We start from the raw sequence: 65,491 nt of genomic DNA, 5'->3' as shown, positions 1-65,491 counted from the left end.
TATATTTGGAAGGAGTTACATTCCTTTGGAATGCTCCATTCCATTACCACATGATAACCAAACATGTTTCTTTTCATTCCATTAGAATGATCCATTCCATTCCATCTTCCATTCCTTTGCACCAAACGCTACCTTAGATTGGGCGGAGTGGATTAGTTTCAATTTTCAGTAAAAGTTAATAAATGATAAAAACATGAAAAACAAAAGCAGATCGCGACGATAAATCAAGTGATGAAGTACAAGATGGACCAATAAAAATTTATAAATGATAAAAACATCACTTGAAAAATCTAATCTAACAAGATTTATAAAGATAAAGTGATAAACAATGATAAAACTAAGTCATATAATCTAAACTGTTTATAAAAATATCACTTATCACTTAAGATATATACAACTTAATACAAACTAACCTTTAAAAAAGTTATAAATTGATTCAATACGCCCAAACGGACGTTAATCCTCAAATCGACAATACCACTTTATCCTCACCGTATGGTTGATCTTCAGAGAACTAAAAGATTATCTATCATAGTCCCATTTCATAAAAGTTGTGACATTTGAGTTCAAAATACTAGTTTTTAAAATCTTAATTTAAATTTCAATCTAAGTTTAAATTTAAATTTCTTAGGCTAGTGGGTATGGTGATGGTCCATCCTTGGAGGATGATCCGTCACGTAGGCGCCACGTCATAGTCCTCCCAAGGATGGATCATCCTCCAAAACTAGAGGGCATGGGAGGATGGTCCTAGTCATAGTCCTCCCCACCACTTTTATGTTTTTTATTTTTTTTAATCTTCTATTTTTTGTAACGAATTAATATAAAATTTAAAAATTATAAAGTACATGAAAATTCACTTAACAAAAAAACATAAACTATGAAATAAAAACACAAACACAAAGTGAAGACCTACTTCTATATCTAAACCCTCCACCGCCTCCTCCTTTCTCTCCACAGAACACTTTTCCGGCGATTCACTTTTCCGACGATACCATCGTCTGAATCTGAAAAATCAGTTCACCATTCCACAACCACCATCTGAATCTGAAAAATTAGTTCACCATTCCACAACCGGAAGCCTTCATCGATCCTCTTCATCTTTTCCGGCGATTCACTTTTCCGGCAACTCATTCATCCATCCTCTTCATCTTCATCATCTTCTCTCAAGATCTGACTTTAATTTTTTTTATTTAAACGGCTACATTTGACTGGGGCCCACAATAATTGCTTCGTCGCAAACGTCGGCATCTGGACGATGAGGACGGACCAGGATGAGGACGGAGGGGGGCGGCGTGGAGGGGGTTTCGTCGCCGGATAGAGGACGATGCTGGACGGTCCCCATACCGTCCAGCCTTATGGGTATGTATACATATCTGGCACCAACACTCTTCAATTTGTAGTTTATAATAGGAATAATGGATTTTAAATTTTAATAATCCTCACTGTTAGCAATTGAACGAAAATGATTTCAACTTCAAAAATAATTAGTGGTAGTCCCACCTTTTCATATATTGTAAATCAATGGATCTTTACTAAACCGAAAAGAATAAGGGTACAAAAAGAAATTAAAGTTCTGTTAGTAAAGGTCCATTAGTTTACAATAAGTGAAAAGGTAGGACCACCACTGTTTATTTTTGAAGTTGGAACCGTTGCCTACCAACAGCTAATAGTTTGGATTATTAAAATCCATTATTCCTTTATAAGGCCACCCGTAGTGGGGCGGCATACCGCGGTCAAACATCGCATAGCGCCTGGCCACACCGCTACAGTCGGCGCTATGGGCTGGTGATTCTGAATCCTCGTGAAGAGCATAGCGACGTTAAAGATTTTGGTTTTCAAAAAAATGACCGTTGCAACGGTCATATGTATTAAAAAAAATTTCCTAAAAAATATCTCTCTATATATATATATATCCACTAAACTTTCACATTACACTCAACCAAACCTCAAAACACTCTTTAATCCCATATTCTTATCAAAATAATACTCCCACTTTCTTATAAAAAAATGGGCTCGCCATCGGAAGATTCGTTCACCGAAATTTACCGAAGATTTTTTTCCACCCGAAGAAATCGCGGAGGAGGAAGAAGCGGTTACGAGTGCATGTGCCATCGCGATTCAAGCCATGCAACACGTTAGTCGTTCTCCTCCACGCCCCATTTTGAGGTGCACTTTTATCTTACGAGACCGTGAAGCCGCAAAGGAGCTTTGACGAAAGATTATTTTGATCCGACATCGGTTAACGGCCTTGATGTTTTTACGCGGTGGTTTAGAATGAGCCAAAGTTATTTTTTTGCATTAATGATGATTTGGAAGCCAAGTATGACTACTTCAAGCAAATAATGGATGCATGAGGATATCTAGGATTCACCTCAATTCAAAAGGTAACTTACGTCTTACGTATACTCGCCTATGGAAACACTTACGACATCAACGACGAGTATTTGAAGATGTGGGAGAAAACAACACGTGATACCGTGGAACATTTCTGCTTACGTATATTTTTACTCACTTTTATATATTTAATTTTATGTACATTACAAATAAAATACAGTTATATAAATTTTTTAGGTATATGCCAGTTATATGGAAAATGTTACCTGAGAAATCCGATTTGAACTACCTTCAACAAATATATGAGGTGCATTTAGAAAAACATGCAATACCCGGCTTGATTGGTAGTTTGGATTGTCGTCAATGGCGTTGGTAAAATTATCCAACTGCATGGCGAAGTCAACATACATGCGGTGACCAGAAAGGACCAACGTTGGTTTTACAAGCGATTGCGTCATACGACCTTTGGGTTTGGTCGGCTTTCTTTGGTGTAGCCGGGTGTATAAACGACATTAATACCTTCGAGTGTTCACCATTGTTGGAGGGTTACATTTCTGGCACGATACCGAAAGCCGGTTTTCATGCAAACGGGAATGACTACGAGTATGGATACTATTTGGGCGATGGTATATACCTGGAATATTCGAATATTGTGAAAACGTTTTCTGAAACGCTCGATGTGAAAAGGCAATATTTTTAAAAACTACAAGAGTCTTCACGAAAGGACATCGAGAGGTGTTTCGGGGTCCTTCAACAACGATGGCAATTTATTAGCAATCCTTGTCGTATGTGGGATAAGGAAAAAATTCGAATGGCCATATATGCTTGCATTATAATGCATAATATGATTATAGAAGACGATGGAAAAGCAATATGCAAAAACTACTTTCCAGGAGATGTCGTTTAAGGAATGAAAGCAACAATGGAAGAGAGAATCTTAAATGCTCAGCTATTGCGATCTAAGGATATACATAACTCGTTAAAGGCGGATTTGGTCGAGCATGCTTGGGTGATTCGCCCAATTCGACATGATGGTGACATCGAACAAGACTACGAGGAACAAGAAGAAATAGAAGAATTCGAAGCTGGGAACTTTGCAGACGGAGGTCAGGATGATGGAGAAAACGAAGAGGAAGAAGGAGAGAATGACGATGAAGACGAAGATTAAATGTATTTTTTTATCTTAATGTTTTTATTAAATATTGTAATTTTTTTTTAAATTTAGTAAATTTTTTTTTAAAGTAAATTGGAGATTAAATGAAAAAGAATAGAAAATTAATAACTAAGTAATGATGGGTATGGAGCAAGGGCGGATCTTAGTGGACTAGTGGCAGGGCCACGGCCCTGACAAGTTTTTCGGCCGTAGTGCTAATTTTCCGCATTTCGATCGAAATTTTGTATATATACTATGTTCGGCCCTGGCAAGTTTTTCGGCCGTAGTGCTAATTTTAGTGCTCGTCTCTTTCGGCCCTGGCAGGTTCAACAGGCAAGATCCGCCACTGGTATGGAGGCTTTATGACTACATTCTCTTGTGATATAAAACCCATAAAACTCCTCTCTTACGCGTTTCGCCAGTTATCGCATAACGCCCCACAAATGGCTTTATGACTACATATGGTCTAATACGTACTTAACTCGCTCTACTAGTCAGTTTTTTCTAGGCCAGCACTAGTCATAGTTTTGAAGCGTGTATTAATACAAATTTTAATTTCATAAGAGTTGTTTTGACCTTTAACCTATAGTTTCTTAAGAACTCATGACTATTGCTTGGTTTCATGGTTCGTGAATTTCCACATTATTCTCGCACTGATGAATCAGAAGGAAATAATCAATAGAGGAGCCATTAACACGATGAGTGGAGCTTAAAGCTTTGATTGAAGCGTTAACTCTTGTTGTATTTCTTTTCGGTTGGCCGACGGCCGGCTTTTATATCTAGATTCCCATATTAAACAAGCCGTTGTGTCTATTTCTCTTTCACTAAGATCGAGAAAAAGACCAACAAGTGCGGCCATGGGAATCATCAAAAGCCAGCCATAAGCCACCCAGAAAGAACATGCAAATCCGTTTTAACATAAGAGTAACAACAGTTAGCACTTCTGTCAAAGCTTTAAGCTACACAACATCAACTTCAACTCCACCACCACCATCAAATATGCAGCAATTGCGTGAATCATAAATCGCTACCCCAATCCCAGCAAACGACAGCTTAGCATTCATAACCGAACCCGAGAATCTGGATCGAGCGGTTAAGATTCTCCTGGTCGTCCGCTTGTCGTTTCAGTTCGTTTAGGTGGAGGGATAGAGGAAGATAACATTGAAGATATTAAAAAGTAATATAGATAACTCGCTATTTTTAAATAATTATTAATCATTTTCTTCCTTTCATATATAAAACTAAATCATATAAAGACAGCTCAATCAATTACTATATTTTATATATATTTTATTGAACGGCAAAAAGATCTTACGTATAAACCCACCCTATTCGGGGCTGTCTAAGGTTGACTTCTTGACCGTCATGAGACCGTGCCCCCCAGATGTGCGAGAACCGGATGAAATCCGTAAACCCTCGCCCCCGTCAGGTTTGAACCCTGGATTAAAGCCCTGATTCGTCCATTCTCCCAGACGTCCCTAAAAAATGGCTCAAGCAGGAGTCATACCTGGTTCTACACTAGGAAAGGCAGGTTTTTTTGACTACGGGATCAACATCTCTAGACACTATATTTCATATTTCATCTCTACACAAGTATCGATGGGTGTTTGTAAAACTCCCCATTGGTGCACACTCCTTTGTTTTTCACATTTCACATTCGTTACAACATATAAGTTTAATGATTTAATATTAAAGTAGGGTGGAGATACAATAGGAAGTTTATTTGGCTAGGAAGCCTAGGAAGTGATCTTGACCATCCATTAAGTTAATCAAGGGCTAAGATTAAATCAGGGAAATTGAAAGGAAGAAAAGAGGCGCGTGAGTTTGTTCAAGGGAATTCTAGTCAATCCAAGCCAATAGTTTCTCTCTCCTCCAATTTCCCCCCCCCCCATTTTTTAAACGTTAATAACTCTTTCATACGACATTATTTTTTTATAAAAATTGCACCAAAAAAACGAGCGTTTTTTTTCTTTAAAACGAGTATACTATTGCTATATTAAAAAAAAAAAATTAAAACCCAGTTGCGTAAAATGCAATAGAAAAACCACCAGTTACGTAAAACGCAATGAAAAAAAACCTAAAAAAATGACATTTTTCTAAAACGCAATGCAGCAAAAACACAAAGAAATGACTTATTTGTAAAACGCAATGGCCAGAAAATACATAAAAATGTGTTTTACCTAAAACGCAATGCACCAAAAACACATAAAAAGGTGTTTTACCTAAAACGTAATGCACAAAAAACACAAAGAAATGTCTTATTTGTAAAACGCAATGGCCAGAAAACACTTAAAATGTCTGTTTTCTAAAACGCAATGGACTGAAAACACATAAAAAAGTGTTTTACTTAAAACGCAATGCACCAAAAACACAAAGAAATGTCTTATTTGTAAAACGCAATGTTCAGAAAACACTTAAAAATGACTCATTCTAAAACGCAATGGACTGAAAACACCTAAAAAATGTGTTTTACCTAAAACGCAATGACTAAAAACACTTAAAAATGTGTTTTTTTCTAAAACGCAATAGCCAGAAACCACATATAACTCTCTTATTTCTAAAACGCAGTAGACACATAAAACTGTCTGTCACTGTGAACTGTCTGAATTGGCTGCCGCCCCTGGGACCCCGCTACCAGGGGCTGCCGCCCCCGGACCCCCGCCAAGATCGTAAAACGCCATGACTTAATAAAAAACCCAGATCGTGAAAATGAAATTAAAGAATTTCTTACATGGATCGAAGCCGATTTCTTCATCAATTGACGAAATTTGAATGATAGAAACACTTATCAACGCTCGAATCGAACGAATCGAGTGTTTATCTCCAAAATCACCGGAAAAACGAGATTTTTTTATGAAATTAAACTGGGTTTTCTTCAAAAAAAAAAAAAAAAAACTGAAGAACACGTTGATTGGGTTTTGAATCATTGATTGGTGATGAAAATCGCACTATAATGTAGTGATTATTGAGATAGAAAGTGAAGAAATGGTTGAAGATGGTGGGTTTTGAAAAAGGTGGGTTTTGAAGTTACCGGGTTTTGAAAAATGAAGAAGAAGGAGTTGGATTGACTAAAATACCCTTTTTCTTTATTTTAAATGTTGCCACATGTCATAATCCTATGGCTTCCTATCCTTCCTAGCTAAAATTAACTTCCTATTTGATCTTTTCCCTATTAAACTAATTAATTGTTCTATATTTGAATAATCTCATGCAATTTTAATTAGGGACCTAGATGACCGGCTAAAACATCAAACTAGTATTGGTTTAAAGGGTGAGAATCAGATAGAAAGTTTATTTTGGCTAGAAAGGATAATAAGCAATAGGATTATGACATGTGGCAAAATTTAAAATAAAGAGGAATGGTATTTTAGTCAATCATATCCTTTCTTCTTCCTTCTTCTCCCCGGTAACTTCAAAACCCACCATTTTCAAAACCAACCATCTTCAACCATTTCTTCACTTTCTATCTTAATACTCACTACATTATAGTGCGATTTTCATCACCAATCAATGATTCAAACACCCGATCAACGTGTTCTTCAGCTTTTTTTTTTTTTTTTTAAGAAAACCCAGATTAATTTCATTTAAAATCTCGTTTTTTCCCGTGATTTTGAAGATAATCACTCGATTTGTTCGATTCGATCGCTGATAAGTGTTTCTATCATTCAAATTTCGTAAATCGTTGAAGAAATCGGCTTCGATCCATGTACGAAATTCTTTAATTTCATTTTTACGATCTGGGTTTTTGATTTAGTCATTGCGTTTTACGATCTTGACGGGGTCCGGGGGCAGCGCCCTGGTAACAGGGTCCAAGGGGCAGAGCCCCTGGCTGGGGTCGAGCTGCATTCGTACACAGTTTTATGCCATTTCATTTTAGGACTGCATTCCTGGTTCAGACAATTCACAGACAAAACTATTGTCCCGGTTCAATGCATTTTAGAGAGAACACTTTCTTTGGTGTTTTTATGCCATTGCGTTTTAGAACTAAGACATTTTTATGTGTTTGCTGGCCATTGCGTTTTAGAAAAACACATTTTTGAAGTGTTTTTAGTCATTGCGTTTAGGTAAAACACATTTTTAGGTGTTTTCAGTCCATTGCGTTTTAGAGAGAATACTTTCTTTTGTTTTTTAGGCCATTGTGTTTTAGAAATGAAACATTTTAAGTGTTTTCTGGCCATTGCGTTTTATAAGTAAGATATTTCTTTGTTTTTTTGGTGCATTGCGTTTTAGGTAAAAACACATTTTTATGTGTTTTCAGTCCATTGCGTTTTAGAAAACAGACATTTTAAGTGTTTTCTGGCCATTGCGTTTTAGAAATAAGACATTTGTTTGTGTTTTTTGTGCATTGCGTTTTAGGTAAACACATTTTTATGTGTTTTCAGTGCATTGCGTTTTAGAAAGTACACTTTCTTTTGTGTTTTTAGGCTATTGCGTTTTAGAAATAAGACATTTCTTTATGTTTTCTGGCCATTGCGTTTTACAAATAAGACATTTCTTTGTGTTTTTGGTGCACTACGTTTTAGAAAAATGTCATTTTTAGGTTTTTTTTCCATTGCGTTTTACGCAACTGGGTTTTCGATTTTTTTTTTCGAAAATATAGCAATAGTATACTCGTTTTAAAGATAAAAACACACTCGTTTTTTTGGTGCAATTTTTATAAAAAAAATAATGTCGTATGAAAGAGTTATTAACGTTTAAAAAATAGGGAATTGGAGGAGGGGGAAACTATTGTGGTGGAGTGACTAGAATACCCTTACACAACCCACGCGCCTCTTTTTTGATCTTCAATTTCATTCATTTTAGGTCAGGCGGGGCGGTTGATTATCAACGCGTGATAGGATAAAATCAACGCGTGGAAAACAAAAGTTCCCTCCGCCACCTCTCAATTTCACGCGTGATAGTTTAACGTGGGCCGATTTCGTTATTTTTTGAACGTCGTGATGATATTATTTTGTGAGGGTAGTTGTTGGTTGGGGGGAAATTGTTGGGTGTGGTGGTGAGTGATGACCACCCCCACTAAAAAAGGTTGTGAGTGATGGAAAAATGGTTGCTGACATGGCGAAACATGATTGGATATTGTGAGTGATGAAATTTTATCACTAGTGACCACCCCCTCCCCTAATTTTAGCTATTGATTAAATCTATTGTTGGTCAAGATTACTTCCTAGCCTTACTAGACAAATAAACTTCCTATTATATCCTAACCCTTGGTTTAAAAACAATTAAATTTTAAAATATAAGGTAGAAGTACAAAAGAATGACATAAATAGATTGTATAATGATCTAAGTCAAATAACATGTGTGTGTATGATGTTGCAAAACACAGTATAGAATTGCTAACCAATGAACTTAAAAAGGCAGAGGCTAGAATGTCAAATAAACTAGCCAAAAACATTGTAGACAGGCACGGGTCCCACACCATTTAATGATAATTATACTAGTATGCCTCCTTCGGAAGACGGTGAGGCAGACTTGGATTATTCTAGGTTTGGGAAACTAGCTGAGGTCAAAACAAATGTTGGGATAGGAACTTTAAAAGAAATTTGGGATAGGAACTTTAAAAGAAATTACTCCTAAATTTGTGTGTGTGAATAATTTTATGTGCAGACAAAGTAGAGATTGAAGATTGAGATAGTGAGAATGATGATTGTGAAGGAGATTAAGATTGCAAAAATAAAACTGACCCAAATGTTTTGAAAATTTATGATAAAAAAGGTGTTGTTAAAACTTCTGCTGCAAATGATGATGATGTGAAAAATGATACTTGTGTGACAAAAGATGCTTGTGAGAAAATAGAAAATATTTTTGCGAGAAAAATGCCTGGAGAGCCCCTGTGGTTTGCTCATTTTTCACCTTTAGTCCCTAACTTTCTAAAATTACAGTTATAGTCCCCAACTATTAAAATTTCGTTCCCGGATAGTCCCTGGTACGGATTGAGGTTAGTTTTTGGTGTTAAGTAGATGTGAAATGTCCAAAATACCCCTACTGTTAAATAATAATATCAATCAAAGTCAACATCCCCATCTCCTTAAACCCCTCCAACCACCATAACTACACCTCTACCATTACTGCCGCCATCAGTCAAAGCCAGCTCCATCACCACCATCAACAGCAGCCCCACCACCAGCTACCATCATCGCCGCCATAACTATGAACTGGAGGCTTCCCTTCGGCGATCGGAAACCTAACACAACACAACAATTCATTACATAGTTGCAGGAAACATTTCAAACATTCTTTACCTCTTAGTTTTAAACATCCAAAAACAAAATATCAGTCAATAATGTCACATAGATATACTCTTGACCACTGAATACCTCACCAATTATTGATACAAATGATTCACAAACTATTGAAACATTCAGAGGCGGTTCTTAGAAGGCTTATGGCAAGGCCACGACCCGGGCAAGTTTTTCGGCCGTAATGTTAATTTTCCGCATTTCGATCGAAATTTTTTATATATACTAAGTTTGGCCCGGGCTTGCCAGACCTTTTTTTAGTGCCCGTGTCTTTCGACCCTGGCATGTTCAACGGGCAAGATCCGCCACTGGAAACATTGATAATCCATTTACACCTCATCTACAGCGAGTACCTTCAAGCTGGTGCTTCGGATCTTATCATCCGGATTAGGAAACGCCGCCACAGTAGCCAACAGATCCACCCCCACTCCACCAAATCCAAGCTGTAATTACAGACACCACAACATTTCACTTTCAGTCACACACATCACTAATCCTCACACATAATCAGGTTTACCATCCTATTTTGACCTAATTCTATAACCTCAATCAAAATTATACAATTCAACAACACAAAAATAAACACATACCACGGTAGGACTCTCAACCTGTGTCACCATCTCCGACGACATTTTAGCCCTAAATCTCCGCACACTGAAGTAACACAATCACACATAAACATACACACGCTTTAACAATCAAATAATAATAACAATAAAGGGATTTGAATAAGAGAACAAGAGTGAAGAGAGTGAGTGACCTGGTTGTGTTGATTAGGGGAGTGCGTGAGGGAACGGAGATATAGGTCGGGAGCATCATGGCAGTGGAGATGGGATGTTGACTTTGAGTAAAATTATTATTTAACAGTAGGGGTATTTTGTGTGATAGCCCTCGTAATTTCATGTATCCGTACAATTATTTAATGATAATTAAAGTGCTTGGTGATTGTGTTGAATTACTTAACTGTTTCCTGATTTCTGTGTCATGCTTACATGTGCTTGTTAACCTACTAGTCATGTGCAGAAAATTTACTAAAAGGTATTTTCCTAAGTGTTAGGAATTAATTGTGTTACAAAAATATATATATAAGACACCTTACGGAACAATTAAACAATTTAACGGAACAGTATCCGATCGAACAACCGGACATTACCCGAGACACCAAATACTTGTCGAACCCACTGTTTAATTATTTTTGGCTAGTCATGATCCCCGTATACCATAACACCCCCTAAATAGATACTTGGATTCTAACTAGTTCTTACCTACTAGTTGCAAAAAAAGTTTCATTCAAGCCCCCCTCCCCCCAACCGAAAATTGGTTCCCTTGTGGACCCACAAATCATCCTCCATACTTCATATATTTGATTAGATTATATACCATTATTTTATAAGATTGGTTACTTACAAGACTTGCCAAAATATTAGAACTATCATTATAAGTATGGCACCCTTACAACATATCATTCCATAGATTCACCTCTCTCATTCCTCACTCTCTCTCTCATTTTCGGTCCCCCCAAACCGCCCCCATCACCACCACTAAACCACCATCATCTTCCATTTATCAAGTTCCATTTAAGCTTCAAGGGTGATACAAGAAGATTGCAACTTGTAGAAGCTTCAAAAGGACTTGGTTCTTGCTTGTTCATCATCATTCTCATCATCTTTTCACCATAGATTCTCCCCTAGCCTTGTGCTAGTTGTAAGTATTGATCTACCTTAGTTTACTTACATTTCGAGTAGGTTAAAAAGTGTAGTATGTTGTATTTTACTAGAACACTAAAAAGATGAACATAAAAGTTACATGAAGATTTACATGATGAAATGTTGTAGTGGGATGTTGTAGTGAACATGTTATTGATTACTTGATGATTTACTTGCTAATGTTGATGTCAAATGTCGCTATTGATCTCTAAACATGTTAACGGAACCAATATAACTCGCATTTGAATATTAAAAAGCTGAAAACAGGGGCTGGTTGGTGTTTACAGCCAACTTCAGTTGGCTGTAACCAGACCGTAACTTAACGAAAAACTCATTTTCTGAAGTCTAGATTTATGTATTATGAAATATGGTTCTAATGGCACTGGAATCATAATTTTTGGGCTTCGTTTACTATTTTTAAAGACCCGTTTTGTAACAGCAGCTCAAGCTGCATTTTTACTGCTGAAAATAAGCGTTCTGTTTTTCGTCATAACTTGTATTATGTGTAGAGTCAGGTCATGAAATTTGTACTGTAAATGACCACCGATGTATTTGTAATTCTCCCACTGGAATTTCGTAAATCGGACTTACGAGGAATTTTAAATAAATTATTCCGTGGACTGCAATCAGAAAAAGATGAATCTGATTGCAGTCCGGAAAATGATTTTTTTTTATAAAATATTGGTGATGAATTAGATCCCGATATTTTTACACAATAATATTTGGATCGTTTAAGACCTTCTGTAAAAAGTTGGGAATTTTTGGAACAAGTTAACTATTTTATTAAAATCCCCCAAAACAGCCCGGTTTTGAAGATTAAAGCTGAAACGACATAAGTGGTGATTTGCGTGTCTAAACGTCGGGTAGGTTATCTGAGAATAATCTAACATGTTATATGTCAATAAAAGTGTTATGTGCAATGTCGTATGCTTGCTTATGAACGGGAATAGATGGGAGGCTTATATGGGCATAAACCGTTACAGTGATGCATGTTATGTGGTAGATGCATGTAGGAATTTCGTGCTTATTTGAAGTCACTAATAAACTAAGTGGTAATCATACTAGGACGTGATTGACCGACCTTGACTGTTAGCTATTTTTGAGAGTCAAACCGAGCAACCGAGGTGAGTTCACACACTTTCTAAGGCATGGGATTCCCGGTGGTTTGGGAATGGGTTAAAGAACTAAAATGGAACCTACATATCCTCCTTGGGTAAGATATGTACCGCCATCCTCCATAGGTAGGATGCCAATATTAATCCTGCATATTCTCCTTGGGTAGAATACGTACGTTCGTCCTCCTTGGGTAGGACAACAACCTTAAAGCTTACTAGACAAAACTCTATCATGAAGTCCCTCAATTTATATCGACTTAATCGCCGAGGCCAATGGCGAGCGGGTCATTAGTTAATAGCGCTATTAGGTTTAACAAACTTCACACCGTGCCAGTCGGACGGGCGTGTACTAATGGACTATGGCAAACTGTTAGTGATGATAGACACTGATGTAGGGCAAACTTATTTGCGTTAGTAGTCGATATGGTACGGTCTAGTGGTTCACATGGGGAAGCCCCCACTGATCATGGATATGGTTTGGGTAATAAAGAATGAACTGATAAATTTTACTTTCAGCTACGGGGTAACCCCCACGGCAATTACGCCAACGAAAGACAAACCACGTTTTCGGAAACAACTTAAAACTAAACAACCAAACGTGAACTTACTCAACTTTGTTGTTGACTCGTTGTTACATGCCTTACAGGTCGTTAAATGCTTGGAGCTTGCACGGGGAAGGAGTCGTTGTGGGATACGGACTGTTATGTTCCGTGCTTAATATTTAAATCCTTATGAACTTATTAAACTTACGCTTGGACTTTAAACTTATAAACTATGAACTTATGCTATTGGGAACTACGTTTATGCTTCCGCTGTTTAATTTAAACTTGGTTAACTAGCTTTTGGTCACCAATTGTATTGTGGTTGGTTTTGTTTAATTAAATACGTTGTTCAATACGATTAGTGGCTCGATCCTGGTCATGTCACGCCTCCAAGCGGTGATACTCTGCATGGTGGAATTTGGGGGTGTGACATTTTGGTCATTTTACATCCACTTAACAGCAAAAACTAACCCTCATCCGCGTTAGGGACTATCCGGGAACGAAATTGCAAAAGTTGGGGACTATAGTTGTAATTTTAGAAAGTTAGGGACTAAAGGTGAAAAATAGACAAACCACAAGGACTATCCGAGCATTTTTCTCATTTCTCTATACCATTGTAAAATGCTAAAACTGAGAAGTATGTTGTACCTAAGCATACCGTTAAGTCTTATAAAGTGAAAGACGTTTCTAAAATTGTTTTTGTTAAGCATGCAGTGAATGGTAAATATGCAAAATATGATTTAAATTATTAGCTAATAAAGAGTGCAGGGCAGATGAGAACGACAACAAGGTTTCAAAACCTACTTTGTTCGAAAAACAAGTGTATCAACTAAGCATCATTTTAAAGATGAATTTAATACAGAGGTTCGAGCAAAACCATGCTCAAAAGAACAGAAAGGTTGAAAACCCTTCAAATAGAATATGTGAAAATCATTCCAGAAGCGATAGATTTTATCATTCACATTCTTCATCATCTTTATGGTCAGGCTGTTTAGGTTAGGCTCCTTACGCAAAGAAGCAAACATGTTACAATTGTGGCATAGTTGGTCATATTGCAAGAAATTGTACATATCGTCCTTGTGTACCCTATTATGCACAAAAATCAGAGGGTTACACCAAAGAAAAAATGTTATTCCAAACCAATGAAGGTTGAAAAATCTAAGGCAATGAAGAATGTGAACCCAAAGGTTAAACTTTCTAATGGTGATTGGAATACTACTAAGAACAAACAGAGCTTACATAAACAACAAAAATCAATTTCTAAATTAAAAGTTGTAAGTAAACCAACGGTTTCAGAAAAAGAAACTAAGACGTTTGTTAAACCAAAACAAGTTTGGAATGCTAAACAAAAAAGTAGTATCCCCAATCTTTGAAAATGATAAGGACATGTGTTTGTAGGAAGTGTGTTATATTGATGCTTGAGGATTAACCAGGACCACGATGGCCTTGCTATCTATTTTTAACTAATCTCTTTGTTTGTTTAGGGACAACCAAGGAGGAACTGTTAACAATCTCTGCAATGTTGATAGTGGTTGTTCTAGGGATATAACGGGTGACATTTCTCTGTTACATAATTTTAAAGCTTTTAATAGATGATATGTTTCCTTTGAAGCATATACGAGAGGTAAGATCAGCAAGAAATGTACAATTAAATATGGTACATTAATTTAAAAAAATGTCTGGTTTTAAATTTAATGATGGAATGGTTATGCAAAAAGAACAAAAATAGTTTTCTTTGTTTGTACATGATGTTTTCATTCTTAAATAAATTTGTGCAAAGTTTATACACAAATTTAGGAGGAGAAATAAGTGGTATACAGAAAAAGACAAAAATTGTTTGTTGCATCATATGGGACTGATGTAATTGTTCATTTGTGGGTGAGACTAACACATGTAAGGCATTAAATTGAAAAAAAAAAACTAGGATCTAATGTGATATATTGATAGGCTCTGTTTTGATTTGGAAAATAAGTTGTCTTGTGCCATGATGGAATCCGATGTATGAGTCTAGTGGGGACATCACTTAGAATTAGTACAAGTTCTATTTGACTGCTTGTGTGATGTCCGGATACACACTGTGTTTGTTCTAGGGTCTAAAATCGAATCTAAAAACATTCCGGTATCTCCTCTGTTTTGTGGAAACAAAGACTTGATGCTTAACAAGTCAGCTTATGTTTCGTGAAAGCGGAGACCTAGTTGTTTGTTGTTCAAAGCCAATGTGCTTTTAGATCAATTAAAACACCAAAAGAGACCATGTGCGTCCAAAAAGATGTCAATGGGAAAAACAAAAGAGACCCTCTAGTGTCCAAAACCATTAAACCTAAATTATTTGAGAAAGAATTTGATCTATATATTATAACGTCTCTAAATATGATCTATTATGTTATTTTCTCAACCCAGTCCTAGATAAGATTTCAGATTCTAGTGCAGATACTTTGAAAATATGTGATAGGGAAACTACGTCATGCTTGATAGAATGTACTGAATATGTTCTACGACTTGTGTGGGACCCACTTTAGATCATAACTAATGCATAAAACATGATAAAAAATCATAGATGATTGTATAAGGAAGGTTTAAAGAAAAATTTTAAATGGACAAACATATTGATAATCACATAGATCAGTCTAAGTAAATTTGTGATGAAAAATATTCTTCGGTCTATCCTACAACGATTTGACCCCATTGTAAATGTAATTGTATATTGTCACAGTTCAGTTAATTTTTATGTTTATTTGTGTTTCAGTTTCTATTTTCATATAAAAGTTAAAAAATAAAAAAAATACAAAAATAGTGTTTTGTTTTTCATAAAAACCAAAAATATAAAAATATATTGTTTCTTAAAAGAGTTTAAAAAAAGAGTTAAATAGTCCCTGTGGTTTGGTCTTTTTTCGCCTTTAGTCCCTAACTTTCTAAAATTACCTCTATAGTCCCTAACTTTTCAATTTTCGTTCCCGGATAGTCCTTGGCATGGATGGGAGTTAGTTTTTGATGTTAAGTGAGTGTGAAATTACCTAAATTCCCTTCATATTAAAAAAAGATAAATAAAACATTTAAAGATAAATTTAAACTTAAGTGGGCCCCACCTAAATCACCACCCACCTCTTCTTCATCCCAACACCACCTGCAACCACCCACCCTCACCATCATCTTCAACCTCATGCACCACTCTTCCACCACCGCCCCTTTGTCCTGTTCCTGCATAATTCCCCTGCAAACATCCACATAACAAACACCATAGTGTGTAATGGTTATTGAAACATCATCAGCACCAACATCCCTGTTGAATTTAGTCAAAGATGATTAAATCTTCAGTTATTTAAATAAAAGTGATAGAATAGAAGCAGACCTGCGGTTGAACTTGTAAGGTGATAGAAATCCAGATGGATCCCTTGCTGCCCACCCGAGGCAGTTCTCATTACCAGCATCGGAAGTCATAGAACTGAGCTTATTCCCTACAAAATAGAGTTGCTTAGGAAATTGTGACCACAGACTAATCCCTTAAATTCAGGTTTCATCTTCATTTATACTTTCTAAATATGAACTGTATTAAGCAATTAAAATCAGAAATTTCAACACCCACAAAGCTATTGTAAGGTAATTAGTGCAGGATTGAAGAATGAGTATCTAGTTAATTGACTGATCTATGTTGTAAAAGCAGAGTAAATACTGAAATTATTCTAGGAATTTTTCAGGAACAGGACAAAGGGCCGGTGGTGGAAGAGTGGTGGATGAGGTTGAAGATGATGGTGAAGGTGGGTGGTTGCAGGTGGTGTTGGGATGAAGAAGAGGTGGGTGGTGATTTAGGTGGGGCCCACTTAAGTTTAAATTTATCTTTAAATGTTTTATTTATCCCTTTTTAATATAAAGGGTATTTAGGTAATTTCACAGTCACTTAAGACCAAAAACTAACTTTCGTCCGCTTCAGGGACTATCCGGGAACGGAAATTGAAAAGTTGGGGACTATAGAGGTAATTTTAGAAAGTTAGAGACTAAAGGTGAAAAAAGGCCAAACCACAGGGACTATCCGGGCATTTAACTCTTAAAAAATAAAAAAAATTAAAAAAATAAAAACAATTAACCATTATTGAAAATTTGACTGATCATTAAATGTTAAAATAAATTCAAATTATATTTTTGAGTACTAGTACTCAGAAGTACCCGGTGTTCATGTGGATAAGAAACCCTTTGTTGCAAATAAATGTTTGCTTACAAAACTATGATAATTTGGATTTAAATCAAGAAACAGGGTTAGATGAAGAATGAAGTATTGTTAGTTTCTAACAAGCATGAAGCATGACCTATGGCTAAAACATCAAACTAGCATTTGTTTAAAAACAATAAAATTTTAAAATATATGGTAGAAGCACAAAAGAATGACATAAATAGATTGTATAATGATCTTAGTCAAATAACATGTGTGTGTATGATGTTGCAAAACACAAGATAGAATTGCTAACCAATGAACTTAAAAAGGCTGAGGCTAAGTTTGAAACTGCTGAATTCAAATTTAATAAATTTGGAGTGTCAAATAAACTAGCCAAAAAACATTGTGGACAGGCAATTAAAGGGAAACAAAAAGCCTGGAGTTGGGTATGCACGGGTTCCCCTACCATTTAATGATAATTATACTAGTATGCCTCCTTCTGAAGACGATGAGGCAGACTTAGAATATTCTAGGTTTAGGAAACTAGCTGAGGTTAAAACAAATGTTGGGATAGGAACTTTAAAATACAAGTTTTGTCCTTTATATTTACATCAAATTGCAGGCGTTGTCTTTTTGGTCAAAAGTTTACAGGCGGTGTCCTTAATCTTCCAAAATTTTGCACGTTTTGTCCTTTAGGTCAAACCTGGTTAGAAATCTCAGTTAATTCTTGTCATGTGCAATGCACATGAGGGTACAATGGTCTCTTTCCATCTCAACCTTTTCTATTTCCCCCATTTATAACCCGACAACTTCAGCCTGTTCTTAGTTACATTATCAAAACGCTGTCCCTCGTCTTTTGGCCAAATCACCATCCACTAAACTTATTGCTTTTAGATCCTTAAGTTCGTTGATTTTAATCAATTCTAACTTGAAATTCACCATCTTAGATTAATATATGTGCAAATAAAACATGCATTTAGACAAAATCTATACACCTTCAGCGACAATCTCACAAATCAAATAATCGGTAAACGAGCAACAACAAATACCTGCAGTAATAGGACAAAAGAACTGGTCCAGTAAATGAGTGTGCTCACCTATCAACATTCTACATGATTCATCTTCACCAAAGTTTGAGTCTTTGAACAAAGAACCAACCTTGCAAAAGAGTATTCTCTTAGATTCCGGTGACCTGAAAATAATCATTGATCCAACAGTTCTTAGAATCCTTATGTTGTGAGAAAAAAATGATGAAGAAAAAGAGTGAAAAGGAATACGATGGCTGGATTTTTGATAGAGATGAATTGAGGGGTTGGTGAGGGTTGTAAATGGGGGAAATAGAAAGGGTTGAGAGAGAAAAAAGACCATTGTACCCTCATGTGCATTGCACATGACAAGAATTAACTGAGATGTTTGGCTTAAAGGACAAAACGTGCAAGATTTTGAAAGGTTAAGGACACCACCTGTAAACTTTTTGGCTAAAAGGACAACGCCTGCAATTTGATGTAAACATAAAGGACAAAACTTGTAATTTACTCTTAAAATAAATTACTCCTAAATTTGTGTGTGTGAATAATTCTCATGCTTCTACTTCATGTGAAGACAAAGTAGAGATTGAAGATTGAGATAGTGAGAATGATGATTGTGAAGGAGATCATGTTTGCAAAAATAAATGTTTGCAAAAATAAAACCGACCCAAATGTTTTGAAAAATTATCATAAAAGTGGTGCTGTTATAAGATTTTTTTCTGGGGGGGGGGGGGAGGGTTGAAATTTTCCAAGGGGTGCGGTTGAAATTTTCCAAGGGGTGCGATCGAGACTTTGTGTGAAATTTAACCCTAAAAATATTTTTTTCAAGGGGTGCGGTTGCCCACCCACCCCAACGGGTAGGTCCACCCCTGACTGCAGGCTGCTACCAATTGTATTGGTTGTACTTCTGCTGCAAATGATGATGTTGTGAAATAATTGGGTAAGTTAGATATAGGATTTGGGCCATAAAAGGCTATTTAGGTCATGCCTAAGGCCATGTGGACCAGGCTGGCTCATGGGGTGCCCATGTGGGGCATGGGTTATCTAGAGTATTTAAAGTTGTTTTTACTTCATTTGTGAGGCTTTAAAACTTCTGCTCAAATGATGATGTTGTGAAATAATTGGGTAAGTTAGATATAGGATTTGGGCCATAAAAGGCTATTTGGGTCATGTGGGCCAGGCCGGCTCATGGTGAGCCCATGTGGGGCATGGGCTATCTAGAGTATTTAAAGTTGGTTTTACTTCATTTGTTAGGCTAGCCAGTTTTGAGAGCCTTCAGACTTCAGAGAAAGTTGCACAGGGAGAGAGAGAGAGTGTTTTTTCTTATTATACCAGACGATTTATTCAATTAATCAATATAATCATGTGCAATTAGAAAGTATTCCTTCATATTCTTGATACAATAAAAAATTTGATTCCACCAGAGTGTTGGGTTTTTTTGATATCGGTTTATTCGGGACTTACGAAGTTTCTAAACGCTTGTGAATGTTTTCTGTATATTGCATAAAGATACAATCCCATTATATAGGGAGATACAAGCCTGAATACAAGGAAAGATATATCTCCTAAATAAAATACAATCAAGGACTAAATATAAACTACACAATATATATATCGCTAATAGTCCCCCGCAGTTCGAGCGGTATTGGAAAGAACGCTCAAACTGGATCTGAAGCTTTGGAAGAGGTGTCGAGGAAGTCCCTTGGTGAAGATATCGGCATACTGAGAGGAGGCTGGAACGTGTAAGACCCGAACATGACCGATTTGGACTTTCTCTCGTACGAAGTGGATATCCATTTCAACGTGTTTAGTACGCTGATGTTGCACCGGATTTTCGGATAAGTAGACGGCTGACACGTTGTCACAATAAACAATAGTTGCAGTACGAATAGGAGTATGTAGTTCAAGTAAAAGGTTTCTTAGCCAAGTAGCTTCAGCCACTGCATTTGCTACCCCACGATACTCAGCTTCAGCACTAGAACGGGATAGAGTAGGTTGGCGTTTAGAGGACCATGAGACAAGATTGTCTCCCAAGAAAACACAATATCCTGAAGTGGATCGCCTAGTATCTGGACACCCACCCCAGTCAGCATCTGAATTAGCTGTCAAAGATAAAGACTTGGAAACCGTGAGCCGTAAGCCATAATCAATAGTCCCTTGAAGATACCGGAAGATGCGCTTCATGAACGCAAAGTGAGGTTCCCGAGGTGCATGCATAAATAAACATACCTGCTGAACCGCATAAGTAATATCAGGCCGGGTCAATGTAAGATATTGAAGAGCGCCCGCGAGTTGCCGATACAACGTGCCGTCGGTCAAAAGAGTGCCAGCCGAGGCGCTAAGTTTGGTGGAGGTATCCACTAGAGTGTTGCATGGCTTGCAATTGGACATGGAGGCTCGTTGTAAGATGTCACAAGTATATTGAGACTGAGACAGAAACAGACCTTGACTATCCCTGGTAGCAGTGATCCCCAAAAAATGATGCAAGTTGCCAAGATCCGTCATTGCAAACGTAGAAGATAAGGACCGAATAATCTGAGATAACAAACATGTATCTGATGCAGTCAATATAATGCCATCCACGTATAACAAAAGATAAGCCATTTTGTGTCCCTGCCTGTAAACAAAAAGTGACGTATCACTGGTGCTACTGCGAAACCCTTGCGAAGTAATAAATGAAGCGAATCTGTGGTACCAAGCCCGAGGTGCCTGCTTGAGGCCATATAAAGACTTTTTGAGACGGCAGACGTGATTCGGGTAATTCTTATTGACAAAGCAAGGAGGCTGATGCATATACACAGTTTCTTTAAGATCCCCATGGAGAAAAGCGTTCTTGACATCAAGCTGATGAATCGGCCAAGAACGTGAAACCGCGAGTGAAAGAACTGTCCGGATTGTGTTGGGTTTAACGACTGGGCTAAACGTATCCTCACAATCAATACCAACCGTCTGCGATTTCCCATTAACAACCAAACGCGCTTTATATCGTTCCAGCGTCCCATCAGATTTGAACTTGTGACGAAAAAGCCACATACAACGGATAACCGGACTATTCGTCGGACGCGGAACAAGTTCCCATGTACCATTTTTTTCTAATGCACTATATTCGGTGTTCATGGCCGCAAGCCAATTAGAATCCGATAAAGCTTTTGTGTATGTGGAGGGAATTGGGGAGATGGATGTGGTAGTTAGAAGGTTAAGTCGGGTTTGAGGTTTGGAAATACCCGATTTGGCACGGGTGGTCATGGGGTGTTGGTTGCCTTGTGGTTGGGTAGGTGCGGGTTGTGGGGGTGGGTCGAGTGGTACGGTATGAGGTAGGGGTTGGGCTGAGAACGGTTGGGCCGATTGTGGGGAAGGGAAATGGATGGGTATAGGGGAGGTATGGGCCGAAGGTGGTGGTGGGGAAGTTGTGTGGGCCGAAGTGAGGGGTGGTGAGGTATAGGCCGACGTTGGTGGTGGGGAAGGTGGGGGAGCAGTGTGGGCCGAAGAGGGTTGGTTGGTTTGGGCCGAAGGTGTAGGAGTGGGGTGGGCCGAAGGTGGTTGGGAGGATTGGGTAGGGAAGTGATGAACAGAAGGGTGACAGAAGGAGATAGGGGTTTCCTCATCCAAGAAAGAGTAGGATGTGCAGGAGAGTGGCTCATTGAAGGGAAAGCAATGTTTATCAAAGATGACATGTCTGGAAAGATGTACTTTGCCGGTAAGCGGGTCGAGACACCGATATCCGCGATACTCACTAGGGTAGCCAAGAAAAATACACCTAGTGGAACGCGGATGCAACTTATGAGGTTGGGTGGCGGATTGATTCGGGTAGCACGCACACCCAAACACCCGTAGATGGTCATAAGAAGGGTGTCGACGGTAAAGAGCAAAAGTAGGTGTAAAAAGGTTGAGCTGTTGGGTAGGCAAAATGTTATGAAGGTAAGTGCTAGTATGAAGGGCCTCGACCCAAAAGGTGGGCGGGATATGAGCGTGGAAAAGTAGGGCACGAATAATGTCATTGAGACGGCGTATCATACGCTCGGATTTGCCATTTTGTGAGGAGGTGTGTGGACAAGAGAAACGAAAAACTAGACCGTTTTGATGAGCAAAGGTTTTAAAATTGTGATTATCAAATTCACCTCCGAGATCACATTGAAAAGATTTAATTTTTCGATGAAATTGCGTGTTAATAAGTTTGTGGAATTTAACAAAAGTAGGGGAAGTGTCGGATTTGAATTTTAATGGGTAGGTCCATATGAAGTGGGTATAATTGTCAACTAAAACCATGTAATATTTATAGCCCGAGTTACTAGTGACGGGTGAGGTCCATAAATCACAGTGAATGATGTCAAAAGGAGCAAAAGTACAAGTATTTGAATCGAAAAACGGAAGTCTTTTACTATTAGCAAGTTGACACGAATGACAAAGAGACATAGTATGATGTTTATTACAAGGAATAATCAAATTACGAGAAAGAAAATCTAAAACTGGCGCTCCGGGGTGTCCAAGGCGATTGTGCCATTGAGATGTAGCGGAAGTGGTGAGGAAAACTTGAGTTGGTGGAGTGAATGGATAGAGGTCCCCCGTGCTATTGTGGCGGGAAAGTGCCTGGCCAGTCTTGAGATCCTTCAAAGTAAAACCAAAGGGGTCAAACTCAATAGATACATGGTTATCACGGGTGAATTTTCGAACGGACAAAAGATTTTTAATGATTTGTGGAGAGTATTTAATGTCGGTTAAGGCATAAGTTTTATTGGGTAAGGTATAAATGCTATTACCGGATCCTTTAATTGAGAGCCCTTGACCATTCCCAACAAAAATAGTGTTATTAGAATTAAATGGTAAATGGTTTTGAATTTTACGAAATTCATTAGTGACATGATCTGACGCACCTGTGTCGAAGTTCCAAGGCTGTGCGGAGTTGAGTTGCATGTTCTGAAAAGCCGAAGCAAGATCAGTGGGGCTCAGCGCGTTGTAATTGGACCCGTTAGGCTGATTATAAACCATGTTGGCCGATTGGGCCTGCTGGGCAGTTGGGCCAGTTTGGTTTGGGCCGCGAGAAGACCAGGGATGTGGCGGGTTGGGCCAAACAAAAGGCTGCGTGGGATATGGGCAGGGGGTAAATTCCATGGGTTCCAAGCACCATAGTTTTGATTCTGGTTGTTGTTTGATCGTCCGTACCCGCCCCCGCCGTTACCATAGCCGCCCCCACGATTCCCTCTCCATCGGCCGCGGCCCCTGCCACGGCGGTTCTGTGGGGGCTGATCTTGATTGCGTGTCGGCTGCTGCTGAGGTTGATGTTTCGGGTTAGTAGGCGGCGGTGGAGAGGTGTTGTTGGTGGCGAGAAGAGCCTGTGAGCCGTCCAAAGTTGCTAACCTTTGAGCTTCCCGTTCAATCATATCCCGAGCCACATCCCATGTCGGAGACTGTTGGTAAATAAGGGATGCTGTTACCCCGTATTCAGGGGGTAGTCCGCTGGCCAACTGAAGCACAAGACGAGAGTCCGGTACCGGTTGATCAACGTCCTTCAATTGTTCACCAATTTCTTTGAGTTTGGAACAATATTCAGCCACAGAGGAACAAGCTGATAACTTATGGTTTGTGAAAGCATGTTCCAATGTTGCTGCTCTTGACCCTTTGTTGTTGAGAAACACACCTTGAAGACGAACCCAAGCGGCTCTAGCGGTGGACTCGGATTCAAGGATACGAACTAGTAGGTCATCGGACAATGTTCCGTAGATCCATTGTAATACGATGGAGTCAATCTTGGCCCAAGCGGCGTATTCCGGGTCTGTCGATGCAGGCGGGTCTGTACCATCGATATGATGCAACACTTCATAGCCTTTTGCATGAAGCATGAAGAGTTTCACCCACGATGTGTAAGTAACTTTGGTTCCGTCGAGGACTCGAACTTTGTGTTGTATATTGGTGACGGTGTACACAGGATGAAGGGGTTTGGCCGTAGCCGAGTCGCCGGAGGAGGAGGTTTTGTCATCCTGTGTTTTGCCGTCGGGTGTTTTGACGTCGTCGCCAGCCATGGCGAGTCAGATTGAATCGGACCGGAAAAAAAGGGAAAGGAATTAGGGGAGATGCGTTATGGCTCTGATACCATAAACGCTTGTGAATGTTTTCTGTATATTGCATAAAGATACAATCCCATTATATAGGGAGATACAAGCCTGAATACAAGGAAAGATATATCTCCTAAATAAAATACAATCAAGGACTAAATATAAACTATACAATATATATCGCTAATAGTTTCTTTTTAATTATGTAAGGTTCAAATATAATGTAGAATTGCGATTTAAATTCCTCCTATGAAGTCTTAGATAAAAGAGTTTTGATCCTCCTCAACGCTAGAGCATGGGAATCTTTTACTTTGGACTAGGGTTGAATTAGGGTTAATTTTAAATCACAATGGGACTAAGTCTTTTCCTTATGCAAGGCGGGTACCGCCATTTCTAATGGTGACGGGTTTTATGAGTTATAAGGTTGTAAGTGAATGTAAGAAAGCATTAATATTTTTGTCGGTATGTGGTAAGCCTTCACCATTGAATTAGCGACGAGTCAGAAAGGATGCATGAAAAAGTAAGCTCATCACCACTAGGAATGGTAATAGGCTCTAAAAAGTAAACCTGTCCTCACTAGGAATGGGGATGAGAGCTGAAAAGCAAACTCATTGCCACTAGGCATGGTGAGGAGTTATGAAAAACTAACCTCCTTGCCACTAGGAAAGGTGACGAGTCAGTGAGCTACCACTTGTATTTACAACTCAAGCATAACTATATTTTTTTGAAGCTCATCGCCAGTGCTAATGACAGTGACCCCTTTTGTATAAGAAAAAAAAGCTGCCTCTTATGATTTAAGCCCCATAAATCACCTTATTTATGCAAAACAAATTCATAGCTACGTGGCGATCCACAAAAAATCATAAAGTAGAATTGATAAGTGTTAACCATAGTTACTTGCCAACTTTATAGGCCGAGGCATACACCTTGGACATGAGAAAGTGAATACATGAGAACCCAACAGAACCATTGTAGGTGTTTAGCCTAATTTAAAAAAGGGAGGATCACCATTCGTTACATTCCGAATGGATTGACTAATAAGACTCCCACATTGAGACGAAAAACATTCCACTTACTCGACATGTCATTTAGCTCCATTGATCTATTCATTCAGGCTAATTTTTTTTTTCCAATTCTAAGCCATTGAGTTAGACAAATCATTATTTACTAAAATAGTTCAGAAGTGTGTTGGATTATTAATATAAACCCGTTGATTGATATCAAGGTATTTGTCGCGGTTTAATGTGCTTACCAATATGGTTTTAAGTGTTTAATCATGAAAAATCAGTTTACTTTCAGAAGTGTCTGATTTGTAGTTATCCAGAGCTTAACAAAGGCTTTTCGAGAGCTAAAGGAGAGTTTGGAAGCACATGGATGGCATGGGAATTGATCAAATGAAGAAACAGAAGAAAGTTGGTCTAGGGTGCACATTACGTTCCCTAGGGCGCACTGTGCGCCCTCAACAGTGCAACAAGGGTGCTACTTAGGGTGGACATAGGACGAAAACCCAAGAAGAAATACAGGGTAGGGCACACATTATGCCCTATGGGGCACAATGTATGTCTTATGTCGACCAGCTTCGCAAAGTTAGGGTTTTCCACCCTAAAGAAACCTAACCTACCCCAAACAAATTTTGTTCACCTCCAATCAATTTTTCAGCATCCCAAAGGCAAAATTACGACGTTCCAACATCTTTGAAGCACACCGGTTCATGATCTCAAGATTTCCAACAACCACCAATGAAGATTCTATCATGCCGATGAGCGACTAATTCTCTTGTAACTTCCTCTGAGTGAACAATTTGTTTAGGGTAACATTAAAACTTTGTTTAGTTATGTTTTTGGATGTGTTCCTTATTAGATAATGTGGAACAACTTGTGTTTGGTTGATTTAAATGATTTTTTTATGTTCTAGTTATTTGTCTTTTATCATTCGCATTAGCTTTCCTTACATCCTAAGCGGATTGGTAACTAGGGAGTGGGGTATTTGGCATCTATAATTTAGTAATTGGATTGTACGAGTTAGTATTAAAAACATGTCTTCAATTATCATTTCAACCGATTAACCCTAATACCATGTCTATGTGATCATATCCAATTAACCAAATGAGTTTTGTGTGAACCCTATAACCCGAGTCCCAGAGGGGGTTGCTTTCTTAAAACTGATAACTTTCCTAATCAAGTTCGTTGCTTTGCAATCAAGTTTCTCAAATCAACTCATAAACTGGATTTGCTTCAGTACTTTGATAATTTGCAAAACATTTTCCATGAGGGGAGGACCTTACTAACTTTGCTTACGGTTTCGACCAATAATATATAACATATATCTGAGAAGATAAAAAAAGAGCTAATAGCCAGCTGCGGGTGCTAGCTGATACGCAGTTGGCTAACACTGTTACACAAGTTGATAAATGTTATAGATATACTTAGGTTGACGGGTTTGACCCTGTAAATTGAAAACCGAAGTTCAAGGTTTTTTTAACAATTTATATCACTCCTAAATGCCACACAATGAAATAGTATTTGTAGGTGCTTAATTAGGTTGGCTCAAGGTCCTGTTTCCGACAACCTGTTATTCACCTAAGGAGCTGTTACTTTGGGTTGGAAGGCGCTGGGTTTGAAAGTGAAGGGGTATGGTCCCAGATCTCGCGTCAGCATCGACCGCGAGTGACCATTACCCTTATCAAAACCCCCACCAGTTAACAACCTACTTGTGCCCATGCGAGAACGCATCGACACAAGGGGTGAATCCAATCTATCTAGTAACGAAGGAGGACTTACATGGAACATGAGAACGGTAGAGTGATGCGACATAGCATCACATCTGGTGTATGAAAACGGAAGTATTCACAGCGATGCGGCCTCGCACCGCGTCCAGTGAACACTTCTATCAATACAAGGAAGCTGGATAACAGCAACAGTCACCACAGGCGACGACGCGGCCAGCACCGCATCTCGCGTATTTCTTGATCACTAGCAAGAGACGCGATAACATCAGATGTTACCGTAGACAGCGATGCGGCTAGCACCGCATCCTATACGCTCAACAAGTGGGGCTGACACCACAGTGCAAGTGGAACCAATGGCAGTCACCTGTCAGATCTACGGAAGCGACAGACTGACGTGGCGTCGTCTCAACGGCCGACATGCCTGACACACCTGCAAAGGTGCAGCATGCCGTCAGTCTATCCATCCACCTCCTCCTTCACTCCTCGGCTATAAATACCAACCCCAAACCAGGTTTGAGGTATCTCTTCACAACTCTCTCACTACTACTACTATCTTACTTTGCTTCCCAAGCAAACTACTGATTCTCACGCCGGAGAGTGGTAACAAGGAGCACCCCCCACCCCATCCTCCTTGTTACGAGTCACGGTTTGTTTCCTTGTGCAGGAGATCAACCCACCGGTGATCCAGCCAGCGATCCTCGAGAGGAAGGGATTAACCCTTCTTGACGAGACCAATGAGTTAACCCTGCCCGATTAACCATTGTTTTATCAGAAAGGTTGGAAGAAAGCGGTTGAGATGGTTTGCTCTGCCACCATGTGGAAGATATGGAAAACTAGAAACCACAATGTACAACAAGGCATACATACTTATTACCAGAGTGAAGACATTAAAAAGGAGTCGTTTTCGTGGATTACTAATAGGTCCCGACTTCTCAATATTACATGAGAGAAACGATGTAATTTTCCTTGCATTGGTGTAACTTTACTAGATTTGTATGTTTTTCTTAGGATTCCTAGTTTCTTACTGACCGTCTCTAGTGTAATTATATAATATATCGTTTGCCTTTAAAAAAATAAAAGTTACTTACATGTAAATTTTCAGATGTAACAACAAAGTTTATAATTGAAAGGTCAACTAGACCAACGACAAAATATATTTTTACAAGTCAACTCGACCAACATAGGACAGAGTGTACATGAATAAGTCAACTACACAAACATAGGTGTATGTATCCATAATTTAGTTAAGAATATACTAACATGTATAGAATAGATCCCAGCTAATGTTGTATATATCGAATAGCATATCATCGTCCACTTTGTCTCAACCATCATCAGCCACCGGAGAATTCAAAATGAGGATTTTAGTGAACATTGTCACCACCTTTCTCCTCCTCCTCCTCTTCCTTTTCGCTTCTCCGTCCACTGCGGATATCAAATCAATCAAAATCCAATCCGATAACCGGCCTATGATCCTCTTCCAGAAATTTGGATTCACTGAAACCGGTAACATCACCGTCACTGTCTCCTCCGTGTCCATCATCAACTCCATAGTATGGCCAACTGATCCCACAATGCTAGGTTTCTTCCTTACCTCGGATCAAACTCTGATCCAACTCCTGCTTGAAGCTCAACAAAACCCTGGTATGTGCATTGTGGATTCCAACTACATTACACTTCTTTTTACTTTCCAACATCTCTCTCCCCCACCTCAGTCATCGTTCAACAAATCGTACCCTCTGATGTTCCCCGGTGAATATTCGCTCTTCTTCGCAAACTGCAACCCCGAATCACCTGTCACTATGGACGTCCGCATAGAGATGTTCAACACTGATGATGGAGCTACCAACAACTATCTATCAGTTGGGCTAACGCAGCTCCCGTCTCTTTACTTCATTTTCTCCCTCATTTATTTGTGCTTTTTAGGGTTTTGGATCTTTCTGTGCTTTAATAATCAACGATGTGTTCATCGGGTTCATTTGTTAATGGGTGCGTTGCTTGTTACAAAGGCGCTTAGCTTGTTCTGTGCCACCGCGGAGAAACATTATGTCAAGGTTACAGGTATATAACGAAAACCGTGTGAGATATTATGTATTACTGATAAACTATTTATATGAGCAAATTAATAGAGATAAACTATATAGTTATAGCGGTCAGGCTGTGCTATATGATATAGCGGTAATTTTTATATCATGTATAATTTATATATTTTAAGTTATGAATATATATTTGAAAATATTAATAGTAATATCAAAATTCATAGTAATTAATATCATGCAAAATATTAGGAACCACCAACGAATTAGAATTTAGGAAGTGGAAATCCAACGATTTCTCGATTTAGGTTTAATTTTGTTGACTGATGAAGAACCAGCATCCATCGAATGAAGACTTTAGGTCTCGATTTAGGTTTAATTTTGGGTTTGGGCCTTTAGTTTTGGGTTTATTTCAAACAAAAGTTGATTAATATGGGCGTTTGGGCTTCAATAAACAAAACCCGCCAAAAGTAGTGCTACGACCGCTATACGGGTTTTTGAATAGTGGTCAAATAGCGTCCTTTAGCCCGCTAATAGCGGAACTGCTATAAGGGACCGCTATTTGAACTATTATGAGATCGTATGTCCACTAAGCGCTATAGCACCGCTATAACACGCTATTGACTGCATAGGAGATAAATAGAAAAATCTTCTAATCAAATTATACTTTTAAATTATGATAATGATATATAAAAGTAAATCTAATAATATACTCTCTCTATTCTCTCTAATAACAGGTACTCCTCATGGATGGAATGTTTTGTTTTACATACCTCAGTTCATCAATAGTGTACTTTTGTTTACTGTGATCGTCTTGATCGGTGCTGGATGGCCGTATCTGAAACCGGTCTTACTGGTAAAGGAAAAATTGGTTTTGATGATTGTGATCACACTTCGGGTTGTGGCTAATGTAGCGTCCATAGTGATAGACGAAACTGGCCCTTTTTACAAAGACTGGATGACATGGAATCAAGTGTTTTTGTTTGCGGACACCATCTGTTGTTGTGCTATCATTATCCTGATTGGGTGGTCGTTTAGGTCATTTTCAAGAACTGATGGGAATGCTGCTAGGAATTTGAAACCACTAAGCCTTTTTTATCGCTTGGTTGTAAATTATGTGTCCTTCACAAGGATTGGTGTTTTTGTACTTAAAACGGCTGTAGCTTATGAGCAGCAGTGGGTGTGTGCTGCAGCAGATGAAGTAGTCAGCCTTGTGTTCTGTTTGGTGATGTTTCACATGTTCAGGCCGGTTGAGGGAAATGACTACTTTGTTGTGGATGATGAAGGGGAACATGAAGAAGCAGTCGAGATGGTTAAGGGATGAAGTTTGAAATTGCATGCTGATATATCAAGATCCTAACATGTGTTCTATTTTTAATTCTAATTTTGGTTTTTTTTTTTTTTTTTTCATTCTCTCTATGTGTTACGAAGATTAAAGATCAAATATAATAGACATTTCTAAAAATATACAAAGCAGTTATTAGCACTTTGATATCCAAATATTGTTTGAAATTCGCTCGTTATGGCGGGAATTCGACCAGTTTCCGTTCATTATGGTGTTGCTTACTGTTTGTTTGATTTCTGATGTGTTTTTTTTCCCGAAATAGCTTTAAATAATGAACAAAGACGATTACAGACTAATGGCAGGTAGACGAGCAACAAGTTGCGCCGCTACCCCCCTCTGAATAGCAAACCCTACCCTGCTAAACACAAAATTCTGCCCCTTAACATGCGCGGTGTTACTGCTTACCACCTGCTGAACCCGCTTGAGGAACCGCACCGCGTCAGGGGCGAGAGCGCCAAAAGTATCGAAAGCGAATGGGGTGAACACGTGCTGATTCTCGATGCAAGCTTTCTCATGCTTAGCCACTTTGGCCGCCTCTGCCTTAGTTATTGCTTGACCCGCCACAAACCCGTGGTCCCTTAGCCCAACGAGGGGGGACACACCTGTCAAATCAACACACGCGTGTTTTCCTCCTTCCCATCCAAAAACAAGAATGTCAGCGGGCCGTAGGGTAGATCTCCCTTCTAATGGATCGGTCAAGAAGTTCACCGGAGCTTCCTTTTTCGCCGAGATCCCTGCCCGCTTAAGGACATCATAAAGCACATCACGAACTAAATCGTGTCGATATTTAAATCCTGGTAATTCTTTGCAATGGATTGCATGCTCCCCAAAAGTATCCAAGCAAGACTTCCGACATACAGGACATGGGTCATCAACCGGGAAAAGCGGTACCATCAGCCGGTACTTGAGGATAGCCCGGTATTCCACAGCCGACATACATTGCCCTAAACCTTCAATGGGAACAACAGACAGGAAATCCTGAGCATGGGGGGCTTGCAAACACTCAAACACGGCTCGCTGCCGCGGAGACAAAGCAAACTTCTCTTCAACTGTCTTAACGATTTCGCCATATAAGGCATTCGCCAGAATTTTCTGGGCTTTAATGGGGGCGGTGTCTTTAATGTAGAAACCGCCTAGATAAAGATCGGGAACAGAACTATGCAGGTTGTCCAACGCACCCGTGTAATCAGAGTCCAATAACCCACCACCACATTCACGAAGGATGTGGTCTTGAAGAACCCAAGATTGGGCTCTTGAAGCCACAAAAGCATAGGAAGAGGCATCCTCAGCTGAGCAAATCCCAAGCCCCCCAAAACGGGTCGGGAGGGAAGCTAACCTCCATTGTAGGTCCCCGAAAAAGGCACCCACACAAACAACAATGTTCTCGATCGCATTCCGAAGCCCCTTGTCAAAAACAGAGACGGCTTCCCCAACAAAAGAAGGCTGACACGTCCTTAGCCCAAACAGCAGTTTAGCAACCCCCATACACGAACGAAGCAGGAGGAGTTCGCTCTGAGGGTCCCGAAGACGTTTGAGACATCCCATCAACTCAACCGCACATTTAGCTCTTTTAAGGGCCAAACCACTAATAAACTCCTCATCTCTGCTGACAGCACCACCCAAGAGTTTCACACCATGCACCGGCCTACCAATCTCCCGTGGAAATTTTGTTTGTATATATGTTTGTATTAGATTATGATTACGTACGGTTGAACCATCTCTATAAATTGCTTAGTTTACCTGATATTATTGATGAAATTTTGTTTTTCAATCTAGAAAGTGGCTAATTCTAAAATTATTGGCCTGATGTTGAGAGTGAGAGCTATAAGTTTTAGCCAGTGTTTGGTCATTCTAGCTTTGGAAAATAGGTGGTAGTGATGGCGGTGGTGGTTGCCTGTGGGTGGTGGTAGTGATGACGGTGGTGGTTATTGGTGGGTGGTGATTAAATGGGGAAGAAAAAGTGGTGAGATTACCATTTTGCCCTCAGTCAAACGGTCAAACTGACGATGACGATAGGGTTGCAAATTGCAATGAATGGACAATACGGGTGTGTTGTACAAAAGGTGTTTGTAAGTGTGAGGCAAATTAAAAAGTGACTCAAAGCATAGGGAGACAAATTATAATTAACTCAAAAAATAAAGATAGAACACAATATTCTAAGGTTTTGGACCATTGTGTCTTTCTATTGGGTTTTGGTCCTCACATTTTTTACTAAGGTTTTTATACATTGTGTTATTATCAAACTTATAACATAGTATTAATTTGGATTATGTTCATTGCATTTTGTGAGAACCTATAACACAATAAATGACACAATGAAGATGATGTTATATTTGGGTATTCTGTACATTGTATTATAGGTTCTGGTAATTGTGTTTATTCTGCTATTTGTGTTTTAATCTGTTCAATTGTGTATTAGTCTGTTTTCCATTGTGTTTTAGTCTGTTGTCCATTGTGTTTTATATTTGCTCTTACTAATTGTGTCTTTTATTTGTCGTCATCAGTTGTGTTTTTAGTCTACTTTCCATTGTGTTTTTAGTTTGATACTCATTGTGTTTTAAGTTATGTCCATTGTGTCTTTTATCTGTTGTCATCAATTGTGTTTATAGTATACTTTCCACTGTGTTTTTAGTTTGATACTCATTGTGTTTTACGTTATGTCCATCGTGTCTTTTATCTGTTTTTATCGATTGTGTTTTTGGTCTACTTTCCATTGTGTTTTTAGTTTGAGACTCATTGTGTAATACACAACTGGGTTTTCTCATTATGTTTTACTTTATGTCCATTGTGTAATACGCAACTGGGTTTTCGAATTCTTTTTCTAAATATAACAATATGGTACTCATATTAAAGATAAAAAGACGCTCGATTTTATGGTATATTTTTTTTAAAAAAAATATCGTATAAAAAAAATTATGGACGTTTAAAAAGTAGGGGGAAAATAGCATGTGACTTGCATATGCATAATCTGTTTATTTTCTTTGACAAAATTACCATTCCCACTTGATTTCTTTTGGAACATTTGTCACTCTATAATGACTTCTTACACTTTTTATTTTTAGAGCATTCACATCCATTCCACCGTATTTTGACCCTAAATTACACTAAAAAATACTAAATTTTCTCTCTCCTTTTCAATTAAATAATATTATTTTATACCTTTATCATTACCTTTTCTTTCTACTCCATTCCTAACCACTTTCAAAATATATTAAAAAATTATAGGGGGTTAACAGTATCCCCTCAAATGTACAGATGAACAGTAACATTTTCTCTCTACTCCACTCACAACCACTTTTTATATTCTTTATATTATAAAAACCGCACACAGAGAATTTGATGGAATGGATGTGAATGCTCTTATACCCCTTGGTAGAATAACTCACTCCTTAGGAGGAGATATTTAAGAGGAGATTAGCAAACGGAACTTAATGAAACCTGTCAATCAGTACCGGCTTAGCGAAACTTCTCGTGTATCCAAATTTCAATTCTTGCCTCGCGCCTCGACTGTAATTAAAATGAAAGGCCCCAGGTGTAGGGGTGTTCAAAAAACTCGTGGCTCGTGGCTCGCTCGAAACTCGCTCGAAAAAAGCTCGAAGAAAGCTCGGCTCGAAATTGGCTCGGTTGTAAACGAGCCAGCTCGGCTCGGCTCGATTTATAAACGAGCCGAGCTCGAGCTTGGTCTGGCTCGGCTCGTGAGCTCGTGAGCTGGCTCGATAAGGTTTACATCCTTCATTTTTTTGTCCCACATCGCTTAGAAAACAAACACTAAGAGTGTATCACCCCTATAAAAGAAGGTAATCTCAAGGAGAAAGTGAATTAACTATTTAAACTTGCATATTTAGCCATATGGTTAAATTAAATGGCCATTATAGCCCTTAGGCTATGAAGAAATACATTTTTAAGGGCTTTTTAAGTAATAATTTTGCGATTTTTTGTTAGTTCGAGGTAGATCGAGCCGAGCCGAGCTAGCTCGAATTCTAATCGAGCCGAGCTCGAGCCTCAAATCTCAGCTCGATTTAAAATTCGAGCTCGAGCCGAGCCAGCTCGAATCGAGTTCGAGCCGAGCTCGAGCTGGGTCTAGCTCGGCTCGACTCGGCTCGTTTACAGCCCTACCCAGGTGTGTCGTGCGTTTTGTTTTCCTTCAATAATTTTGTTTTGTTTATTGCTATTATAAGTATTGTCTTACACTACAATTTTGTTTATATACATAGTAGGTTAGAAACTAGTTTATTAGAGTGGTTGAATAAAGGAAATATAATTAGTTAGTAATAAAATTTGGAATTATAAAATCATATTTTGAGAGATAAATTATGACTGAACAAGTGTAATAAGAGAAGTGGTAAAACAAATATTGAGTTCATGTAATTGTAACATGAGACACAACCAATTACTTATATATATTAGTTATAAATATTCATGTTCATATTTTGAGAGCCCCTGTTAGTTGCATATGGGAATCGGAATTTTCAGGACCAACATTGAGAACAAACTATCGCGTTGGGCGATGTTTTGTGGTAACATGAAGGTTGGTGGTTGATTGTGGAGTTTGGTTTTATTTTATATTTGATTGGTTAGTTTTTTTAGACGCCCACTTTCATTCCGTACATTTTTTAGGCTTGCTCCCTCTACTGACGTGACAGCTAGATGTCGCTCAACGCCCTCCCATCAACCCCTTCACTCTTAGAAACAAAAAATATTAAGAAGTATTGGTTTCAAATTTCAGATAAGGATTAAAAAAGTTGTCTTACAATAATAATGATAAACATAATAATAAGCCAACTAATGACAAAGTATACAATTGAAAAGTCAACTAGACCAACGTAAGTCAACTATACCAAAATAACGACCAAGTATTATTTCCATAAGTCAACTAGACGAACATGACGACAGAGTACACATACATAAGTCAATTATTCCAAAATAACGTCCATAAACTTGACCAACACGTATAGATCCCAGCTAATCTTGTATATATCGATTAGCATATCATAGTCCACTTTGTCTTAACCATCATCAACCAACCAGCAGGTTTAAGAATGAAGGTTTTCGGGACAACTGTCATCTCCGTTCTTCTCCTCTTTCTTTTCATTGATCCGTCCACCGCGGCGATCAAATCTATCAAGATCCAATCCGATAACCGATCTTTGATCCTCTTGGGGAAGTTCAGATTCACACGTTATGGTAACCTCTCCATATCGATCTCCAACTTGTCGGTCAGTGATCCAGTGGCATCCCTATATGATCCTTCAGTCATTGGTTTCTTCCTTCTCTCGGATGAAACACTGATCGAACTTGTGTTTGCGCGTCAACGAAACCCCAATTTCTGCGTCTGGGATACCCACTTAGTCTCTTACCTGTTCACTCTCCGAGATATCTCTAATCCTCAGTCTTCCTTGTTGGTTACAGGCCCCTCACCACACACTACACTCACGTATGTATGTATGAACCGGAAGAAACTTGCTACTTTATATTGATGAAAATTATGGGGTACAAAAACTGAACTCTATCTTACCCTATTTATAATAAAGAAAACAAACAAAAAAACACATGCCAAATTAAATCACAACAACCCACTCCAACGTTCCACTTGCATGAAACTCGGTCAAAACTTGACCATTTCTCCTTTGCATGCAGCTTCTAAATCATGGGTATATTCCTTTTGTTCAATATTAGCACATGCATAAATAAGTAACCCGGACCACCCATTCGAACAAACCATGATCCGTAAACGAACCGTTTTCCTTATTGGTTAGACCCGGTTCAGCTCCAACCCGTTGACACGTACCCGACCCATCAAGATTTTCCAACATTCCTTTCACAAATCATACTCTATGACCTTCTCTGATGAGTATGCGCTCTTCTATGCCAACTGCAACACCCGATCGCTCGTCACCATGGACGTCCACACAGAGATGTACAACATTGATGAGGGAGCAACCAAAGACTATCTATCAGCCGGGCTAACGCAGCTCCCGTCTCTTTACTTCATTTTCTCCCTCATGTATCTGTGCTTTTTAGGGTTTTGGATCTCTTTGTGCTTTAATAATCAACGATGTGTTCACCGGGTGCATTTGTTAATGGGTGTGTCACTTACTATGCAAACGCTTAGCTTGTTTTGTGCAGCCGAGGAGAACCATTATGTGAAGGTTACTGGTACTCCTCATGGGTGGAATGTTTTGTTTTGGATATTTCAGTTCATCAATAGTGTACTTTTGTTCACTCTGATCGTCTTGATTGGGGCCGGATTGCCTTATTTGAAACCGGTGTTGCATGCAAGGGAAAAGATAGTTTTGATGATCGTGATCACACTGAAGGTTTTGGTTAATGTAGCTTCGATAATGATGGATGAAACCAGCCCTTATAATAAAGACTGGATGACTTGGAGAGAAGTGTATATGTGGTCGGACACCATCAGTTATAGTGTTATCATCTTACCCGTTGGGTGGTCGATTAGGTTGTTGACGGAGCATTCTAAGATTGATGAGAAATCTCATAGAAATTTGACTCTATATGTTCGGTTCTTTCACTTGGTTTTCTGTTATTTTTTTTTCGCAAGAGTTGGTGTTATTGTACTTATGGACATTTACCAATGGGTGTCTAGGGTAGTAGAGGAAGTAGCCAGTCTTGTGTTGTATTTGGGGATGTGTTACTTATTCAGGCCAGCTGAGAAAAGCGAGCTAGTACATTGTTCTTAACGATGAAGAAGCAGCCAAGATGGCTAAGGGATGAAGAATTTGAGCTTTGAAGTTGCAATTTGCAAAATGTGTGATACATATATACTTGTACTTCGATATTATTATTTTTTTTTTTTTCGGAAAGGGGTATGGACCCTTGACCCGCTTCACTTGGGGTACTTTCTTAAACATCTTTCGCAAAGGGCTTGCCATAGGAGCGTCATCTTGGTCTTAAAACATATGTCATGTATAAGTTAGTTCTGAAGTGTAAGATGCCAAGAAACCGCCATGGCAATGTACCGTGAAAGATGTTCAAGAAAGCATCCACCTGTCATTTAAGGTGGCCATGTATAACCATTTATGAAAAAAAAAATCCTTGAACATTAAGTTATTTTGGTTTCTTTAAATATATATATATATATATATATATATATAGGGTGGAGTTATTGTAAAAAAGACCAAAAGTGTGAGAAAGGTAAGAAAGAATCTCAACCATTAGATTTAAATTAATTGAAAAGGGTAAGATTGTAAATTCATTAACAAATTCAAATATGGTAATCATTGATTTAAGGATTTGGAGAAAGAAAATCCTTGATTTAAGGAATATAACCGTCCATAACATCATTCATTTTAATTTTTTTTGCATCATTCACAGAATCATAGCCATGTTCATGACATGGTGTTTTAAAAAATTCATAGTTCAGTGCATGGTGTTTTTACGAAAATAATATAACACCATTCAGTAAACAAAAATATAACACCATTCAGTACACAAAATAACACTATTCAGTACAAGATATAACACCATTCAGTAAACAAAAAAATAACACCATTCAGAAACAAGATAACACCATTCAGAAACAAAATAACACCATTCAGAAACAAAAAAAACCATCCAGTAAACAAAAAATAACATCATTCAATAAACAATATAACACCATTCAGTCAATAATATAACACCATTCAGTAAATAAATATAACACCATTCAGAAAAAGAAAATAACGCCATTCAGAAACAAAATAACACCATTCAGAAACAAAATAACATCATTCAGAAAAAGAAAATAACACCATTCAGAAAAAGAAAAAGAAAATATAACACCATTCAGAAAAAGAAAATAACACCATTCAGAAACAAAATAACACCATTCAGAAAAGAAAATAAGACTATTCAGAAAAGAAAATAAACACCATGACTGAAAGAAAAATAACACCTCTGTATCATCTTCTCCACTTCCGGCACCGTTCGATGTAGAGAGAGAGATCACACGACCACCACCACTGCCATCCATCATCTCCGACATTCTCCGAATCGTTCATCTGCTTCGCTCGCACCACCACCACCGCCGCTGCCGCTCGTACCACCACCGCCGCCGCTGCCGCTGTCGTGTTTGATCTTCTGATTTCCGATTAACAAATAAACTCGTTAATATAATCATAGAGATCTTTGAACGTATCTTCCGATTTCCGATTAACAAACAAACTCGTTAATATAATCATTCCGATTTCCGAATGGCCGCTGTCATGATTATGAGAGAGATCTTTGATCGTAGATGGAGATCAACTGGAGAGAGAGAGAGAGATTGTAGGGATTATGATTTACAGTTTCCATTTTTTGAATGGATATAAAGACTTTATTACCCCTAGAATTTTCAATTCAGTACAAAAAATAAATCAAATTTTACAATATGGTCCCTATTAATCTCAACCATTAGATAATGGTATAGATTCTTTCTTACCTTTCTCACACTTTAGGCCTTTTTTACAGGATCCTCTACCTATATATATATATATATATATATATATATATATATATATATATATATATATATATATATATATATATAGGGTTAGGATCGTGTGAGAAGCACTAGGCTAATTGAGAAACTTGAGAAGCATTCTGGACCACACATTTACCTTAAGCTTTTCGTAATATACACATATGTATAGTTTAAAATAGACTATATACATATATGTATATAGTTGATTTTAAACTATACATATGTGTATATTACGAAATGCTTAGGAAAATGTGTGGTCCAGAATGCTTCTCAAGTTTCTCAAATAGGGTGGACTTCTCTTAGGATCCCTACCCTATATATATATATGTATAGTTATATATATATATATATATATATATATATATATATATATATATATATATATCATCTCACTTCGTTTCATTTTTCATTAAATTGAGCATAGAGCTGGGAATTTAAAGAATGGTGCATTAAATCATCATCATCATCATCATCATGCTCATTATATCCCATCAATAGCAAAGATAAGGTAGGGGTAAAATGTAGATAGTCTTACCCCTACTTCGTAGGAATAGAGACTGTTTCCAGAGAGACCCCCAGCTCGGTAGTAATTTTGCATCAAGCCTTGGACATAAGACACATAACACTCAGCAATTGGGACAAAAGCCGATTAGCGCATGTACCCCATTGTCTTTCGCCTATCAACACCACCACATGATGCATGATTAACCGTCCCTCGCTTTTTAACGTTTTTTTCACGAAATTAGTAAAATAACGTTAAAATTAGTGCACCTTCTGTAACTAAAACCATTTTAAAATAAATTTAAGAATTTTGATACTCTTATATAGAAAATTCCAGTTTTATACAACTGTTGAATGTTTTGATAAATATGCAACTTTCTTGGTTGGAAGAATATTCTTATAAATTATTTAGGAAAATTGGTTTTTAATAAACCAACCTTTGCCCCATTGGTAAATAATAATCCAACCTACAAAATTGGTATATAATAATCCTACCTATCAACATGTTGGTACTCAATGAACTTCTGTTAGTTTTTTTTAACAGAAGTTAGTTTTTAAGTTTTATTTATTACACAAACAGACCCTGTAGTTGTAATTTACTAGTTTTAACTATGAGTTAATAGCCAAAATGGTCCCTGAGGTTTGCTCTCTCTCCGAACACCCTTCTTTCTCTTCTCTCTCTCTCTCATCTCTGTCGAACACCACCACCACTACCACCACCACCGCACCGCCACCACCCCCACCGCCACAACAATTGTTACCTGCAATAGTCTGACTATAGCAGAGAATGTACAACTAAATCAAACATTAACATGTAAAATTTACCCTAATATTAAAATTTTGATATAGAAAATTACAGCATGAAGTTAGATATTATGTTCCTCGATTCATTACAAATTAGGTTAATAGTTTCATTAAAATCAGTCTAAACCTAAAGGATTTCATGAAATAAAACACAAAAACTCGAAGATTAGGTTAAGTATTTACCTGATGAGCGATGATTTGATTGATTTCAAACTGTTGTTACTGAATCTGCATCGAAATATCTTCACTGAGAAACGTATTCCGTTTTCGATTACCGTTTCGCACTGTTATATGATTTAAGCACCGGATTACCAGAATTAAGAGACAAACGTTGAACCGGTGAATCAATGACAACCGTGAACTAACAATTTACAGAGAATCGCCGATTTCGGTTCCTTATTCAGTTGCTTGGAAATCGAAAATCATTTACAATGTATCGCCGATTTCTGTTCGTGAGGAAGAATCCACTAGCGCCGGCGGTGCTGTGGCGGTGGTGGCGGTGGTGGCGGTGTGGTAGTGGTGGCGGTGGTGGCGGTGCGGTGGTGGTGGTGGTGGCGGTGCTGTGGCGGTGGTGGTGGTGGCGGTGCGGTGGTGGTGGTGGTGGTGTTCGACAGAGATGAGAGAGAGAAGAGAAAGAAGGGTGTTTGGAGAGAGAGCAAACCTCAGGGACCATTTTGGCTATTAACCCATAGTTAAAACTAGTAAATTACAACTACAGGGACTGTTTGTGTAATAAATAAAACTTAAAAACTAACTTCAGTTAAAAAAAAACTAACAGAAGTTCATTGAGTACCAACATGTTGATAGGTAGGATTATTATATACCAATTCTGTAGGTTGGATTATTATTTACCAATGGGGCAAAGGTTGGTTTATTAAAAACCAATTTTCCAATTATTTAATACAAACAACCTACACACAATAATATTGACTTTCTTGGGCAACATAACGCAAGTTTTTGTTTGTCAAACGCATTCTTTTAACATGCCTTAAAAATCGATAACTCACTATGAAAGCCTTTCAATTAAAGTGACTCACAATGGAAGCCTTTAAATTAAAGATTTTAAACAAAACCAACAAAGAGCAAATGGCACTAACGTAACTATAAGTTCAAACAGAGATTTTAAACAAAACTTCTTCAAAGACAAATTGAATCTACAAGCCTACAACTGAAGTTTTGTTTGATCACTGATGTGTGTAAAATGCAACATATAAAATACATCAAATAAGGCATAAAACTAACTCTTTTTAAGTACTAATGTTGAAAAAAGAGTGTTTTTGTCTTCCTTTTGTATTTTCAGGATTAAATGAGCTCAAATTCACAAAAGAAGCAAAAAGACAGCTAAACATAAATACAAGAAAAGGAACATAAGTGGATTGCCCGACCACTCAACAGCATCCTCCCAAGCAAAATAGAGAAGACAGAAGACTGAACACGCCCCGTGCTCAGCCAGCACGGGGCCGTTCCCAAGAAGCAGCAGAAAAGACAAACCTATAGAAGCTTCTATTGCCCACCACGGGGCCGTGTCCAGTGAACACGGGGGCGTGGCGAAAGTACAACAGGCGCATTAATTGTAATTGCGAATTACAATTAATGAAGAGAGAGAGTGTCAGACAGGCACGGGGGCGTGTCCAGCGGACACGGGGCCGTGCCCAGCCTTCTGTTCAGCCTATAAATAGGAGTGCTTGGTTTCATTGCAACTCATCCCTTGGCACACCACCTCTCTCACACTTCATCCACCACCCACCACCACCATAACACCATCATCCGCCACCATCATCCATTGTCCATCATAGAGTGTGTGAGTCGTCTCGGGATCCAAGATTGATCGTAAGGGTTCTTGACAATCAAGGCCATGTTTGCCTAAGTCTCTTACATCACTTGGTGAAGACAAGTGTTTAGTATAATACTTTTTATTTTTAATCTTTTGCACTTTTTATTTGGTTTTGTATTAATGACTTTAATAACTAGTTGCTTATGTTGAAGGTGATCTTTCCTTATCGTTTGTCCGTGGTGTCTTGGCATTATTTTACTGTCTATATAAAATAAAAGATTTTCACCATTCATATCTCCACGGTCTATATGGAGGTATGTTGGCTACCTGCACTAGTATAAAAGTGACCATTAGACGCGGTTAAAATAGTTTTTAGTCGCGGTTTTGAACCCCGACTTAAAATGTCGTGGCTAAAAATGTATTGTTTATCAGACGCGGTTCGTTAAACCCCGTCTTAAAATACACCACCGCGACTTAAAAATTGTTACTACTTTTTGGAAAATGTTTTTAGTCGGTGTTTTAAAGCGTGACTTAAAATCACTTTATAATTTTATATCAGCTTTTAGTCGGTGTTAGAGGAACCGCGACTTATAAGCAATTATGTAAAAAAATATGCAATTAAATTTTAAACAAATAAAAATAATAATTTGTAGTAAAAAATAAAAAAAAAACTGTAGTCCAAATTTCAAACAATCAATTCATATATATTCAACATAATAATCCGAACAAGCTCAAATCGACCCAATACACATTCAACCCGAAAGTTTACACGAGTAAAATAACAATCATTACTTAATCTATTCAAAACTATATTACTATCCATAAAAAAAACTACATTTAAACCAAGAAACACCCAGCCCGTTAAAAAAAAGGCATCTCCTTCCTTGTCTTTTCTATTTCTTCATCCGTAGCCTACTTCGTGTCTGCACCAAGTTTCGTTGGTGGCCGTCAATATCTTTAACATTGCTTTAAGCTCAACTCTTTTTTTCTTGCATGTTCCATTTCAATCTCTTTTCACATTTCATGATATATAATGAACACTGCATCAACTATCAACAAGACAAACAAAAAACGACTAAGTGAAATTTCTGTTTTGGAAGTAGTAAAAAAGCAAGTTAGTTATGAATCTATACATAACCAAAGCTAAAATGTAACTAGTAGTTAAATGGTATGGGGAAGTTTATAATCTGCACAAAATACATCATAATCATTTATGTGAAAATGATGCAAGTTCTTAATCTAATAAAATTCCCCAGGTCCATTTTTATACAAGGCATATTAGCTTGATTCTACTAGTGGGAAAGCCAAGATTTCTACAAAAGTATGCTTTATCATTTCAGATTTAAGATATTTTCTTTTACACTACCAAAAGATTGCAAAATATTCGTTTGATGATATATGGAGTCTTAACCCAAAGTCCCGAACAAACTAAGCCTTTTCTATATAATCTTAATCTTAATGTCAGATAGGCTACAACACACAATTACATAGTTGGCTAGCAAACAAAGAATAAAATTGGCCCATGACAGTATACCAAATAAAAGCTATCTATTAACCTATTCATGCAACCAACACATAATTCACACACATAAAACAATCTTAACTTGATATTACCTGAAGCTTCTCATGCTGATCAGTAAATAAGAGTTTTAATTGATGTGGATTTTTGCAACGTTGATTTGCTATCCCAATACATACAAATGTTCAAATAAGCACCTAAAGTTGTCAAGTGTTAGCAGCTGGTTGATTTCCCTTAAAGAGTTGTCCATTAAAGGTAGAAAAGACCTTCAAATCCTTTACGAGAATTTCAATAGCTTTTGCAAGGTCACTCCTGAGATCGAAAACTCAAATAAAATAAGATAAAAACTTACGTAGAAAATGAACTTGGCGAAGATATAAATAAACTATTTGACTTGCCTATCAAGGGCTTCCAGGTACTTGTGTTTCCTAGCATTATTCAAATGGGGTATCCCACTTAACTAATCAGATTTCATTGGTAGGCGTTAGGATCAATAACACCATCACAACTGCAAACAAATGAACTTCAATAGATCAAAACAACAAACAATGAACTAAAAAACACATGGAACAAAACCAAGCCATAAAAAAACTTACAAAACAGGCTTCAAAGTGAGGGTTTTTCAAAATCAGCAACCTTCTCTACCATCTTATTCATAACGATAGCAGACCACAACCATCTTATTCTAGAACAAAGACGTGGTGCTGGTTGAGGATTAGAGATATGGGTGGCTCAATCGAAATAAGAATCCAGAGCCCATTATGTGATTCAACTAAGGTTTCTAGTTTACCACTTATTTCCTTTAATATGACTTGTTTTAATGAAGCAACAATAATATAATCACATGATGGTACAATAACAGTAATAGAGTAGTTCACATTATCTGCTGATACTACTACTATTAGTAACATAAATCGTGTTGATATAACAAGTGAAAATATTAATAAATTAAATAGCAGAAACAAAAGAATACAGAGGTAGACTTAAACATACCACATAAATATATGATGTTTGTTATCTGACAGAAAAAGCAAAATGAAAACAATAAATGTATTCTACTTAAAAGCAAACTCTTTTCTAAAAGAGTAAATTGCCATTTTAGTCCCTTTGGTTTGGCCAATTTTGCCAGTTCAGTCCAAAGGTTTCATTTTTAACATCTGGATTCAAAAAGGTTTCATCGTTGCCATTTTGGTCCAACTGACTTAACTCCATCCATATCTGTTCAAGCTGCCAAGGGCATTTTTGTCATTTCATTTTTCCTGTTAAAGCAATTAAGAAAAAAGGTTAATAAAAGGAAAAATGAGAACAGAGGAACTTTGAAATCCCCACAAAAAAGCAATTTAAAAAAGCACCAACTTTGAAATCCCCACAAAAAAACCCCAACGCAAGTACAAATTGGAACAGAGGAACTAGATACAGGATAATAAGAAATTATTAAGATTCCAATCAAGCCATTAAATAAAAAAACAAAAACTAACAACAAGATTAAAAAAATCGGAATCGCATGTATCCACAAAACTGAAGCAAACAAAGATAATTTCTACATAGCAACAGAGGGGAATAGTATAGCAAAGTTAACCTATTTTTTGTGATCCATACCTTTTCGTCGCGTTTTGTTTTATTGACTATCGGGATTGCAGTCGGCGTCTCTGGCTTTGACTTGAAGATTCCTTCACGTCGGCATGACAGTGTACCCGCACAGCGATTGGGAAGATTGCCTTGCTCTCTGCTGGATCTTTGGTTTCAAAAAGAAAGGTCGTCATGTTTAATTTTGGGGTAGGTTTCAAAAGATAAAAGAAGTTTGGGATTTTGTGATGGGCGGGAAGAAATATATTTCAGGGTGAATCGTAATTGTGTTGGGCGGGAAGAAATAAACTTTAGGGTGGATCGATATTTTAGTATTGGGTATCGGTGCTAACGAGTCCCGAGTCCGATCTTAACTAAGCTTGAGTTCGAGCTCGATTAACTTATGAAAGTTTGAGCTTGAACTCAACACAATTCTAGTTTTTTTTTTTTTCAAAAGCTCCAGCTCGACTCCTAGATAGTTTTTCAAGCATGAGATTGGCGAGTTTATTATTTACTAATTATTTTATTTTAATTATAATTATTATTTCATATATAACTTAGTTTTTTTCATAATTTTATAAATAATAATTGTTTTTATCGGAGTACATATTCAATATATTAATTAAAAATTTATATTAATAGTGGGCTCGTTTAGGCTCGTGAGTCGGGTCGAACTCGATAAGTGAACCTCACCTGGATCGTTTACTTATCGGAGTACACATTTGAAGGTGACGTTACCCTCGGCTAAGTGGTTTGAGTCAGCAGAGATAGAATCCCAAGTAGCCGATTTAATGTATTAATAGTAGTTTACATATGAGGGGATCAAGCCATTCGCACCCGCCCCCATCCAATACCAGTGGGTATTAAAGGAGGTCCTAGTAAGCTTGACCCAGGTCCTTGCAGGATCTATACACTGAACAAGGCAAGAACCTTACCAAACCATTCCCTTAACCCCCGACCAGACAACCAACATATCTCTATTAGACCGTAGAGATATGAATGATGTAAATCTTTTACTTTATATAGACAGTAATGTAATGCCAAGACACCACGGACAAATGATAAAGAAGTTTCACCTTCAACATAAGAAACTAGTTATTAAAGTCATAAATACAAAACCAAATAAAAAGTGCGAAAAGATTAAAAATCAAAAGTAATACATTAAAGACTTGTCTTCACCAAGTGACATAAGAGACTTAGCCAAACATGGCCTTTGATTGACAAGAACTCTTACTATCAATCTTGGATCCCGAGACTACTACACACTCTAAAGGTGGATGATGGATGATCGTGGTGGGTGTTGGTGGTGTAGTGGTGGTGGAGTGGCGGCAAAGTGAGAGAGTAGTGGTTTGCCAAGGGATGCCTTTGAAGTGAACCAAGCACCCCTATTTATAGCCTGAACAGAAGCCCGGCCACGGCCCCGTGTCCAGCGGACACGCCCCCGTGGCCATCTCTTTCTCTTCCTTCATTAATTGCTTTTGTCAACATTGGGCTCAACAACGGCCCGTGTTCGCTAGGCACGGCCCCGTGAGCAGAAGCGTATCTGTACTACCAATATTTTGCAAGATTCTGCGAATCTTAGCGTTGACCACGCCCCGTGCTGAGTTGGGCACTCCCCTGTGGTGGGCGTAGAAGATTCCACAGCTTTGTCCTTTATTCTGATATCTGACCACGCCCCCGTGTCTAATGGGAATGGGTCGTGGTCAGCCTTCTGTTTCTTGTTTTTGCTCTTGGGGATGTTGTCGAAGGGTCAGGCATGTCACGTTTATTCATTTTCTTTGTATTTATGTTGGTTTTTGTTGTTTATTTGTTTCTTTTATCCGTTTAAGCTCATTTGGTCCTGTAAATTCAAAAGGAAGACAAAAACACATTTTTTTCCAACATTAGTACTAGAAAATGGTTAGTTTAATGCCTCATTTGATGTAATTTATATGTTGCATTTTGCACACATCATGTGTGTTTTATAGATTGTAGTTGTTTGTTTATCTAAAGAACCCTTTGATTAGTGAGTATTGAAGCAATCTGACAGGAGTTCATATTTGTAAGGTGTTTGGGATTGCCCAACTGAAACTGCTATCACATAGTCATTCACAGCACATCTGCACTTAACTCCACCGGGGCAGTTAACTCCGACAAGACTGCCTCCCGATGATCTCCCTACGGCAGCGACCAGATAGAGAGACGGAGAAAGAGACGAGATAGAGAGAGATAATGGGAGTGAGAGGATCAGACGACAATATGGAAGGTTGAACGGTGCTTCTCTAATGGTCGGAATATCGCCGGAGTGTCGGAATACGCTTCTCCGGTGGTTGGAATATCGCCAGAGTTTAATAAAAGAGGGGTTAAACGTGTCGTCTTAGGTAAAGCACAGAGGGTAATATTGAAGTTTACTATATAAATATGGGTAAGATTACAAAAATACCCTTTAGGTAATGTAACAGTTTTACCCCTTAGGGGGTAATATTGCAGCGTTTTTCAAGAGTATTTCCCCTAAATTCCTATTTTTTTTCTTAAATGTCATCTCATTAAAATGTATACATATCCTAAATGAGACTGAATATTCAAAAAGTTGTCATGAACGGAATAATCCAAAAATTTATCTCCATTAGATAAATTTTGGACATGTACGTATATTCTAAAGGGTTAACCTAAATGTATATGTATATCAATATGTAAATATAATATTTATACCTATTTAATATAGGTGTAAATATATATATATATATATATAATATTTATATACATTTAATAAAGAATAAATTATTTTTAAATAAAAATAATAATAAAAACTTTAACATAAACATAAATTGTTACTATACATCAAACATAGTGGTAAATGTAAAAAAGTTAAACTATAACAATAACAATAAAAAGTAAGTAAAAACACACAAAATACTGTGTAAAACAAAGTTTGATATTAAAAGATAGTTAACTTATAACAATTAAAAGCAACTAAAAACACATAACTACTAATTATACAATTAAATATCACATTAATATCATTATTAAAAAATGTAGAATTTTGGTGGAGATTGTGGCTGGATGATTTGTTTTGGATGCATTTTTGTCACGGTTTTATCATAACACTGTCTTAAAATATGTATAATTAACTTTAGTCGCGGTTTGTATAATAAGACGTAAAATTTACAAAAATTTAAGGGGTATCTTGTGAGGTTTGTGGAATGTGGGCATTGTGTGTATATTTTTAGACGGGGTTATGAAAATAACCGCGTCTAAAAACACATTTGAACCTCGTCTAATGCTTACTTTTGTACTAGTGCTGGTCGGGGGTTAAGGGAACAGTTTGGTAAGAGTCTTGCCCTTGTTCAGCGTTTAGAGGTCCTGCAAGGGACCTGGGTCAAATTTAGTAGGATCTCCTTCAATGCCCATAGGTATTGGATGGCGGGGATCCAAACTCTTTAACCCCCTCATAAGTTAACTACTATTAATACTGTAACCTGGCTATTTAGGACTGTATCCCTGCTGACTCAGACTACTTAGTCGAGGGTAACGTCACCGCCAAAATCGGGGCCTACCATAATTTGCATTAATAACTTAATTCATTATCTTCCAATAATCCAACCCTTTAGGATTGTATCCTTGCTGACTCAAACTACTGGGTTGAGGGTAACGTCGCCTTCAAAAGAGGGGCCTACTACAATAACTAAGATAATCTCTTAAACAAGTGCAAAAGTGCGAAAAGAATCAAAGGTTATACTAATACACGAGTCGGATCCAAGTGATTCATCTTGTCTACCAGTTTTTATTTTTATTTTTATTTTTCAGCATTTAGTTAGTTTTTATTTTCTTAGTTTAAAAAACCTTTTCTAACATTTTGATTTGATTAGACGTTGAGGATAAACCGGTACTAAAAGCTCTTGTGTCCTTGGACGACCTCGGTATCTTACCAACACTATACTACGTCCACGATGGGTGCACTTGCCCATATGTGTGTTTAGTGTTAGTAAATATCGTGTTTTATAAATTTAAAACTTGGCTAAAAGTGTAAAAAGGGCTTAAAATATACATCTAAATTATGTTACACTACACACGCATCAAATTTTTGGCGCCGTTGCCGGGGACACAAGGATTTTAAGAAAGTTAGGAATCAACGGCCTAATCATCTTTTTATTTTTCTTTTTAATTTTTTAGGATTTTCTTAGTTTTTCAGCTTCTGCAGAGCTCAGCACGGGCCGTGCCCGCTGAACACGCCCCCGTGCTCAATCTTTGGAACTGGCAATCCTGTTTTAAGTCAGACAGTAAGCTGAACACGGGGCCGTGCTCACTCAACACGCCCCCGTGCCCAAGATTCACTTGCTGAAAACAGAACCGTTAGATCCCGGCGGTTGGTAAATTCTGACATAAACATGAGTGATAGTAATTCTTTTTACTTTCGGCACTCTTATGGTACGTGGTGTCAATTATGTGGAGGCGAACATGAAGAAGTAAAATGTTACTTTCTAAATTATAGGCCCCACTACATAGACCCACCGATTCCTTATAACCTTAAGAGGGGCGAAAGTAAAAATAAGCACTATCTCTCCCTCGAATGCGCCCAGCCAGATATTCTAGGGGAAATGCTCCTTGACGAGTTATTTCAGCTAGAAGAGCTAATTCTAAATTGGTCAAAAGAGCTTAGGAAGGATTTTATTGATCCGCCCCAAGACGATGACCATGAAGAAATGTTGGGATCGCATTCCGACAACGTCGTTGCTCCCAAAAATACCTTCATTCCTAGCGAAGACTTGGACGGTAGTCGTCCCTGTGCCGATTGTACCGTGAAGGACTCTCCATCGACTTCGTTCGGTGCATACATAGACCTGAGCAATTCGGCATACACCTTCTTTAACGAGAGCCCGGAAAAGGGTTGGACTTGTCCACCTAGAATGAAAGTAGGAATTACCCTAACCGACAACCTCTTGCGTTCTCGCCTTAGTCTAGGACAATTAAGGTATCTCATGCACGTTGGGGTTGTCCCAACCAGTCAGGAGCCACCTGATACTACTAAGTTCCTTAAAATTTTTTGGCTAGACAAACTTCATAAAAACAGTCTCTCGACATGGGGCCGTGTCCAGCCAACACGCCTCCGTGCCCACCAAAAGATTCCCTTCTGATCCTTACATCAGAATACGGACAAACTGTGTCAGAATTCTATCTGCACAAGGGGCCGTGTCCACTGAACACGGGGCCGTGTCCAGGATGTTGTCGTTTTCTATAAATGCAGCCAAGAATTCTGCACATTTAGACCAGCTTGGGACAGAGATTTGAAGGAATCTTCTCTCAACTATCCTAGGTAAGTTCTAAAAGAAGGTTCCAACAACCCATCTTGTCCTTTCCTCTCTTAACCATTTCCTTCTTCTTCATCTTTCTCCAAGAACCTCCATTAAAGTTTGAATTTTTCAAGCTTTGTTGTAGGGGTTGATGAGTTTTGATCAGGGAATCTTAGTAAAAATATGTTTTATAACATTGTTTTAAGTTACTAATGTCTACAAAGACCCCACAAGTTCAGAAAATGACTTAAAACATCAAGTTTCCCTGGTCCAAAACTCTGCAGAAAGATGAACACGGGGCCGTGCTCATTGAGCACGGGGCCGTGTCCGGACTACTGTCTCAATAAATAAACTATCTTTAGTTTGTTTTTCGTAGAATGTCAAGTGAAAACAGAGAAACATCTTCCGTGCATTCATCAGACAACCGAAGAGGAAGGAGGCCCTCCATTGAAGCTACACTTGTGCATTATGTGATAGCATTAAGGGAGGCTCTCGACGAAATGACGTCAGTAGAGGAGGTCTTAATCGACCGTATTAACGATCTTACGGTGGGCCTCGAGAATAGCTTCCAAGAGATTAGCCTCTTACACCAGAGGTTAAATATTCTTGTGACACCCCCAACGGAACCGGTCCTCCCTCAACAGGATTGGAACTTGGCACTCGGAGTTAACAACCCTACTGGGTGGGATGACTTTCCGGCGGAACCTCCCATGGAGCACCAACAAGAGATCCTGGTGGAAATCGCAACTCCTCAAACTGACGCTAATGAGCCCTCTTTTCTCCTTCCAAGGGAGGTGGAGGAGTGGCTCGCCGACATATGAGGAAAACCACACCCGGAAGAAGGAGTTCTATAAGGCCATATCTAACCAAGACTACTAGCTTCTTGGAAACTTTGCTAACTAAAATAATGTGTAGGCTAGAACTCCATGGTTTAATGCTTCTTTATCTTCTTATTTAACTTAATATAAATTTAAGACTATGTAAGATCTCTCTATGGTTTTAATGGAATGATGGTTTTAAGGATTGGATGGTTCATAATAAATAAAACACACTCATGGTGGTAAAGGATGAAAAGGAAAACAAGAAACATGGCCCCATGCACAAGAACAAGGCAACCCGACATCAATTTCTCCGATACAGAAGGTTCAACACGGGCCGTATCCAACCAACACGGCCCCGTGCTGCACCCCCTGCAGAAAAATGCCCAGTTCAGGTAACTGGACACGGGCCGTGTTCACCAGACACGCCCCCGTGTCCAGGCTTCTGTTTCTTTTCTTTAATTTTCGTTACTGGCACCTGAACACGGGGTCGTGTCCGGTCCCCACGGGGCCGTGTCCAGACTGCCAGTAACATAAAATCTTTGCTTTTAACACCATTTTACACATCTAATCAACCTAAAAATTTATTTTTGGGACACATTGAGGACCATGTGTAATTTAAGTGTGGGGGGGATGCTAAAACCTTGAAATTTTGCAAGTCCTAAAAACAAGCCTTACACAAAACTCTATTGGAACCGCTAAACACCCCAAATTTTTTCAAAAATTCTCATTTTTTTTACTTGTCTAAAGTTTAAGTTAGGAATTCTAAGATTAATAAGGTTATATTTTTACAAATTTACAACCGAGAGCGTCGTGATAAAAAGAACCAACATAAGAAAATTATGAAACGGCATGACAAGCTTAGTTAAAATTTGATTATATATACTTGATCACATAGAAAAAACCCATTCCCACAAAAAGTGAGTTTTGAGCCTTTATTGAGCATACAAATTTACATCTTTAGACTAAATGCTCATTTTTCGTTTCTTGTGTGAATAGCCGCTTGGTTCTTACGACTCTAGAACTTGCCACGACGATTCATTCCCGGTCCTTACCAACTTAAACCCAAGTAAGTAAATGATGAAGGCATTAGGACTAACCCTTTTTCTTTTCACACCATTATTTTTCATATTTTTTTACCACCTACCCAAAATCCCCCTAGTTTACCCTAAAACCCTTTTACCCACCAAAACCCTTTTTATTTTTACCCTTTATTTTAGTAACAAGCTCGGTTTTCGTGAGACTGAAAAAAAAATGATGATGATGGAGTAGAAATAAACAAACAAAGCTCTTAAAACAAAAGCTTGTTTGAAGAAATACTTCAAAAATAAAAAGTCACTAAAACAAAATGTTTTACGAAAACCGACGCTTTTTACGCTTTTCGTCCTTTTCCACTAACCCATTCACCCACCTTTAGCCCAAGCCTTTACCCAAAAAAAGTCCTCTTGATATTTACAAAGGTAACAAGTTAAAAAGGAGGAGGATTGATTGCTTGGCAAGCTTATGGTAGGAATAAGTTCCATGCCGCTCTCGAGTGATTCACTAAAAATACACCTTCGGCCGAGTGTGAGTGATTTCTCCCGTGAGGTATGTGAACTTGTATATAAATGGAATTTTAAAAAGGCATGTTATGCCCAAATAAGTAATTTTTCCTATGAAACGTTCTAAACAAATCATAACGAATCGGATTGTAAATAAATAAAAATAAAACCCAAAAAGATCTTGGATTCCCGACACTCTATGACAAGCCAAAACCTTCTCTTCTACCAATTCCATTTGGGAGTGTAAAGCCACATATTAAAGAGTTTAGCTTGAGGACAAGCAAAAGTTCAAGTGCGGGCGTATTTGATGTGTGTAAAATGCAACATATAAAATACATCAAATAAGGCATAAAACTAACCCTTTTTAAGTACTAATGTTGGAAAAAGAGTGTTTTTGTCTTCCTTTTGTATTTTCAGGATTAAATGAGCTCAAATTCACAAAAGAAGCAAAAAGACAGCTAAATCTAACATAAATACAAGAAAAGGAACATAAGGGGATTGCCCGACCCCTCAATAGCATCCTCCCAAGCAAAATAGAGAAGACAGAAGACTGAACACGCCCTGTGCTCAGCCAGCACGGGGCCGTGCCCAAGAAGCAGCAGAAAAGAGAAACCTATAGAAGCTTCTATTGCCCACCACTGGGCCGTGTCCAGTGAACACAGGGGCGTGGCGAAAGTACAACAGGCGCATTAATTGTAATTCCGAATTACAATTAATGAAGAGAGAGAGAGTGTCAGACAGGCACGGGGGCGTGTCCAGCGGACACGGGGCCGTGCCCAGCATTCTGTTCAGCCTATAAATAGGAGTGCTTGGTTTCATTGCAACTCATCCCTTGGCACACCACCTCTCTCACACTTCATCCACCACCCAGCACCATCATAACACCATCATCCACCACCATCATCCATTGTCCATCATAGAGTGTGTGAGTCGTCTCGGGATCCAAGATTGATCGTAAGAGTTCTTGACAATCAAGGCCATGTTTGCCTAAGTCTCTTACATCACTTGGTGAAGACAAGTGTTTAGTATAATACTTTTTATTTTTAATCTTTTGCACTTTTTATTTGGTTTTGTATTAATGACTTTAATAACTAGTTGCTTATGTTGAAGGTGATCTTTCCTTATCGTTTGTCCGTGGTGTCTTGGCATTATTTTACTGTCTATATAAAATAAAGATTTTCACCATTCATATCTCCACGGTCTATATGGAGGTACGTTGGCTACCTGGTCGGGGGTTAAGGGTACGGTTTGGTAAGGGTCTTGCCCTTGTTCAGCGTTTAGAGGTCCTGCAAGGGACCTGGGTCAAATTTAGTAGGATCTCCTTCAATGCCCATAGGTATTGGATGGCGGGGATCCAAAATCTTTGACCCCCTCATAAGTTAACTACTATTAATACTATAACCCGGCTATTTAGGACTGTATCCCTGCTGACTCAGACTACTTAGTCGAGGGTAACGTCACCGCCAAAAGCGGGGCCTACCATAATTTGCATTAATAACTTAATTCATTATCTTCCAATAATCCAACCCTTTAGGATTGTATCCTTGCTGACTCAAACTACTGGGTTGAGGGTAACGTCGCCTTCAAAAGAGGGGCCTACTACAATAACTAAGATAATCTCTTAAACAAGTGCAAAAGTGCGAAAATAATCAAAGGTTATACTAATACACGAGTCGGATCCAAGTGATTCATCTTGTCTATCTGTTTTTATTTTTATTTTTATTTTTCAGCATTTAGTTAGTTTTTATTTTCTTAGTTTAAAAAACCTTTTCTAACATTTTGATTTGATTAGACGTTGAGGATAAACCGGTACTAAAAGCTCTTGTGTCCTTGGACGACCTCGGTATCTTACCAACACTATACTACGTCCACAATGGGTGCACTTGCCCATATGTGTGTTTAGTGTTAGTAAATATCGTGTTTTATAAATTTAAAACTTGGCTAAAAGTGTAAAAAGGGCTTAAAATATACATCTAAATTATGTTACACTACACACGCATCAATCACACAAGTTTGGATTACGCTAGGACTGTACAACGTGATGCGTGTGTTCGTAACTTGCTATCTCTGTGTAAACATACGTGCTTTACTCGAAACCAAAAACCTGACTTATATGGTAACCATGTTAGGACGTGGTTGACCACTAGCAGCTAGACTTGACCTTTCTGTGTATCTGCCGAGCAAACCAAGGTGAGTTCACACTCTTAACAAGGCATGGGATTCCCGGGGTTGGGAATGGGATTGAAGGAATAGATTTGTACTTTCACTGTTACTAGACTATCTACCATCGTCCTCGGATGCGCAGGATACATACGTAAAACCTACGTATACTTGTACACATCACTGTCCTCGGGTTGTGAAGGACACTTACGTAAAACCTACGTAAACTTATACTCACTACTGCCTCGGATTGTGATAGGCATTTACGTAAAACCTACGTAAACCCCCGCGTACCACTGTCCTCGGTTTGTGAAGGACACTTACGTAAAACCTACATAAACCTTGTACGTACTACTGTTCTCGGGTTAAGAAGAACACTTATGGTTACAAATAGTCTAGTGTATATACAAATATGGGAAGCCCCCACTAATAGAACATACTATCGGCCTAGTAGAGCCACATGTGACGAAAGGAACTTACTATTACAAACTTACTTACTGTGAACTCGCTCAACTAGTTGTTGACTCTCTGTTACATGCCTTGCAGGTCGTTAGGTATACATGGAGCTTGCATTGGGAGGCGCGGTCATTGTGGACAAGGATCGTGAATGCCTTGATTTAACATTATGGCATTACATACTTTATTTATGTTGGGCTTTTACTCATATGCTTCCGCTAAACGTTGAATTTATACTTACGTTTTTAAACACCTTTCATATTGGTTTGGTTGAATTACAAACACTTTTATTTATTACTTGTATGTTCAATATGATTGGTGGCTTGATCCTGGTCAGTCACGCTCCCAAGCGGTGATACTCCGCAGGTGGATTTTGGGGTGTGACAGATTGGTATCAGAGCCATTGGTTATAGAAAACTTGGTTTTAATATGGGAAAAACGTTTTTATTAAAACCAGACTATAACCAGTACAGTGCTCAACGATCCACAATGACGCCTCGCTCCACGTGCAAGACTCAACATCCTAGGTAATATGGTTTATGTTTATTGCCTACATGCTAGAATTACATAGAACTTTGCTCGTGGTATGCTTAGATTACATTGCTTACTATTCGAAATTGCTCTAGAACACTTGTGTGCTTACTCTCTTCTGTCATCGCACTATTTGCGAACCTCTCTCACATATGTTATATTTGCTATGAAGATCATGGCTGGACGTATTAACTTGACTCAAGCCCAGTTGACGGCTCTCATCAACGAACAGGTTGCTGCGGCACTTGCAGCCGCACAAGCAGGAGGTATACCCTGCAGTCGTAACCACACTAGGACCTCTAGATCCTACATTCCTAAACCAACTCTTGTGTTTAACCTTGTCCTGTTCTTATATACACAACAGGTCAAGACGCTCAGCCACCTGTTTGCACTTTCAAGAATTTCATGGACTGTCGTCCAAGCACGTTCAGTGGCACGGAGGGAGCAGTGGGACTCCTCCATTGGTTTGAAAAGCTCGAGTCTGTGTTTGAAATGTGTGAATGCCCTGAGGCTCGCAGGGTGAAGTACGCCACTGGCACACTGGAAGGAATCGCGCTGACTTGGTGGAATGCGCAAGTCCAACTTTTAGGATTGGCAGCTGCTAACGCCACTCCTTGGAATGATTTCAAGGAGCTGATTAAACGGGAATACTGCACACGCGACGACATCCACAAGTTAGAAGTGGAGTTCTTTCATTTGAAGATGACTGGGTCGGAAATTGAGGCATATACTAAAAGGTCAAACAAGCTGGCCGTTCTGTGTCCAACTATGGTGGACCCTCCTATCAGAAGCATTGAGTTGTATCTCAAGGGGTTGGCACCAGAAATTCAAAGCCACGTGACATCGGCCAACCTTACATCCAGGATATTCGGCGCCTTGCTCATCGCCTCACGGATCAGGCAGTGGAACAAGACAGGCTGCCTAAACGCATCAGCGATACTGCTACCGTTACCACTTCTGCTACTCCTGCTAGCCCCAGTGACAACAAGAGAAAATGGGAGGGGGATTCCAGCAAAGGTTCAGCTTCAGTTCAGTCTCAGGTGCAGCAGCGGAAGACTGACAACTATCAGAGCCCTAGTCAGCAATCTTCGGGCAGTCGCAGGCAGGGTGGTTATCGAGGGAACCTCCCAAGGTGTAACAATTGTAACAGACACCACAGTGGCCAGTGCAACAAGGGTCGTTACCAGAGGTGTCTCAAGATGGGTCATGAGGCCAAGGATTGTACGAGCCCGTGGCCTGCGAATCAGAATCAGCAACAGCAGCAAACACCGCAGAATCGGCAACAAGGCAACAAGGGATGTTTTAATTGTGGCGCTGAAGGTCACTTCAAAAGACACTGCCCTCAGTTAAACCGAAACCAGAACAACAACAGCAACAACAATAACCAAGGCAACGGAAACAACAAGGTGGGAACAACAACGGCAACGAAGCTAGGGGACGTGCATTTGTGTTGGGGCAGGGTGATGCCAGAAATGATCCCAACGTAGTTATGGGTAAGTTTCTTCTTGACAACTTTTATGTTACTGTATTGTTTGATTCGGGTGCGGATACAAGTTATGTGTCTTTGAAAGTTAGCCAAATGTTAAAACGTGCACCAACTCCCTTAAACACCAAACATGTCGTAGAGTTAGCTAGTGGTAAGAGTCTAGAGGCCACACACATAGTTCAGGGTTGTAATCTTATCCTCGCTGGTCAGACTTTCTCCATCGACCTCATTCCTATAGTTCTGGGTAGTTTTGACATCGTCATTGGTATGGATTGGTTATCCAAGCAGCAAGCAGAGATCCTATGTAAGGAGAAGATCATTCGTATTCCTCGTTCTGGTAAAGAACCTCTCGAAGTTCAAGGCGACAAGAGTGGTGCTGTGGTTGGCATCATCTCCTTCCTGAAGGCTCAGAAATGTTTACGAAAGGGTCACACTGCCATTTTGGCACTAGATACTGATGCATCAACGAAAGAGAAAAGAATAGAGGATATCCCAGTTGTACGTGATTTTCCTCAAGTGTTTCCTGAAGATTTACCTGGTCTACCGCCTCATCGCCAGGTCGAGTTTCAAATCGAGCTAGCTCCTGGAGCAGCACCTATAGCTCGCGCACCGTATCGTTTAGCTCCAACTGAACTGGAAGAACTGTCAACGCAACTACAAGAGCTCTTGGATAAGGGCTTTATTCGTCCTAGCTCTTCGCCTTGGGGAGCTCCAGTACTGTTTGTGAAGAAGAGAGATGGAACTTTCAGGATGTGCATAGACTACCGCGAACTGAACAAGGTGACTGTGAAGAACCGCTACCCTCTGCCACGTATTGATGACTTATTCGACCAGTTGCAAGGGTCGAGCTACTACTCCAAGATTGACCTGAGGTCAGGTTACCATCAGCTGAGAGTCCGGGATGAGGACGTCTCTAAGACAGCATTCAGAACTCGCTACGGCCACTACAAGTTTCTAGTCATGCCATTCGGGTTAACAAACGCACCGGCAGTCTTCATGGATCTTATGAATAGAGTGTGCAAGCCTTACCTAGACAAGTTTGTTATTGTTTTCATCGACGACATCCTGATCTACTCCAAGAGTCAGGAGGAACACGAGCAGCACTTACGACTTGTCTTGGAACTTCTTCGAAAGGAACAACTGTACGCCAAGTTTTCAAAATGCGACTTCTGGCTTTGTGAAGTTCACTTTCTAGGCCATGTGGTAAACAAGGATGGGATTCATGTTGATCCATCCAAGGTAGATTCGATCAGGAACTGGCCTGCACCGCGTACACCAACGGAAATACGCCAATTCTTGGGTTTGGCGGGTTATTACAGACGGTTCATCAAAGACTTCTCCAAGATCGCACAGCCGCTTACTTTGTTGACACAGAAGGGTGTTACCTATCGTTGGGGTAATACACAAGAAACGGCTTTTCAGTACCTAAAGGATAGGCTATGCAGCGCACCTATTCTCTCATTGCCAGAGGGCACGGATGATTTTGTGGTCTATTGCGACGTGTCAATTCAGGGTCTTGGTTGTATACTGATGCAAAGGGATAAAATCATTGCCTATGCTTCGCGGCAACTTAAAGTTCATGAACGGAACTACATGACGCACGATTTAGAGCTGGGAGCTGTTGTTTTCGCGCTTAAGATATGGGGACACTACCTGTACGGTACCAAGTGCACTATTTACACCGATCACAGGAGTCTCGAGCATATTTTCAAGCAGAAGGAATTGAACATGCGGCAACGTCGATGGGTTGAACTACTGAATGATTACGAATGTGCCATCAAGTACCATCCAGGCAAAGCCAATGTTGTGGCTGACGCTCTTAGTCGAAAAGATACTTTACCTAGGCGTGTACGAGCCTTGCAACTCACAATTCAGTCTAGTCTTCCTGAACAGATACGAGATGCTCAGGTAGAAGCATTGAAACCAGAAAACGTCAGGGCTGAAGCCCTACGCGGCTCAAGGCAACGATTAGAACAAAGGGAAGACGGCGCCTACTATGTAACAAGACGCATTTGGGTTCCACATTATGGCAACTTACGCGAGCTGGTAATGGATGAAGCTCACAAGTCTCGCTACTCGGTACATCCAGGTTCGGATAAAATGTATCACGATCTCAGAACTACATATTGGTGGCCTAGCATGAAGGCACACATTGCAACTTACGTCGGCAAGTGTTTGACCTGTGCGAGAGTCAAGACGGAGTACCAGAAACCCTCAGGCCTACTTCAGCAACCCAAGATACCACAGTGGAAATGGGAAGAAATTTCCATGGATTTTGTTACTGGCCTGCCTAGGTCCCAGCGTGGGAATGATACTATTTGGGTGATCGTAGATCAACTCACAAAGTCTGCTCATTTCTTAGCTATCAAAGAAACGGATAAGTTCTCTACCTTAGCAGACGTCTACTTGAAGGAAGTTGTTTCGAGGCACGGAGTGCCAACCTCTATTATTTCGGATCGGGATGCACGATTCACTTCAGAACTATGGCAGGCAATGCACAAATCTTTTTGCTCTCGATTAGACATGAGCACAGCTTATCACCCTCAGACGGATGGGCAGTCTGAGCGCACTATCCAGACTTTGGAAGACATGCTTCGGGCGTGTGTTATCGATTCCGGCAACAGCTGGGAAAAACATCTTCCTTTAGTGGAGTTTTCATACAACAGCAGTTACCACACCAGCATACAAGCCGCTCCATTCGAGGCATTGTACGGACGTAAATGCCGGTCACCTCTCTGTTGGGCAGAGGTGGGGGATAGTCAAATCACAGGTCCAGAAATGGTAGTTGATGCTACTGAACGAATAGCACAGATACGACAACGCATGGCGGCAGCTCGTGACCGTCAGAAAAGTTACACTGATAAGCGCAGGAAGCCACTCGAGTTTCAAGTTGGGGATCGAGTGCTACTCAAAGTCTCACCCTGGAAGGGTGTGGTTCGTTTTGGTAAACGGGGCAAGCTCAATCCGCGGTACGTTGGACCGTTCGAGATCATTGAAAGAATAGGCAAAGTGGCCTACAAACTGAATCTACCAGCTGAACTCGGTGCAGTTCACAACGTATTCCACGTATCGAATCTGAAGAAGTGTCTGTCAGATGAGACCCTCATAGTTCCTTTGAAGGAACTCACTATCGACGAATAGTTGCATTTCGTCGAGGAACCTGTTGAAATCACGGACCGAGATGTCAAGGTCCTCAAGAACACCAGAATACCTCTTGTACGAGTTCGTTGGAACTCCCGTCGTGGCCCAGAGTTCACCTGGGAACGAGAAGATCAAATAAAAGAAAAGTACCCCCAATTGTTCGCGAACAGTACAACCACTGCTGAGACTGAAGCTACCACGGAATTTCGGGACGAAATTCTAGATCAACGGGGGGAGGATGTGACACCCCAGGAAAACCATTCAACTTAACTAGCTTCCTCAGTGGGTACGTACCAAATTTCGGGACGAAATTTCTTTCAACTTGGGGATAATGTGACAACTCGTATCTGGAACCTATTCTTGTACTTAGTGTAACACGTTTGAATGCTACGTGATTATATGATTCATTGATTTAATGGTATGTTATGTTAAATGTTATGTTTTATTATGTGATAAGTGTTATGAGATTTTAGTGTGTTATGTGTATACGTGTAACATATGTGGATCACATAATGAATAACCGATTGCACAATACACCTCCGAGTCGCACAACATTCTTTCAATTTTCTTGGGCTAGTCCTCGGCCCAAACGAAACCCGAGAATTGGGCTCGGCTCACATCCAGCGAATATACATTTGGTGTTGCGTAAACCCTCTCATTAAGATAGTATTTGACATAATCACAAAAACCCTAAAAGCTTATACTCTCTCGTTTTTCTTTGAACCCGACGGCTGCCTCTTTCTCATTCGAAGTTGGATTCCCTGATTTGATCATTCGTGGTTCGGTTAGTGCCTTCCACATTTAAGGTAACTGATTTGATATTCTGAGTAGATATTCATGATGCTCTAAGTTTGAATATACATTGTATGATCAGTATATAATTGTATGCGAAACATGATTAGATTGTTTGACATTATGTGACGAACCTATGTGACTTGATAGAATGTATGTAGCATGTGAATGGATTTGTCAGCCACTATACATAAATCGGTCCAATTAAAAATCATCCTCTGAATGCCTAAGCAAGTTGTCGGCCATTGTTGTGTTTATTGATAATGATAAATTGATTAACATGTGATGGATATGAATGTCTAGTAGGTTAATGATTGTGTCAGATCCACTAAAGAAGGGTAGGTCCAATAAGCATTAGAATTTTACATAGTTGTTGCCATGCCTACACGTGATGGTATGATGACCATGTGAGGTGTACAAATTGATGGGTGCATGATATGAGAGGATGTTGTTATTATTCAAAAAATCGTTGATTGATTTTGTGAATTGAATGTTATGATAGATGATGATCATGATGGGAGGTTAGTTGGAATCCATATGAAATAATTGATAATTCATTTATTTAATTGATAATAACATGTTGATCGATTAGTGCATGACTAGGAAACTGTTAATCTAAATATTGCAAAGTAATTGGAAATTTAGTAACCGATTGCATGATTGAAGGAAAGATAATACTGATTTCCATAAATTGCGAGTAATAAGCCTGATCGCACAAGGCTTCCTAAGTCGCACAAGTCTGATTTGGTCGCACAAGATACCAATAGTCGCACAAGACTATTGGATCGCACAAGCTATGTTTTCTTGATAACTGTTGGGCTCAAAGCCCAAAGACCAATCGCACAAATAACACCAGTCGCACAAGATTATATGAACAGCATGAATCGCACAAGTTGATTGTTGGTTGTATTTTTGGGCCGTGTTTATGCTTATAGACTTGTTGGGTTTCGTGTTATTGGGCCGGTACTAATGGGTATCAACGGGTGACTCGCACAAGGCCGTTAGACTTGTGCGAGCCCAATCTTTTGATCACACAACTTTGGATTACGCTAGGACTGTACAACATGATGCGTGTGTTCGTAACTTGCTATCTCTGTGTAAACATACGTGCTTTACTCGAAACCAAAAACCTGACTTGTATGGTAACCATGTTAGGACGTGGTTGACCACTAGTAGCTAGACTTGACCTTTCTGTGTATCTGCTGAGCAAACCAAGGTGAGTTCACACTCTTACCAAGGCATGGGATTCCCGGGGTTGGGAATGGGATTGAAGGAATAGATTTGTACTTACACTGTTACTAGATTATCTACCATTGTCCTCGGATGCGCAGGATACATACGTAAAACCTACGTATACTTGTACACATCATTGTCCTCAGGTTGCGAAGGACACTTACGTAATACCTAAGTAAACTTATACTCACTACTGCCTCGGATTGTGACAGGCACTTACGTAAAACCTACGTAAACCCCCGCGTACCACTGTCCTCGGTTTGTGAAGGACACTTACGTAAAACCTACGTAAACCTTGTACGTACTACTGTTCTCGGGTTAAGAAGAACACTTATGGTTACAAATAGTCTAGTGTATATACAAATATGGGAAGCCCCCACTAATAGAACATACTATCGGCCTAGTAGAGCCACATGTGACGAAAGGAACTTACTATTACAAACTTACTTACTGTGAACTCGCTCAACTAGTTGTTGACTCTCTGTTACATGCCTTGCAGGTCGCTAGGTATACATGGAGCTTGCACTGGGAGGCGCGGTCGTTGTGGACAAGGATCGTGAATGCCTTGATTTAACATTATGGCATTACATACTTTATTTATGTTGGGCTTTTACTCATATGCTTCCGCTAAACGTTGAATTTATACTTACGTTTTTAAACACCTTTCATATTGGTTTGGTTGAATTACAAACACTTTTATTTATTACTTGTATGTTCAATATGATTGGTGGCTTGATCCTGGTCAGTCACGCTCCCAAGCGGTGATACTCCGCAGATGGATTTTGGGGGTGTGACAGAAGAGACTCTCACATTATGTATCTTTTGGTCTACGTGGATGACCTTATTCTCACAGGCAACAATGAAAACATCATTCGGACATTTGTTTCTCGTCTCCACCGTGAGTTTTCCATTAAAGACCTTGGGGACTTAAATTATTTCTTGGGCTTAGAGGTTATTCACACCACTACGGGTCTCTTTCTTACACAAGCCAAGTATGCTAAGGATATCCTTCTACGGGCGACTATGTTAGACTCTAAACCTGTTGACACACCTCTCTCACCACATGAGTCTTTCACCGCTACTGGTGAGCCTTATTCGGATCCCACTTTCTATCGTTCCTTAGTCGGTGCATTGCAATACTTGACAATTACCCGCCCTGACTTATCTTACGCGGTTAATCAGCTTTCACAGTTCCTCCATAGTCCCACAGTTGATCACTTTCGCGCTGTGAAACGTCTTTTATGCTATGTCAAAGGCACGTTATCCTTTGGGCTTACATATAGTCGATCCAACAAGTCATCTATCATTGGCTACTCTGATGCTGACTGGGCTCGGTGTCTTGATACACGACGCTCTACTTATGGCTATTCTATTTTTTTTTTTGGGGGGGGGGGGGTAATCTTGTATCCTGGAGTGCTAAGAAGCAGCCTACTGTGTCCAGATCCAGCTGTGAATCGGAATATCGTGCCATGGCAAACACTGCTGTTGAATTAGTCTGGCTAACTCATCTTTTATGAGAGCCGCATGCTTTACCACCGGATCGTCCTACTTTGTTATGTGATAAGAAGAGTGCTTTGTTTATGACTCAGAATCCTATTTCACACAAACGTGCTAAACACATTGACTTGGACTATCACTTTATTCGTGAGTTAGTCAACTCTGGCAAACTTTATACTAAGTTTGTTCCAACCAATCTTCAGGTGGATGATATTTTCACCAAGAGTCTTCCGCGAGCTCAATTTGATGTATTTCGCAAGATGCTTCGTCTTGGACCGCCACCGTTTCGATTGAAGGGGGGTATTAGGAAATAATCTGTATTTATTGTAAATTATTTTATTTCCTTGTATTGGTTGTAATTATTGTATATATATATTATTCCCTCAATCCTCAGAATTATTATTGAGGTTGATTTTTACCAAACTTTACACTATTCCATTGGTAGGGTGGGGTGGGGGGGGGGGGGGGAGGTTGTTGATTTGGAGGCCTCATTTTTTTACCGACCTAGGGGTAAGCATATTTAGGTCGACTCGAAAAGAACCGAGAACCGACCCTATAAAAAACCGAACCCGACCCGTAATGTATCATGTAGGTTAGTATGTCGGTTCCTGTTTTTCACATGTTTTCGGGTCGGGTCGATTCCGGTCCAAAAAAGCAATGAAACCCGACTGGACCCAATGAACCAAAATAACAAGGTAATAATCATAATGTACGATATAATTTCATCGATTGAGCTTTGGCCCATTGGTGAATATCTCAATTAATTTGTTAACCTACTTAACATGTACGCTGGCATATTCTCTGACTCATTATTTCGAATTCCTTTTTGACTTGCAATTGAATGTATTGAATCTTCATTCAATTGCTTGGCTTGGCTGCTTTATCTCTGCTTCAGTATTCATTTGACCAGAAGTTAGTATAATACAAACTAAATACAACTTTGTTTGGTTTGGCCCTTGGTTTTTAGAACCCCAGTAGTGGTCATTGTCTATCATGTTTAAACAAAATTCACAATCCCATAAATATTTTAACACAGACAAACTCTTTTTTTTTTTTTTTAAGGTATTTATATACTCTTAAAACAAAAGGTCGGTGGGTCACATCACAACCACCGCCTTTTGTTTTTATATAAGATATATATTTTCCTAAACAATATAGGATAGCAATGTGCTCTGGTGGTTGATTTGTTCACCTCCAAAGAAGAGGTCAGGATTTCGACTCTTGCTCCCTTATTTTTTAAATTTTATAAACTCACATGCAACTCTTGACTTTGTTAAAATTAGTTATTTGCATGTAGTTTAATATTGATTTATTTACTTTTTTTAACAACTTATGTTTCCTTACACTTATTTACTATATTTTAAAAACATTACAAACAAAGATTGGTTCCTACACTTTCTAAATTGACACCTTATTATGTTTATATTTGTTTCTTACGACGTTACACCATAGCGCGTGACACATGATTATACTTCGTTTTTTATCTATGTCTAACCACGTTAATGCCTAAATTACTTTTAA

At 38.9% G+C, this 65,491-nt stretch overlaps 4 protein-coding genes and 2 long non-coding RNA genes across 8 annotated transcripts; 2 read left to right on the top strand and 4 right to left on the bottom strand.

The window, feature by feature from the left end:
* Window positions 1-16,069: 16,069 nt before the first annotated feature.
* LOC110907044 lies at window positions 16,070-18,575 on the bottom strand. Of its 3 annotated transcripts, none has more exons than XM_022152078.2 (3): window positions 18,286-18,575; window positions 16,439-16,544; window positions 16,070-16,369 (listed from the first exon to the last, which is right to left on the bottom strand). In XM_022152078.2, the coding sequence occupies exons 1-3, from the start codon at window positions 18,440-18,442 to the stop codon at window positions 16,120-16,122; spliced, it is 513 nt and encodes a 170-aa protein (XP_022007770.1). In that variant the 5' UTR covers window positions 18,443-18,575; the 3' UTR covers window positions 16,070-16,119. The 3 variants fall into 3 exon arrangements, with proteins under 3 accessions (XP_022007770.1, XP_022007777.1, XP_022007782.1); XM_022152085.2 differs by having other exon boundaries at window positions 18,334-18,575; XM_022152090.2 differs by having other exon boundaries at window positions 16,072-16,300.
* Window positions 18,576-23,207: 4,632 nt separating this feature from the next.
* Window positions 23,208-24,281, bottom strand: LOC110898815. The gene has a single exon (XM_022145660.1). It carries the CDS (start codon window positions 24,279-24,281, stop codon window positions 23,208-23,210), a length of 1,074 nt encoding a protein of 357 aa, XP_022001352.1.
* A 4,116-nt stretch (window positions 24,282-28,397) lies between these two features.
* On the top strand, window positions 28,398-30,610 carry LOC110925101 (protein CANDIDATE G-PROTEIN COUPLED RECEPTOR 7). Its single transcript, XM_022169070.2, has 2 exons — window positions 28,398-29,103; window positions 29,816-30,610. The coding sequence occupies exons 1-2, from the start codon at window positions 28,398-28,400 to the stop codon at window positions 30,400-30,402; spliced, it is 1,293 nt and encodes a 430-aa protein (XP_022024762.2). The 3' UTR covers window positions 30,403-30,610.
* A 5,647-nt stretch (window positions 30,611-36,257) lies between these two features.
* Window positions 36,258-37,121, top strand: LOC110898805 (protein CANDIDATE G-PROTEIN COUPLED RECEPTOR 7). Its single transcript, XM_022145650.1, has one exon. It carries the CDS (start codon window positions 36,258-36,260, stop codon window positions 37,119-37,121), a length of 864 nt encoding a protein of 287 aa, XP_022001342.1.
* A 5,522-nt stretch (window positions 37,122-42,643) lies between these two features.
* Window positions 42,644-43,790, bottom strand: LOC110925095. Its single transcript, XR_002584435.1, has 2 exons — window positions 43,575-43,790; window positions 42,644-43,009 (listed from the first exon to the last, which is right to left on the bottom strand). It is a non-coding gene; the product is annotated as an uncharacterized LOC110925095 (long non-coding RNA).
* An 87-nt stretch (window positions 43,791-43,877) lies between these two features.
* Window positions 43,878-45,330, bottom strand: LOC110925088. The gene is made up of 3 exons (XR_002584434.2): window positions 45,079-45,330; window positions 44,076-44,738; window positions 43,878-43,987 (listed from the first exon to the last, which is right to left on the bottom strand). It is a non-coding gene; the product is annotated as an uncharacterized LOC110925088 (long non-coding RNA).
* Window positions 45,331-65,491: the final 20,161 nt, after the last annotated feature.

Source organism: Helianthus annuus, chromosome 2 (assembly GCF_002127325.2).
Source record: "Helianthus annuus cultivar XRQ/B chromosome 2, HanXRQr2.0-SUNRISE, whole genome shotgun sequence".
Lineage (NCBI taxonomy): Eukaryota > Viridiplantae > Streptophyta > Magnoliopsida > Asterales > Asteraceae > Helianthus > Helianthus annuus.
This window is presented reverse-complemented; position numbering and strand designations above follow the sequence as displayed.

Coding starts and splice junctions, on each gene's coding strand:
- LOC110925101 (XM_022169070.2), top strand. CDS start 28,398: ATGAGGATTTTAGTGAACATTGTCACCACCTTTCTCCTCCTCCTCCTC. Junction 29,104..29,815: donor ACATTATGTCAAGGTTACAG/GTATATAACGAA, acceptor CTCTAATAACAG/GTACTCCTCATGGATGGAAT.
- LOC110898815 (XM_022145660.1), bottom strand. CDS start 24,281: ATGGCTGGCGACGACGTCAAAACACCCGACGGCAAAACACAGGATGAC.
- LOC110898805 (XM_022145650.1), top strand. CDS start 36,258: ATGACCTTCTCTGATGAGTATGCGCTCTTCTATGCCAACTGCAACACC.
- LOC110907044 (XM_022152078.2), bottom strand. CDS start 18,442: ATGATTATTTTCAGGTCACCGGAATCTAAGAGAATACTCTTTTGCAAG. Junction 16,545..18,285: donor CTTTTGTCCTATTACTGCAG/GTATTTGTTGTT, acceptor TCTATTTTGTAG/GGAATAAGCTCAGTTCTATG. Junction 16,370..16,438: donor CCTTACAAGTTCAACCGCAG/GTCTGCTTCTAT, acceptor TAAATTCAACAG/GGATGTTGGTGCTGATGATG.